Raw genomic sequence first — 56,712 nt, forward strand, 5'->3', positions numbered from 1 at the left:
GTCATTTGACTTATGTATTGGACATATTTGTGAAATGTGATTTGAAATGCATGTTGAATTGTTTGTGAAATGTGAGGGCTAGTAGCGGACCATGAACCCATTGTCATGGGGATTTATTGCTTTGATCTTATTTCAGTTCTCGCTTCGTTGAGTCGTTCTGAATAGAGTAACTTGATTCATGTCTTGTTTCTTTGAGCCGTTGTTATGTTTCTTGGACTTCCATTCGATTCTGTTGAGTGGTCCGATTCCCTACTCCGTCTGGATTCCATTGAGTGGTCCAGAATCTTTCCTGCTCTGTGATTCCGTTGAGTGGTCCGATATCTATTGTACTCTGCGATTCCGTTACATGCTCCGGAATCGTATCCTTGGATTCCGTTGAGAGGTCAAAAATCCATTCTACTCCGTGATTCTGTTGAGTGGTTCGAAATCATATCTTGGTTTGGATTCCGTTGAGTGGTCTGGAATTCCTCGTTGTATTTTGGTTTCATTTAGTGGTCCAGAAACTGATATTGTTGGATTTTGTTGAGTGGTCTGAAATTGCATTCTTTGATTCGTTGGATTCAGTCTAAATTGAAAAAGCTTTAGAGATGTAGACTTCGGCCGAATTGTGTCGCTCTAGCCTTGCATTTTGGTGTAGTGTTGGAATATGTATGTGTGAATGGCAAGATGACAACTCTTGTTTGGCTTATGGTTCATGTGTAGTATTTTCTGCTAGGAGATGTTTTATGAAAAGTTCAGAGTTAAACAAATGATGAACTACGAATGGCTTGATCTCGTCTGAGAGTACGTAGGCAGTCTAACGAGGAGGTTAGATGCATCCATGAAAAAAAAGAAAGTTACTACGTGGTTGAATCATTGATTATTTTTGGTCTTGTCTCAGAGACGAGACATGATAAATAAACAAGGATGTGCTGACGTCACGTGTCGATCTTGGACGTATTCGAGATCGAGGCGTGACATTAACAACATTGGAGCTGTAAAAACAGGCAATTTAGAAGCATCTTCAGTTTGGATAAGTAAACAAGATTGCTCCAGGTTGGTTGGTTTCTTTAGCTTTCTCGGCAAACTGAAGTGTTACTCTCAGAGTCCGGCACATTGAAAGCTAAACTTTTTATTGAACTTCACAGTAAAGGCAACCTTGTCTTCAGGTTTCTAAAACCCTAGGCTGAAATTGTGCTCCTTCGTCGACCATAGTCACTCAGGTGCAGAAGTCAGTGGCGCATTTGCCACCACTATCACATCTATTCTACTCAACTGACCGAGCTCGGTCGCGAGTTGACACGCTTGCATTCATAAGAAGGACATAGTTAGCTCATAATTACTCAACATGCAGGCCACATAAACTTTGTAATTTTTAGGGTCAATAGACACACATAAGACTTTCTCCTTATCCTTATTGGTTTCATCACCTCCAAGCTGGTTGTGGGAGCCTCCAAATTTGATCAATAGTTCTCCATCATTTTCATTCTTTTTTAAACAATGCACATATTGAATTTAGGTCAAGCTTCTATCAACATTATTTAGCATTACGCTTTTTCTACACTTTGGTGGCAAATCGCATAACAATGTGCCTAAACTTGATTAAGATCTCTAACACGTGCTTCATGATCTCTTTGCCTAGTTGATAACTTGATGCAATGCCAACGAAATCCTTGTGCCGCCTTCTTCTTTTTTTTTTTTTTGGATAATGTTGTCTAATTCTTGCCCACTAAATAAAGGGAGGAAGATCGATCAAGGAGGGGTCAACTAGTAAAACATCAGATTAGTGTGGACAGATATAGATAGTAAAAATTCTATGAGACCCCGTATGCAAAATTCCAACCGCACCAGAATACATGTTTTCTGCTATTACGGTAAAGCATCGTTTGTCACGTAAAATTATATAAGATTGTGGAAGAAAATGATTAAGCAATGAAAACGGGAAAGTAATTAGAATTGAGTGTCAAGTCAACACAAAAGTCACCCTCAAAATTCAAATTGTCTGTCACTCTGGCTGGTGGCTGGCTTCTACCATAAAAGCATTTATTTCTCCTTTTTTGTTTGTTGTTCTTTCTTTTTCTCAATTGCCTTTTTCTTTTCCTCTCCTGATATCTCCCGAAAAGATAATTTACAGCATTTTGTTTTCTTCTCTACTTTTAGAAGCTTGTAAAATGTGATTAATTATAGTATGTTCTTATTAAAATTGTTAAAGTAAATATGTTGCAAATATTTCAAGGGAATGTTATGCAAAATGAAAACAAAGAATATTATGCATTTTTATGATCAGAAAAATGTGTGTACTATAGTATAATTTGAGAAAGAAGACACTGAAAACATGATTGTATTCAGTAGTAATGTTTTTATAATATAAATTTTAAGTTGGTATCGGTGATTGTGATGAGAATGGTAGCTGAGGCGAAAGTTGCAATGGTGATAGTGGCATTAGTGATGACAATGGTAGTGGCGGCGGCGTCGGTGGGGTATGTGGTGACAATGTGTGTACATGTACGTTGTGTGGAGAGGAGAGGGGGGGGTGTTGGCGGAGGGGGTGGTGGTGATGATGGTGGTAGTGGTGATAACAATTTGGTGGAGGTGGGGGTAGTAGAGATGATGGCTGTTATGGTGACGATGGTAGAGGGTGTGGGGTACCGGTTGTGATGACCATGGTGTGGTGGTGGCAGCGTACTAGAATATTTTATTTCTCTTCAAAATTCTAACTCTATTTTATTTGTATTTTTGTTTTCTATTTTTTTTTAAATTTAATTTATTGAAAACAATAGACATTAACATACATGTTTTATAAAATTTAAACTAAATATTATTTTTCTGTGTTTTTTTATTTTACCAAATGCATTTTACACTCGTTTTTGCATATGTAAAACGAAAAACTTTGGACAAAATGTTACAAAACATGCCCATAGTTTACCCTAACTCCCTACCAAATAATTATAAAAGAAGGGGGAAAGTGGTGGTAATAACATAAATGTTTAGTAATAACAGAAATGCCACATGGTGCTATTTCAGTAGTGGAGTTTGTTAGTATAGTTAGAAGGGTATTATTGTAATTAGGATATATGGCTATATAAGGGATTGTATAGCCATCATTTTCTCAAGTTCATTTGTCTACATTTTCTCAAAACAATGAATACAATCTCTGTTGTTTATCTCTACCAATCCTACCTCTTCCTTTGTACCAATTTCATCTTTTGCAATGTAGTTAATATGGTATCAGAGCCACCAGGCTCACACCATGGATTCTAGTGGTTTCTCTTCGTGGTAGTTTACATTTTTTTTCCCCTAGTTTAGTTTCTCTTCATTTTTCATTAGATTTTAGGTGCTTCTGCGTTTTTTCTGGTTGAGTGTTCTTGTTGGGTTAATCCTTCTTGGGAAAGTCGTGTAGCGGCCTTGTTGACGACAACCTTGACGTCGAGCCACTCGGTCTTGGTGGTGCAGATCAAGAACTGTGATTTGTTGGTTTATACGTGGCGGAGTCCAATGGGTAATGGGCAGTCGGTGTTTGATTTTGTTGCGGAGTCCAATGGGTAATGGGCAGTCGATGTCGGTGTCTGATGTTGCTGCTCTTCGACACTACTGGTCAATTCGATTACTGGGTTTCTTGAAGATTTTGCGCTTGGAGTTTATGCAAACGTTCGATCTCTGGTGTAAATTAGGTGATTTTGTTCTTGGTACCCATATGCAAATCTATAATGTTGTTTGAGAAGTTTATTGCGATTTGAGAATTTGGAGCTCTCTGATATGAGAAATTTGTGCAATATCTACAATTTTTGTGAATTGGACTTTCTATGATTTCGTTTTGTGTGCAAAATGAAGAAGGTTGTTTGATTAGTATACTGATGAGCATTATATTTGCGATTTGTGTATTTTGAGAAATGCAACGGAGTGTCAATCTTTAGTGAAAAGTGAAAAGGAGTATCAATCTCCTGTGACAAGAAAGTGTCAGTCTTTCTTGGTAGAAATTAGTATAATTATTTGTCAAGTTTCATGTCAGCAAAGTGAAAAGGGGTATCAATCTCCTTGGTTGATTTGATTTCTTGGAGTGTCATTCTCCTTGGTTGATTTGGTTTCTTGGAGTGTCATTCTCCTTAGTTGATTTGGTGCTTGTCTCTGTAAAGTTTTAGTTAGTTCAAGATATTTTTTTTGCTCAAACTCCTATGTAGATGACAAAGACTTCAACAAATTAGGGTTAGAAACGGTATTGTGCAGAGCATTTTTCAACAGCAACATACATTCCAGCAAGCCTCATGGGTTGATCAATTGAGCTCTCAAGGATAAAAGCATGCATGTATGGCTTTCAAGAAGTGGTTTCCTCGCTTCTTACAACGTCTGCCAAAGCCCACGGTTGGAGAATATGCTATCTCCTCTCTGAAAAGTGATTTCAGGGTTTCTGTTGGCTTAGAACTGGATCATTCGCTCATTGGCTTTTCTAAGCTCAGTGACTTCATCAAATCTTTCTCCAACTTATGTACCATTAAGCATGTCCTTATTGGAAAACTCAGATCTCTCAGTCACATAGTCGTCCTACCAAATCCCAAGCTTCACCACAACCTTTGTCATGCATTCAAAACGTCTTGCAATTCTAGATCAGTTTTAGAGCTCTAGCTAATTCAAACTTGACTTGGCTACACCAAGTTCAGTTTGAGGGGGGAGTAATAACAGAAATGCCACATGGTACTATTTCAATAGTGGAGTTTGTTTGTATAGTTAGAAGGATATTATTGTAATTAGGATATATGGCTATATAAAGGATTGTATAGCTATCATTTTCTCAAGTTCATTTGTATACATTTTCTCAAAACAATCAATACAATCTCTATTATTTCTCTCTACCAATTTCATCTTTTGCAATGTAGTTAATAGGTGGAAGGTAAAAGGCAACAAACTTGCCTTCTCAGGTTTGTTTATTTAATCTCTCTCTTGTGCTCTTCCGTCTTTGGATTGATTTCATTTGATATGATATTGGAGGAATGCCAATGGACTTTCTCAAAAGTGAAACTCTTTATGAATTCTCTGTCGTTTCACAGTTTAGCATCAATTTTTTAGTCAACGTTATAAAATCTTATGCTAAAACATGAGGTGGCAAAGTCTGTGAAGAATTTGTCAAGATTTATACAATGTGTGTCTGTGTGTGTCAAAGCTGAAAATAGAAGAGATTGTCAAGATTTTAGAGAACGTCCATCCACTTGCTATTAATGAGTCATGTACCGATAAGGCTGGGTTCAGTTGGCAAACCGTGCCAAATTCCTTGTGCCACCTGCCAGCCACATATACATAATTACTGAAAATCAGTTACCACTAGCCAACCGTCTTCTTATGGTTGCCAAAAATTGGTTCAGCCAAAATTATTGGCTGGTTCGGTTGGTAAATGGCACAACCGGTTTTGCTTAAAAAGATAAAATACAGCTCAACTTTTCTACATGATCAATCGATTAGTGTTAGGGCTTATGATATATGCGTACATCTTCTAACTCAAAATAAGGGGATACAACAGAAAAAAATCATTTAAAAATAACACTGGAATGCAACAATACTATGAATACATAAGATATGCATAAAGCATCGCAATACAATAAATCCCCAAGAGAAGGGTTTCACAAATATTTACCTAAATTTGAAAGCTGATGAAGAAGAAGAAGATTTCTGGCAAAGATAGCAGTTGGGCGGATGACAGGTACTCAAGGAGGTGTGCTTTGAAGAGAAGAAGAAAACTGAGAGGAGGCTGCTAGAAGTCGAGCATATATTTTTTAAACCCTAAAACTAAGGAATCGTTTATTTTCTAAACCCTAAAATTGAGGAATCAGCATGTAAAAAATACCCAAAATATCTAAATAGAAAAAAAAAATAATATATATATATATTGGTAGGTATGGCATACCACCGGCATATAAAATCAATTACCAAAGCCATGTCATTAATTGTTGGTTCGGTAAAATGCCAACCGATTATGAAAAAATGCCAAAACTATACCATACCATTATGAGCCGACCAGTATGGTTTGGTCGGTAAATCGGTTTATGGCAAAATTTCCCACCCCTAGGTACCGAAATTATACCCAATTTAAACTAACCTAGCAGATAACATAGTTTTATCACCAAAAAAAAAAACGATGCATTTAAAATAAGAACCGCTTAATACAAGTTACATTTTATTTTGTCACGTTTTCGAGGTAAGATTTTTTACATTTTTCAACATAGATAGAAAATAAATAAAATACACCCTCCTGTACAATCTCACAAACTTTTCTTGTTCCTTTTAGCCCCTTTGGACAAAACTAAGAAATTACTATTATAAATAGGAAAATGTTAGAAAGATAACCTTTACTAGGGATAGGAGAGAAGCGGGTGCTAGATATCACACTGTTTAGTTTTGTAACTATAACACAAAAAATTGCCGGAAAAAAAGGAAGGGAGGGCTACTGATATTATTGCTTTACTTTTTTTCTTTCCTGTGTATTGTAGTCACACACAGAGCGCTCTTTATATAGAGCCACATCCGTGACAAACCAAAAAGTGAAATGTTGAAAACTTCACATAATAACAATCATACTACTGTGGCCTTTTTGAAAACTTCACATAATAACAAATGCACTACTGTGGGCATTCATTCTCATAATTTTACAACACTCTCCCTTGGATGCCCACATATCAACATTAATTGCCTCGTTAAAACCTTGTTTGGAAAAACCCAATGGGAAAAAACAATAGCGAAGGCAAAAAGAGTACAACTTTGCTTGGATTGTTGATATAGTGTTAAGTATGCTTATGTTGCCTTGTTAAAACCTTGATAGAAAAAACCCAATGGGAAAAATCATAGTCGAAGGAAAAAGAGTACAATAGGCATGTATCATGGATGCTCCTCCTGATATGTATCTCCTCCGCATTCTTCAAGTTTAACTGATTGGTAAGTCGACATAATCCGATACCATGCACTAGCTTCTGAAACATGCACTTTGGTAGAGATTTGGTGAATAAGGTTGCCAGATTTTCGTTGGAATGGATTTGTTTGACTTCAATAACTTTACCCTTCTAAAGCTCATGTGCACTGAAAAACTTTAGAGATATGTTTTTAGTCTTATTGCCCTTGATGAATCATTCCTTCATTTGGGCAACACATGTTGCATTATCTACATGAATGACAGTTGGAGTGTCTATCTTTGAAGGTAGACCACATGAATTCCGGATATGATGGATCATTGATCTTAACCAAGAATATTCACTACTTGCTTCATGTAAAACAAATATTTCCGAGTGATTGGAAGATATAGCAACTAATGTTTGCTTTGTTGAGCACCATGAGATTGTTGTATCTCCATTAGTGAACTGTTTGTGAGTGGGCTTTATGCGGATTGAAGAGAAAACCAACATCTGCATATTCTACAAGGATCTGGTCATTTGTGGATTTCTCTAAGTAGAAGAGACCCATGTTTATTGTCTCACGAAGGTATCGTAAAACATCTTTGACTCCCTTCCAGTGACGAATTGTTGGAGCAAATCTATATCTTACTAACAAGTTGACTGAAAAAACTATATCTGGTCTAGTACATTGTGCTAAACACAATAAAGCACCAATTGCACTTAGATATGGTACTTCTGGACCAAAGACCATTTCATCATCTTGTTTTGGACGGAATGGATCTTTCTTAATGTACAGAGAACGAACGACCATTGGCGTGCTGAGTAGATAAGCCTTGTCCATGCCAAATCGCTTCAGAATTTTTTCAATGTAAGTTGATTGATGGATCAAAATTGCATTAGCACAATGCTCGATCTACTAGCCGAGACAATATTTTGTTTTTCCAAGGTCTTTCATTTCAAATTCGCTTTTTAGATATTCAACAGTTTTATTGAGCTCTTCAGGGGTTCCAACTAAATTCATATCATCGACATATAATGCCACTATAACAAATCCATAATTTGGTTTCTTAATGAACACACAAGGGCAAATGACATTGTTGGTACATCATTCATTGATCAAATACTCACTGAAACGATTATACCACATTCGTCCAGATTGTTTCAACCCATATAATGATCGCCTTAATTTGATTGAGAGCAGACCTCATAGTTTGTTAGTCATTTTAGGCAACTTAAGTCCTTCTAGGACCTTCATATATATACATATATATATATATATGTCAATATCTAATTCTCCACATGGATACACGGTACTGACATCCATAAGTCGCATGTCAATTTTTTCTGAAACCACTAAACTTATTAAGTAACGGAACATAATTACATCCATTACATGAGAGTATGTCTCCTCATAATCAATTCCAGGTCTTTATGAAAAACCTTGTGCAACGAGTCGTGCCTTATATCTTGCAATCTCTTTTTTCTCATTGCGCTTTCTTGTAAATACCCATTTGTAACCCATGGGGTTTACACCAGGCGAGGTTTGGACTACCGGTCCAAAAACACTTCGCCATTCTAAGGAATTTAATTCAGCCTAGCTTGCATATTTCCACTTAGGCCAATCTTATCTCTATTTGCATTCATCAACAGAGCGAGGCTCGATATCATCGCTTAACATGATTTTAGTGGCTACTGTGAATGCAAACATGTCGTCGATGATTATTTCATTTCGATCCCACAATTCATTAGTATATGCATAATTTATGGAGATTTCTTTGCTTTCATATACTTCCATCTCTTCAGGGATATGTGTCTCATCAATGACATTTTCTTTTTCAAAATCATGAATTGTGGATTTGTCATTCATTGTAATTTTTCTGAATGATTTCATTTGGACTAATTTGTGGCCTCATCTTTCTCTTTCGAGGGGCTGAATCTTTTGAACCTGGGGGTCTACCACGCTTCAGGCGTGCATCGGAAGAATCATTCCTTGCCACTTTATTTTGTCTCATATGAACATCAATTCTTATAGGCGTATTTGCAGCTGGTATATGTGAGTTTGTCACTTTCGTGGCATTGTTAAATGTATCTGACATTTGATTAGCAATACTTTGAAGATGAACGATCATCATCACTTCATTTTCACATTGAGTGCTTCGTGGGTCAAAATGAGATAAGGTGGGTACAACCCATATCAACTCTTGCCGTTCTTCTGGAACAATCTTTTCTCCTCCTAATGACGGGAAGACTGTCTCATTAAAATGACAATCCGTTAAATGATCTGTAATCATATCACATGTCAAGGGTTCCAAATATCTAATGATAAATGGTGAATCAAAACCCACATAAATTCCCAGTCTGTGCTGATGTTCCATTTTAGTGTGTTATGGCGGTACAATAGGCAGAGTGCGAGTTATTAATTGAAGCCACTTGATAAATGCTTCTGCTAAACCATTTTAAGTATGGACATGAGGAACATGTGTTTAACATCAATGTCTTGGGTCATGTAGTAATCATCAAAGGTTTAAGACATAAATTCACCAGCATTATCAAGTCGAATTGACTTAATAAGGTAATCCGGGAACTTTGCTTGCAACTTAATTATCTGAGCAAGAAGTCTTGCAAAAGCAACATTTCGAGTAGACAAGAGGCAAACATATGACCATTGGGTAGATGCATCAACCAAAACTATAAATATCGAAATGCTCCATAAGGTGGTTGAATAGGCCCACAAATATCCCCTTGAATTCTTTGCAAAAATGATGGGGATTTAGCATCAATCTTTAGTTGTGATGTTCTAATTACCAACGTCCCTTGATAACAAGCCTTGCAAGGCTTGTTATCAAGGGAAGTTGGTAATTAGACTAGCACAACTGAGATTGATGCTGAATCTCCATCATTTTTGCAAAGAATTCAAGGGTATATTTATGGGCCTGTTCAACCACCTTGTGGACCATTTCGATATTTTATGATTTTGGTTGATGCATCTACCTGATGGTCACATGTTTGCCTCTTGTCTACTCGAAAAGTTGCTTTTGCAAGGCTTCTTGCTTAGATAATTAAGTTGTGAGCACAGTTCCCAGATTACCCTCTTAAGTCAATCCGACTTGATAATGCTGGTGAATTTATGTCTCAAACCTTTGATGATTACTACATGACACAAGGCATTGATGTTGAAAACATGTTCCTCATGTCCATACTCAAAATGGTTTAGCAGAAGCATTTATCAAGCGGCTTTAATTAATAGCTCGCATTTTGTTCATGAAAACAAAATTGCCAGTTTCTGCATAAGGACATGCCATCTTACATGTTGCATCATTAGATCGATTGAGACCTATAACCAACCACCAATACTCCCCAGTACAACTCGTGTTTAGGCATCAGCCAAACATTTCACATTTACGAGTTTTTGGTTGTGTTATTTATGTGCCTATTGTACTGCCACAACGCACTAAAATGGGACTTCATGGCAGATTGTAATTTATATGGGTTTTGATTCACCATCTATCATTAGATATTTGGAACCCTTCACAGGTGATATGTTTACAACTCAATTTGTGGATTGTCACTTTGATGAGACAGTCTTCCCGTCTTTAGGGGGAGAAAATACCGTTATAGAAGAACGGCAAGAGCTGACATAGATTGTACCCACCTTATCTCATTTTGACCCACGAAGCACTCAATGTGAAAATGATCGTTCATCTTCAAAGTATTGCTAATCAAATGCCAAATGCATTTAATAATGCTACGAAAGTAACAAAATCACATATACCAGCTGCAAATGCGCCTATAAGAATTGATGTCCTTGTGGGACAAAATAAAGTGGCAGGGAATGATTCTTCTAATGCATTCTTGAAGCGTGGTAGACCCCCAAGTTCAAAAGATTCAACCCCTCGAAAAAGAAAGATGAAGGCACAAATGAATCCAAATGAAATCATTCAGAAAAAGAAAATGAATGACAAATCCACAATTCATGATTCTGAAAAGGAAAATGTCCTTGATGAGACACATGTCCTTGAAAAGATAGAAGCACATGAATTATGCATGTACTAAGGAATTGTGGGATCGAAATACAATAATCATCGACGACATGTTCGCATTCGCAGTAGCCACTGAAATCATATTAAGCAATGATATTGAGCCCATCTCTATTGATGAATGCATATAGAGACAAGATTGGCCTAAGTGAAAAAATGCAATCCAAGCATAATTAAATTCCTTAGAAAGGCGAAGTGCTTTTGGACCAGTAGTCCAAACCCCGACTGGTGTAAACCCAGTGGGTTACAAATGGGTATTCACAAGAAAGCACAATGAGAAAAACGAGATTGCAAGATATAAAGCACGAATCGTTGCACAAGGTTTTTCACAAAGACTTGGAGTTAATTATGAGGAGACATACTCTCCTGTAATGGATGCAATTATGTTCTGTTACTTAATAAGTTTGGTGGTTTTAGAAAAATTTGACATGCGACTTATGGATGTCATCACCACGTATCTATATGGAGAATTAGAAACTGACATATATATAAAGGTCCCAGAATGACTTAAGTTGCCTTAAACGACTAACAAACCACGAGGTACGCTCTCAATAAAATTAAGACGATCATTATATGGGCTGAAACAATCTGGACGAATGTGGTATAATCGTCTTAGTGAGTATTTGATCAAAGAAGGATATACCAACAATGTCATTTGCCATTGTGTGTTCATTAAGAAATCAAATTCTGGATTTGCTATAGTGGCAGTATATGTCGATGATATGAACTTAGTTAGAACCCTTGAAGAGCTTAATAAAATTGTTGAATATCTGAAAAGCGAATTTGAAATGAAGAACCATGGAAAACAAAATATTGTCTCTGCCTACAGATCAAGCATTGTGCTAATGGAATTTTAGTCCTTCAATCATCTTACATTGGAAAAATCCTTAAGCGATTTGGCATGGACAAGGCTTATCCACTAAGCACGCCAATGGTCGTTCGTTCTCTGGACATGAAAAAATATCTATTACGTCCAAAAGAAGAAGGTGAAATGGCCTTTGGTCCAAAAGTACCATATATGAGTACAATAGGTGCTTTATTGTATTTAGCACAATGTACTAGACCAAATATAGCTTTTTTAGTCAACTTGTTAGCAAGGTATAATTCTACTCCAACAATTCGTCACTGGAAGGGAGTCAAAGATGTTTTACGATACCTTCGTGGGACAATAAACATGGGTCTCTTCTACTCAGAGAAATCCACAAATGACCAGATCCTTGTTGGATATACAAATGCTGGTTTTCTCTTTGATCCACATAAAGTCCGCTCACAAACTGGATATGTGTTCACTAATGAAGATACAACAATTTCATGGTGCTCAACAAAGCAAACATTAGTTTCTACATCTTCCAATCACTCGAAAATACTTGCTTTACATGAAGCACGTCGTGAATGTTCTTGGTTAAGATCAATGATCCATCATATCCAGAATTCATGTGGTATACCTTCAAAGATAGACACTCCAACTGTCATTCATGAAGATAATGCAATCTGCGTTGCCCAAATGAAGGAATGATTCATCTAGGGTGATAAGACTAAACACATATTTTCAAAGTTTTTTAGTGCACACAAGCTTCAGAAGGCTAAAGTTATTGAAGTCAGACAAATCTGTTCCAATGAAAATTTGGCAGACCTATTCACTAAATCTCTATCCAAGTGCATGTTTCAGAAGTTAGTGCATGGTATCGGATTACGTCGACTTACCAATCAGTTAAACTTGAAGAATGAGGAATCAGGGGGAGATACATATTAGGGGGAGCATCCATGATACATGCATGTTGTACTCGTTTTCCTTCGACTAGGATTTTTCCCACTGGGTTTTTCCTATCAAGGTTTTAACGAGGCAAAATAAGCATACTTAACACTATATGAACAATCCAAGCAAAGTTGTACTCTTTTTTCTTCGCTACGGTTTTTTCCCACTGGTTTTTCCGAGCAAAGTTTTAACTAGGCAACTGATGTTGATATATGGGCATCCAAGGGGGCGTGTAGTGAAATTATGAGAATGAATGCCCACAGTAGTGTATTTGTTATTATGTGAAGTTTTCAAAAAGGTCACATTAGTATGATTGTTATTATGTGAAGTTTTCAACATTTTATTTTTTGGTTTGTCATGGATGTGGCTCTATATAAAGAGTACTCCGTGTGTGATTACAATACACATAAAATAAAAGTAAATCAATAATATTAGTATCCCTCCCTTTTTCTTTTTCTTACAATCTTTTGTGTTATAGTTACGAAACTAAACAATGTGATATCTTAACACCGACTTCTCTTATGTCCCTAGTAAAGGTTCTCTCTAACTTTTTTTCTATTTATAACACCAACAAATGCTACAAATGAAACCTATCTTTTCATCAGACAGACCATGCATGCACTCATCTCATTACAAATTCAACTTCCAAATCTGCAAAAACACAAACCCAACAAATCTCCAGTGTTCCTGCCCATCCTCTAATTAATATTTATTAATTAATTAAATGGAAAATTGGAAGGAGGACTTCAATAGCCAAGCTGCATGCCAATGCCATCATGTAAATTACACAAAAATAAAAATAAAAATAAAAAACTGACCAAATATTATTCATGTCATTGAGAACTGTTTGGGCCTTCATCTCCACTATCTGTAGTTTGATGCTGGTGGTGTTGTTGTTGATGATGATCCAACGGATGATGATGACTCTGCTGGTGATCGGAATTCATATTTAAACCTCCTCTAGAGTAAGCATTAAGCGCTGCCAGCATGCCTAAATTCGACTCGGAAAGTCCGAGGCCAAGATGCTGAGACGGTTGTTGTTGCATTAGCATGGAGCCCAACTGGAGGGGACTCCCTCGGCTGCCGGCTGCTGCTTGCTGGAATTCAAGACTGCCCGGAAGATTGAACCTCGGCATGAAATGCAATGGCGCTTGCAAGGTGCTCACGTGACTCGCGGTTGCGGACGGAAATGTCCACATTTGGGCTGCTTCTGAAGGACCTGCCCCAGATGTTCCGGTGGCCATAGAAGGTACAGCGGAACCAGCGGTTACTGGCAACATCCAGAATGTGCTGCCAGCACCACTTGTTGGGGCTGGTGCCACTGCCCACATCGCAGTGGCGGGTAAGATGTTTGAAGGCCTCAAAACCCCGGAAGAATAAGATCCTAGCTCCGCTCCCTGCTGCTGCTGTTTCGGCAATTGTAACCCGCAACTACTCCCGCCCTTAAATGCCTTGTTCCTGGACGGCGATCCTCCTCCGCCACCACTGCCGCTTTCTCCTCGCTCTTGATTGTCATCCTTGAACAAATCTTCTCTAAAGCGTTTTCTCATATAATTCTCAGTCGATTCTCCACCTCCGCCTCCGCCACTGTCTCGGCCGCCGCTTGGAAGCGCTTCTGCAATTTGATCTGCTGTCATGAGAGGAGACTGATGCGGCTGATGATGATGCTGTTGCTGTTGAAGTTGTTGATGAAACCCCATCAGACCCGAATGGGCAAAACCCTCGTCGTAGTGAGGGTGGTGGGCGAGAGCCAAGGCGCCGTGAAAGGAGTGAGGGGCGGACTTGGAAGGCGGAGCGGAGAGACTTGACCCACTGCTGCGCAGGGAGATGTTCAAGGTTGAGAAATTGGCTGGGATGGTGCCGGTTCCGGTGGCGGCGATGATGGAAGGCTCAGCTTGCTGGAGGAGCCACTCAATGGTCTCGCCGTCAGACTTATGTCCCAGTTCTCTTGTCAACTGGAAGACTCTGGCCGCGCAGGTTGCCGGCATTCGTATGCGGCGGCCTCTGCCTTCAACTTTTGTGTGTCGGTCCTTGGTGGATCGTTTGGCCACTGGAGTGGTTGTTGCTGCTGCTGCTGGAGGCGGAGTGGTGGCGGGTGAAATAGTCAGTTGCTGTTGAATTTGGTTGTTTTTGGCGGAGTCGAGAAGGGAGCCGGGTCTGGTGGGTGGGTGGGGATCGGATCTGGTGGCCATGGCGAGGGAGGCGTCGACTAGTTGGGGAGGGGCGGTGGAGGTGGAAGTGGAGGAGGGGGAGGAGGTGGAGGAGGAAGAGGAGAAAGATGAGGAGGAAGGAGCAGAAGTTGTTGGTGGTGGTGGGGTAGAATGGGAAGTGGCGGTGAGGCCAGCTTGAATTGAGATGGAGCCCATGGAACGGGGTCCTCCTCCTCCTCCCCCTCCTCCTCCTGAAGAAGATCTGATGCCATCAAAGGGGCCCACAAAAGAAGAAGAATAAGAGGAAGAGGAGGAGGGGTGTTGTTGTTGGTGGTGGTGTTGGAATTTTTGTTGAAGATGAGGAAGAAGATGGTGGTGGTGGAGACTTGTGGTGGTGTTGTTAGAAGTGGAAGTGGAAGTGTTATTGTTTTGCTGCTGCTGCTTCTTGTTGTTGTTGGGTTGGAAATTTGATAAGTCCATTTGGTAGGGAAGGGTTTGGACTTGGAGGAAGAGAGAGAGAGATGATATCTTTATTTTTATGTGTTTTTTTGTTTCTTGGGTTTTAAGTTGCTGTTGGCTGATTGATCTTGATCAACTCCATCTCTCTCTCACTCATCAGTCATCCACAATAGTACTTTTCTTTTTCTTCTCTCTTGTCTTTCTCTCTCTTGAGCTGGGTTGGACTTTGGACTTTAGAGAGAGAGAGAGAGAGAGAGAGAGAGAGAGAGAGAGAGAGAGAGAGGGGCTGGGGTGGAGTGAGAATCTCTTTAAAAATATTGCAGGGATTGGATTGGAGTTGGACCAAGCTAAGACCGACTAAGAGTGAGTTTGTGGGGTTCTTACTTTCTTGGTCTATGATTAACTCTTGTCCTTCCCCTGCGCAGCACCAGAAGTAGCACTTACTCTTTAGAGAGAGAAATTAGGTCAAGCAGGTGAGGGACCTTTGTGGTGGAGCTACTAGCTATGAGGAAGGAAGTAAGACGAGAGAGAGAAAGAGAAAACCACTCCGCCCTCCGCCCTCCGCCCTCCGCCCTCCACTCGTGGGGTCTGGTAAAAGGAATGATAAGAATCCACCTCTCTTTTTTACACTCACATTTATGCCTGCCTGAACCCCTCCTCGTCCCCAGTAATTTTATTCATATTTTTTTGGTTTTACATCCAACAGTCTCTCTCTCTCTCTCTCTCTCTATAAGCATTCTCCTTAATTTTCCATCTTTTTTTTTCTGTGCTTTGAAAACCCAAAGTCACCCACCCACCCAACACTGTTCTAGGGGCAACTTGGTCTTCTCAACAGTCCTCCAGCGGCCCTTTTAACAATAATAGAGGTGCCCACATTCATAAACAAGATAAATATCAAAGTTTTCCACTCATATATTTCTTTTGCCATTCTGCAGAATTTCAGAGTCAGACCAGAATATGTTGTGAAATGGTAAATTACAGATATAGGAGGGAGGGAGGGAGTGGGAGGGTGAGTCAAGTTTCTCCCGGTCGAGGGCAGGGAAGCAAGCAGCAAGCAGCTAGACAACGCGCGTAAGCATGCAGATAAAAGCATCTAATGCACTAGCAGGACAGCTCATCCCAGCCCATTGATTTCTAATGTATAGAGATCGGTGGAGGGTTGGAAGACGACTGCTTACTTGTTGCTTTAAAAAGAGATGAACTGTTCCTCTTGTTTGTTAGCTAAAACGTAATTAGCAACTTGTATTTAATATGTAAGAGCTTTTGGTTAGTGCAAAGAGGAATGCTTGGCTCCTTCAAATAAACGAGGTGTTTCTCCTCAAGATACTTTGTGATCGATTCACAGATTTTTATGTTAATAATTCAAATTATTTATGTTATAAATTACTCTATGAAGATCACCTCCGCCCTTAATCCATCGATTGTACAAAATAGATAGACAATTCATAATGTTTTCATATCCAATCTTTTGTTTTTATACAATTCGATGACTAAATAATCTCATATTTTATTGAATTTTTGCAAAGATGATCTTTACATAGTGATTTATAATATGAACAGTTTTTAACACAAGTATGAAGTTATGTGAATAAGTTATAATTAAAACATCTTGAGGAGGAATTCCTCCTACTCATCCATTGAGGAGCCAAGTTAATTCCTACTGGAAAAGGAACAATGGTTGGCTACTCAAGAATGAGGGAGAATTCCTCCTCAAAATGTTTCGTGACCAATTCACATAACTTCATGCTTTTGATCGGATCCGTTAATATTGTAAATCAATATGTAAAGATCATTTCTGCAAAAAAATAAATTAAAACAATGGTTATTTAGTCAATCAACTGCAGCAAATAGATAATACTTTTCCAATCCGATCATATATTTTTATACAGTTTAATGATTAAACGATTTCATATCTATTGACTTAGTTAGAGAGTTGATTCCTCCAAATCAGTCTCGTTTGAGGAAGAAAGTTGATCAAACATTAGTTCACACGTGATGTGACAAGTAGTACGACTTAGTGGTATTCGTTTTTTAACTTATAATTGAGAGGTCTCTGCGATTGAATTTTCATGAATGACGAATTTAATAAGTATATAATTATAGTTGCTCTGCTGTGTTATTATTATTATTATTATTATTATTATTATTATTTTTCCAAATCTCTTCCCAATATCGTTGTATGAAAAAAAGACTCTATGATGACTACTAATATATGTATCGAACTAAAAGTTGGGTGAAGTTTCTCATTTCGATACGGATTAGTAATTAAGCGAGCATGCATATATCTAACTAAATATTGGATGAGGGTTCTCTTTTTAGCATTGCATGGATGGATATAATAACATTGAGTTTTGGTAACATTTATGCTAATTATCTTGATAATTTTTGGATTAGTGCCTACCATAAAATACCTAAGTAAATGTCCCGGAGTAAAAGTTTGAGAGAATTCTCTTTTCTTACTCATCTAACAGATCAATACAACTTGGCTTAATCACCATTATATTTGATTGGATGCCTAGATTTTTGGGTTGTTGTCTCATACATTTGTTTATTTAATTTCCCATTAATTAGTGAAGCGGTGTGCTTATCTTTAACTGTTGGGTAGCTTACCACTATGTTTATTATCATTGACTAGGTTAAATTTTGTGATTATCTCTAACTATTGAGTAATGATGCTTACCACCCTACTTATTATCATTTCATTAGGTTAAATTTTGAGATTTGTATCTATACATTATACAGATCTTGAAATTTAAACTTATTTAATGATAACAAATATAGTAGTGAGCATCACCATCATTTGAGGGTGGTGAAAAGACAAGTTGTAGAAGGGATTGCAACACAGCTAGAGGCGGAGGGAAAATCCAAGGTACCTTATTGATCTGGTACTTTATTGCTTAGTTTGGCTTTTACAGAAGCTTCAATAATTTATGGATTGGTTGTCGCATTAGCTCTTTCCCGTTTGACTAGGATTTTTAACAACGTGAAGTTAGCAGAATGATTATAAAGCATCATTACCAACAATGATGATGATAGGGATACAGGATTTTTATAGACAATTTCTTTCAATTCTCAATTTTTTTCCCTTTTTTTTCACTTATAAAAATCTACACATAATAGTAATTCAATCCCCATTGTTAACACTTTGTTTAAGATTTTTATGACTACGGTTCTAATCAATGGCAAGCCATTGCAAATGCGGTCGTAAATATTTTACAGAAGATAGATTACTCATATCAGTTATATGATGATGATGATACATCTTCTTCAAGGGAGATCTTAAGTTTTACTAATGTAGTAAAAAGTAAAATAAAATTATAAAGCCTAGATCTCTTTTTGGTGTTTTATTAAACACATGACATCTACGAGAGTAAAACTTAGACCTCTGTGAAGACTGAATTCTAAAACTTCTATACTTCAGATGCAAGAAAAAGATAAAATACAATTAAAATGTTCAAAAGGTAGATAATCTCCCCGGTTGAAGGGTGCAGATGTTACTTGAACCCCATTTTATTTTTTCCCCATTTTTTGCATCACTCTTTCTCGTTTGAACACCTCTTTCCCTTAATTTTGTGATCATAGTGACCACAAAAATAGGCTCGCGTAGCACAAAGCATTGCACATAACTGTTGTGATATGTCTTGAACTCTAATTTTCGTCCGGGTTTACTCGGCTCCAACCTTACTATAGTGTAAAGTGGTGAGCGTTTGAATTGTCAATTTCTTTTTTGCTCGTCATCAATGAAATTCGAATATAAAACTTCTTACTTACAAATAACGATAGAGTTGACCATCTAACCTACTCAACGAGCCCAAATGGCACTCCTCATCATTATTAGGGATGTACCAAAATTCTACACTTGGTTTGGGCGCGCATATCATTTTCAACTTTCTCATTTAATCATATTTGAAAGGAAACTGGCAACAATTAATTACAATAGACTAATTGCTTGCCACTAATCAGCCAGGCAATCCAACTTGGACCCATTCGCTTTTATAAATTATTTTAATTTGAACAGATAATCATCTAGCTTAATTAATTCTATGAATAACCACACAAATCCAACCCACATCTCTATCTTTACCAGCAGAACCATTTTTAATTCAACAACAAATATATAAACATTTTTGTATTAGACAATAGAAGAAATACAAAACTTAAACCCTAACAATGATTTTTTTTTATTTTATTTTAATGAGGATGATGAAGGATTAAGCAAGTCGAACTACTTATAAGGCTTCTTTGACCAAAAATAAAAAAATAAATAATAATAATACTAAAAAGAAGAAGAAGAAGAAGAAGATAAAACACCTACTCATAATGCTTGGTCATTAAACTACAAAAGTAACCTTAATCTCTAACACGCACAATGCGGTCAGAAAGAATCAATACCCAAGGTTTAAAGCAGACCTTGACCTCTCTCTTCTTTTCCTATGCACATATCAGTTGCGGTTCCAACTTTTTTCTAATTTCAATGAGAATGATGAAGGATTAGGCAAGTCGAACTACTCATAAGACTTGGCCATTGAACTACAAACGTAACCTTGCTCTCTAACACGCACAATGCGGTTAGAAAAACCAATGCCCGAGATTTAAAGTAGACCTTGACCTCTCTCTTCTTTTCCAATGCACGTATTAGTTGCGGTTCCATTTTTTTCATTTGGATTCCGCACTTGGGTTATATTTAGCATTTGAAAGAGATTTGCAAATACTTGACTCCACAAAATTATGAAGGAATTCCTTTTCAATACACTTTGTTGCTGATTCACAGAACCATTTATAAATCACCATGTAAAGATCATATTTGTTAAAAATTGATAAAATATGAGATCCTTTAGTCCTTGAACTATATAAAAACTCATGGTTAGAATCGGTGAAAATATTACGAACCGTCTATCTATTTGCCACAAAGCTTCTTGAAGACGAATTCTCCTCATTATTGAGTAGTCAAGCATTACTTTTTTTTTTTTTTCACTAAAAATTAACTTGGTTGATCCTTAATGGATGAGAAGAAGTTCCTCGTCATGATACCTTATAACGGATTTATAGTTATTTTATTCGACAACACATTCAAGGGGTCGAAACTCGCTTCATGTAAACCTCATCCGATTTAAAATGTGCTGTCGCATGAGGCATACCTAATCAAAATTTTATCGTAAAGTAGTGATTTAGTTATTTAAATCTCATCCGATTTAATTTCACTGCAGCGCTTGTGAGGTGGGGGGAAAAAACAGTGGTCACAGTGGGGAATTACTGTTGCTGCATTATACTCCTTTCCTTTGTTCTCCGTACTCGATGGAGACGCATCGCACCCTCTATTTATTTATTTTTTATTTTTATCACTTGAATCCCAATTCCAAGGCTTCCAACTAACGAATTTAATTAAATTTCCAAATTAATTACATCAAATTCCAAAAATTGTGTTGTCACAGCTCACAGGCAGAGGCCAGACCACCCACATGGGAGGATGACGACTTACCGATTAAAACCGTTGATTAGTGGTCTGTTTTTTCAGATTTTGGGCACCGCTGTCAGCCTAAATTTACCGTAATATCCCATCATTAAATTTTTTTCAGTGCTGATCTTCATTTCTTTCTGTTGCCTTTTACTTTCTCCTTTTAGCATTTACCCCTTTACTCATTTACTTTCTTGCCAGATAAAGTAAGAGGTTAAAAACTGTGATCCCTTATTACTATTGTCATCTCGTATTTAACGTTAATTTTTATGCTAATAATATAAAATATTATGCTTAAAATATAAGGTGGTATAGAGTTTATAAAGAATCTTACTTTTGAGAAAGTCTCATTAGCATTTCTCTTCACTCAAATTCAAGTCAAAGTTGATAACATTTTAGATTCAGAATAGTCCACCAACATTAGCAATATTGTCTTAACTTACAACATCTCCAATGAGAAACTCTATTTAGCGACTATTATCACTAACTTTGAGGATCATTTTCAGACTTTAAGGGAATATTCGGGTCCCTAAAGGAATATTGTCTGCAATGGGAGGTCCTTATATAATACATAAATGTAGGGACTAAAATATTAAAAAAATCATTGTTCATTTCGTTGGAGTATTGGGACCGTTGATGAAAACAAAAAAAAAAACCTATCTCTACCGTTGGAAGAATAAAAAAAAAAAAAACCAAACAGAGAAGTTGTGTAGCATTCCCAAAAAGAGAAAATATCCAAAAAGATGTCTTCCACGTGTGTAATAGTGGGTCCACTCTTTGAGTCCTTATATACAGTCCTCACATTTGAGGATTTCTTTGAGGTATCAGGCGAGTCACTATATATTGAGATACTTTGACGACTTCTATTCTGACCAATTGGAAGTCTTTTGTCCCTATATTTAGAGACTATACGTTTGTAGAGACTCCATTTAGAGTTTCCATTGGAGATGCTCTTAACCACCTATAATTAGTATCGGCTTTATTACAAAATGCTCAAGTGATATTAAGGGCAAAATTTGTCGTATGCTAATTGTATAATTTTTGTCATATATATGATGTAGGATCCTATTCTCCAACGCTACGAAGATAAGAAAATCAAAATACTTCTTGGTATATAATATGAAAATGGCGTTGTTTAGCTCTAATAAAATAGAACTACAAACTAAAATTTCTAGAACAATTTTCACCATCACAAACTAAGAGGATAGGTTCTTAGAAAATAACCTCCGCAAAAATGTGACTTCATGGTATAGAATCAAAATGCCATACTAAGAAGCGTATATCCTTAATAATAGTACGCAATTTTTACTAGATTGAGAATCAACCAAGGATCGCATCAATGACAAGTTTAGAATCTCCTTCCACTAGAACATGAGATATGCTTGATGCTTCATGGGCATGCAAATTTGAGAGCATCTCGAAGAATAATAGCCTCTAATGGGAATTGTGGTAAAGCCCAAGTGTTGAGGTCTAAAATTTTGTACAATTTTAAGTAATGCTAATGTCGTGCCAAGTAATGAAATATCTCTCAAACCACGTTTTTCATATTTCTTTAAACTCGACACTAAGCTTACAAGCATTAACTGCTTGTTTATTTTAGATGGATCCATAGCAATCCCGATATTTACAGGTACGTTTTCTACCATGCACCATAGATAGAATCTTTCATTTCTCCCCATCGACAGGAAGGTTTGGCACCTCGATGTCGGCTCTTCTCCATCTGGAGGAACAAGTAAAAGTTATGTCTTGATCCAAGTGGGCCGGGATAGCATTTATCGGCATTGATAGGGCTCCACATGCATAGCATCTAAATACCCGGTACATGGTACGCTGTGGGTATGCTCTACTCTCTTCTTCTCCAGTCTCTAGTGTAGTGCAGGACCTGCGTCTTTATATATGTAAATAATACACACACACGCAGTCCCGATGAAAACCTTGTTGTGCCAACTTCATAACTTTCTTTAACGAGCCGAACTGTTTAAATTTCAATCCACCATTGATAGAGGCTCATTGTAAAAAAAAAGAATTAGAGAAATTTAAAACCATTAAAACGTTCAATTTTAGTGAAGAAAATGGGCGACTATGCTTCTTTAGAGAAACATTAAAATAACTAACATTTAATCCAACAATCATATGGCTTCGATTTAAGTAAGCTTTTAAAAAAGGAATTGCTATTGACACTCTAAAAATCTCATTTTGCACTCCAAACTTTCTATAATTAAAAAGAAAAGTACACTAATAAGGAGTGTAAAATGAGATTTTTAAAATACTAATAACAATTCTCTAAGAAAAACCTAAAAAGCAGACGATCAAATTGATAAAATACATTGTAGAGTAAGTTGTGCAACATATCCATCACATAATTTGATTTCAGAAACATCAATTTCTGAGGCCCCTTTAATTTCGAAGAAGAGCATCTTCAATAGCATGCAGTTTGGCGTGTGTGCCAAAACCAAAATGTAATAATAATGTCTCCCTCAAATCATTGAAGGATGTCCTACTTCAAGTGTTAAAATCGATCAGTCTCACAAGTTGTGCCAAATATTTGACAACGAATTACTTCGTCAAAATCATGTCCTTGGATTTGTCGAACTTACAGTAGAGTATTGAGTTATAATTAAGATAAGTTTAGAGTTTAATTTTTTCCGGTGTAGCCGAAAAAATTATTCTTGAAAAGGAATGTCCTTCACTGAAACAAAAAATTGAACACAAGAACTCCCATATGAATGCATGGTCTAAACATGTCTAGTTAGAATGGTAATGCTGCTTAATGGGGGCATTTTCGCCCACCACCCTATTTATTACTGTTGAATGGGTTTAATTTGGAGATTTACGTCTATCTGCTACACATATCTCGAAATTTAAATTCATCTAATGATGATAAATAGGGTGATGAGCATCACCATTACTTGTGAATGGTGAGCAAAAATATTCCCGGAACCGGATCACCTCCTAAGCTTAGGAGGTTGATCCTCCTGAGCAAAGGATCTAGGCCGTTGAAATTTGATCCAACGACTGCAATTATTATAACTTTTAAAGGGGCCTCCTGTTTGTAGTTGTTGGATCAAATTTTAACGGCCCAGATCCTTTGCTTAGGAAGCTCAACCTCCTAAGCTTAGGAGGGGATCCGACTTTTCAAGAAAATGCGTATGACAACCAAAAACATGAATCGATGAGTTAAGGGTGTTCGAAAGGAAGGGGTCCAATGGCAAGTATAATGAGTCATCATGGCAAATCCCAATAAAAGCCCAAATAAACGAATTTAGTAACGTGAGCTTGTAACTAAGCAGGACATGACCAAGCACGGCGTAATCTCCGCATCGCATAAAGAGACTAAGGCAAACTGTAAGGGTTGAACGAGCACTGAAAAGGCCCAAATGGCTAATTCATAAGTGGACGGACACTCAAAAGCAAGATCAAAACAAAACACCATTGAGGATCAAGAGGCAACTAGGCCGACGGGCCTAAGTGAACTTCCACAATTTTGCTTTGACAAAAAATCCAACCCAAAACTTTACTTCCTTTGGTTTCAGGATTCTTGAAACCCTCGGTCCTCTGCATTCTGCATCTTCCATTTTTCTCAGGTACCAACACACAACCTCAACAGGAAAAATGAAAGAAGCCTCGTTGAGTCGGTCTCTGATATCGGTCCCTGATGCCATACGAGCTCCGTCGTGGTTGTGGCAACGACAGGGGTGCTTTTGCTTCGGGGACCAAGCACCGTCAGCGGCACTTTTGCTTATGCAACATGATCGTTCTCGCATCTGAAACAGATGATGTTTTGGTCCGATCAAATGGTCATCATCTCTTTCCCTCGCATAAATCCCCTCAATTGTACAATTTTTGCAAGCCTAACGGACTCACGAGCAACGGCCATTTTTATGACATGGACAAGGCTGGGAAGTGAAGGCCGAACGACAGAACCAGAACCCAATCATACCACAAATCCACCATTGTTGCCTGAAGTCGAATGGTAAATTGGAACCAAGCTTACGCAAAGTCCATAAAATAAACAAGGTTATAACACTAGGATTCAACATTCCATCTTTCCGGTGTTTACTACGACAAGTTAAGGAGAAGACTGAGATATACGTAAGCAATCTAGTTCCAGGTTGGAAACCCTGTGTGCACAGACGGTGTAAACAGAGAGCATTACCGAAAAAACAGATGAAAAGAAAACCCAGAATGGGACTTCTCTAACATAATAAAATTTAACTTTAGACGATTCTCATAACACCGTGAAGATCACTTCTAAGATAAGATAACCTCATATATCGGAAGTATCCTCCTACTAATGGAAAAAGAATACATCCTCATAGAAAATCAGAGTATTTCAATGAAAGCAAGCCTACAAACCCAATTGCACTTTCAAAAATGGGGGCGATATCCAGCGTTCCTCAATGATCACCAGGTAGAGTCTTTATGATATCCGAATCACCTGAAAATTATTATAACATGTGACAAGTCAGCTAAATTGGTTATCATATCAGTAGTTTGTGCAACAAATCGTGCAAAATGGTAATACAACTTTTGAGTACCTGCATCGATGATGCTAAGGCACGAAACGCGGAAATACTTGCCGCAGGCTGTACCAAGCTCAACATTGTCTGAAAACAGAACAAATATGACCAACCAAATGAAAAGGTAATAGTTTTGCAAACTCAGTTATATACTAGTTGACAAACTTTACCAAAAGAAAATGAATAGAGTAAGTATAATCAACTTTATTATTTCAACTTCATTCCATCATCAAAGAGATACGACACAGCAGAAAGAAAATATAACAAAACAACACGGAAAATGTCTCACATTACTCCTACTTGTGAACAAAATGGAGATATATGCGTGTAACACGAGGCGTGAATACAACATTAGTTCTCCATGTTGAAGCAAGAAATGGATTAAATATAGTGAATTATCCAACACAGGCCACCAAACGAGGTGAGATAAACTCTCAAGTTTAACTAAACTTGTCATAGATAGCGCTAAGAAAACGACCCAACAAGAAAAGTAATGATAAATTCCACAACATCCAAGTCCATAACATTCATAAACAATAACATTAGTTCTGTTTTATCGATGTATCGGGCGAAAAGCAAAGTATACAACAAAGACACCAACCAAACATCCATGCCAATTCTACAAACTTGTAATATCATAAGTTCACGAAAAAAATCTACCTAAAGCAAGCAAACCCAGATTGATTATACAGAGATCCACTTACTTCCGTTGTAATGGTGAACCCCAATCTTCGCAAGCATCGCATAGTATTCGATTTCCGACTTCCGAAGAGGCGGGCAATTGTTGGAGATAATGATCAACTTGCCTGCAAAAACAATTTCCACAGCAACACAATCAAATCGCAATTACAAAAACTTGAAACGAACCCAGTACTTAGAATTCAAAAACCATAGAATTAAAGCGATGAAGAAATCGGGTGCCTTTGGAGCTGCGGAGGGAATCGATGACGGTTTTGTAACCGAGAGTGTATTTGCCGCTCTTCATGACGAGAGCGAGCCTGGTGTTGATGCTCTCATGGGTCTTCTTCGTCTTCTTCGGCGCCACCATTTTCGATTCCAACCCCTCTCTCTCTAGCTGCGCGGAGGCCGACACCCAGAAGAACCGCGAGAGGTTTCAGAAGGAGGCGGATGGTCCATAAGGGTTTAAGCATTAAATATCAGGGACGATGAAGGTATCGCACGTGCAGATCACGTGACTTTATTAGGGTTTTTTTTAACTTGCTTTCCGGTTTGGGCCGGCCCATATTCTAATGATGATACTAAAGCCCACAAACGGCAAGCTAAGTTTTGTCGTTTAAAAGTTTGCAACCTCTGCAACTCTCTGCGTGCTTCTTCCTTCAGTTCAGCCGAACAGAGCTTTACAGGTATGCTTATTTAGGGCTAATTTCAAATTTATGAAGGAGTTTAATTTGCTTTGAAATTTGGAAAGTGGATTTTGCAGAAGTTGTTGGCTTACCTGGTTTAGGTAAATTTGAAATTTCTAGGGTTTTTATTTTTTTTAATTATTCCATGTCCTTTTTTTTCTTGAAATTTCACGAGGGTTAGTATTCTTCTGTGTTTTATTAGGATTAATCCTGTTCCTGTTTGTTTTAGGGTTTCAATTTTCCATTAGGGTTAAGTGTTTATGTATACCATTGTAATTCAATAGTTAAGATAGTTGATAAATTAAACTTTCCGAGTTTATAATCTTGCAATCGTAGTAGCTTTGGGTGAAACCAAGAACGAGCGTGAGGCTGCTGGAGCGATTCCAGTTTATCTTATTCATTGGTTAGTTTTTCAGTAGTGTTAATCTGCGATGGACAGGCCTTCGGCTTTGTGATGCAAATGTCGATAAGTTTCTTCTGTTGTTTCTTTTTCTCCTCAACAGGATCATAGCAATGAGCAAACGGAAACAGCCAGACTCTAGTTCCCCGGCGGACTCTTTGAGCCAGAACGAGCGAATTCTATACAATGTGATCCATAGCAAACAAGATATGGGGATTTGGACACGAGACATGAAGAAAGAGACAAACCTACCTGACAAGGTGTTTAACGCAGCCTTAAAAACACTTCAAGCAAAGAAACTGATACAAGAGGTTGTAAATGTCCAAAGCAAGGGGAGAAAGCATTACATTGCTACAGAATTTGAGCCCTCCAAGGAGTTAACCGGTGGGGCTTGGTACTCGGAGGGGAAACTCGACAAAGATTATATAAACCTTGTAAAAGATCAGTTTGCGAAGATGATATATCAGCAGAAGGTTGCTACGTTGGAGGGAATTGCGGATGCAATCAGAAAAACTAAAATATTCAAGACCGAGTTTACAAAACAGCAAACGGAGGAGATTGTGAGGGATTTGGTTTTGGACAATCGAGTCATGGAGGTGAAGAGCACCGGGATGGGGGAGTTTGCTTCTATTCAAATTGGAAAAGTTTGCTATAAATGCAAAGGCAAGGGAGGTACTAGAGGAGAAACCAAAGTTGGCGCAATGGCTTCTATTCCATGTGGAGTTTGTCCGCGGATAAGTCAATGTACACCGGATGGGATTATTTCCCCATCAACCTGTGTCTACTTCGCAAAATGGTTGGACTTCTGAATCGAAGTAACATCTTTTTTGCTCAACTTATACCGTCCTGCTGTATTTTTCCAGGTTATTTTCCTCCCTGCCTAAATATAACTTGTTGCAAATCTTTTGGTTGTTTGATTACTTGTGGAAGTAATGGTACATTGGGTTGTCAAATTTCTGAAAGCAATTCATGTTGTACTACCACTACTTTCGTTTCAGCAGTTGAGCTATATTACCAAAGTCGATCGATATGAATAATACAGTTTTCTCAAAATCTTCTGCAGGAATAAGAGTTCTCAAAATCTATCAATGTCTTAATCATGTCTAGGGTTCTCAAAATCTTCTGCAGGAATGAGAGTCGTCTCAAAATCGATCAATGTCTTAATCATGTCTAGGGGTGAACGAGGTCCGGGAATGTTAAGTTTTGCTGTAAAACCGTAACCAAACCAAGTTACTACAAAACCAAACCGTTTGATTCGGTTCGATTCAAATCGTTCTCATATATTGCAGTCGTATAGCTTAAGGTAAACATCAGAGGAAAAAATGCTTTCCACAATGCGACGAAGCATTTAATACCCCAAAAAAAAGAACGGTCACAACAAAACTTGGAGATCTAAACGTAACAAAAAAAAAAAAAAAGATCGAAACAACCGGCTTTGTAAAAAGGGCAAAAAAAAAAAAAAAAAAAAAAAAAAAAACAGAAAGGAAAGAGAGTTTTGTTCTTTGTTCGAAACGGCGGTATTTGAGCATCGTTGAACACCTTGTAGGCAAGAAGATTCACACCCAGACGACCACAGGGTCATTGAAAGCGCTCTTCAGCCAGATTTCCGGCTCCACAGGGTCAATTGGCCCAGTTAGACCCATTGTGGATCTGCCCGCGCGACTACTTTTCAAGGTTATTCAGGCGTTTTAGCTCCCCACTCCACTTGAAGATTGTTTCGGACATTTCAACTCTTTTTTTATCGATATGATTGACCACATTGAATTCTCAAAAATTGAAATTAGCTAAACTCCATGTTAGTACTCCACCATAAGCTTTTAAGACGAACACAACATGTTTTTTTAGTAGCCCAAATTCTCAAGTTCGTACCATAGGGAACTTGTGAAACAAAGGTCAAAAGTCTGAAACCAATTTATTCTCTCGTTCCTTAAATAGATGTTTGTATAAATAATAAAATATAGGGAGGTTTAACAAAACACTCCCGGTACTGTTCACTTTTAATGAAAAATCACATTTATACATTTCCCTAATATTATTCACTATTCCTTTTAAAAGGGTTTTTCATTAAAAGGAAAATTTTTTTGGACTTTTCGTTAGTTTTCCTTAAAAAATAAACATATAAAAAAGAGGTAAAAAGTCCAAAATAACCTTGAACACAACTTATTTGGATGGAAAACATAACGAAGTTAGGGTGAGTTGATAATGATTTTGAAATCTTGGGCTAATCTTAAGTCTACTTACAACGTGATAGATCATACGGGTAGATATCCTGGGTATTCATGAAAAATGATTTTGAAATCTTCGGCTAATTTTAAGTCTACTTACAACATGATAGATCATACGGGTAGATATCCTGGGTATTCATGAAAAATGACCTCTGTATTGTGAGACAGGGTGTCGGAAAATATAAAGAAAATTATTTTAGAGATTTGATTTAGGTTTTCTATGGACAAAGATTTGATTTGATTTTTTTTCTAGTATTGCTCTATCTTATAAATACTTCATTATGAAAAAGTATTTGAGTTTGTGACATCATTAAAGTTGTATTTGAGAATTGTGAATTTGGAGGAATTCTTATATATCCTTAACTCAATATTTTCAACTGAATATATATATATATAGAGGACCCACAGTACCACAACAACTCGCTTATTTCGTCAGTGTTAAAAAACTCAGCGTATTCGTCCGAGAAGCTCGTCGTCTTCACCACGAACGAAGAAACACTCAGGTATGGAACGAAATATTTACTCCTAATCTCTATTCAATTTTCGTATCAGTAGCCTAAGTACTTCTTCAAATTTTCTGCACATCTAGGTTTCTATTGATTCGAGGGTTTAGGATTTCTATCTATTTGACTACATATCCAAAGTACGTAGTACAGGGTTTGGCGTTTAGGGTTGGGCGGTGTGTTATCCACACATCCTTTTAACTTTTGGCCTTTGATCAAATTAATTAAAGAAGATTAAAGTACATAAAGGTGCTTGAGAAATAAAGAGGTGTGTAGGGTTTCTTGAATTGCAAACCAACGAATGAGGGGAATCAACCAAGTACCATGAAACATCTGCTATATTTTAATCACTTGATAAATATAACTTAGGGTTTTTTCAGTTATCTACATCTCTATCAATTTCTCAATCGGTTTTCTTCATGTATAATAATGTGTATAAACATATGTATATGTGTGTGTGCATGTGTGTTGTATGTATGATGTATAAAAGTGTAGTTTTTAAAGGATACATGGCAATACGGCCATGAGTGTGTTTTAGGGTTTGATCAATTTATATCTAAATCTCTCCAATTACCTGCAGCTGGTGTCTCCTCCTCCCGTAAGTTAACGATCGATATGGATCCCAAAGAGTATTCCACCAGCAACCTAACCGATGTCGCACTCAAAATCACCAAGCATCTTCTCATGACTGAAGGCAAAGGGAAGAACATTGTGTACTCGCCGCTGTCCATCCAGGTCGTGTTGTTCTTGATAACAGCCGGTTCAAAGGGTCTCACTAAGGACCAGTTGCTCTCTTTCCTCAAGTCCGAGTCCTCCGACCAACTCAACTCCCTTGCCGCCCCTCTTGTAACTTTGGTCTTAGCAGACGGATCCACTAGAGGCGGTCCTTGCCTCAACTTTGCCAATGCCCTCTGGGTTGAGGAGTCTCTCTCTATCAAACCATCTTTCAAGGAGGTTGTGGACACTGTTTACAAGGCAGCGATTAAACAAGTCAGTATCAAGACTGACCCTGACAAAGCGAGAGTTGAAGTGAATTCATGGGTTGAAAAGGAGACGAACGGCCTCATCACTGAGGTTCTTCTTCCTGGGACAGTTAAAAGCGACTCCAAGCTTATAATTGTAAATGCCTTGTACTTCAAAGGAGTTTGGAACGACCAGTTTGATGCATCAATGACATTCAAGCAGAACTTTTACCTTCTCGATGGTACTAATGTCCTGGCGCCGTTCATGTGCAGAAGCTACGAGGACCAGTATGTAAGAGCCTTTGACAGCTTCAAGGTCGCAAAGCTTGAGTATGAACCAGGAAAAGACAAGGAGCGGCAGTTTTCAATGTGCTTTTTACTTCCTAATGAAAGAGATGGGCTCCCAGCTTTGGTCGACAGAGTTTGCTCCGAGCCTGGTTTCTTAGATCGCCATCTCCCCAAAACAAGAGTCGAAGTTGGTGCCTTCAAAATCCCAAGGTTTAAGTTTTCCTCTGGCTTTAAAGCTTCCAAAATCCTCGAGGATTTAGGACTGGTTCTGCCTTTCAATGGGAATGGTGATTTGAGTGAGATGGTGGAGTCACCTCTTCGCGAGGCCAATATAATTCATAAATCCTTCATTGAGGTTGATGAAGAAGGCACAAAAGCTGCGGCTGTTTCTGTTTTTGCCGAGGAGTGTGGTTGTGCTCAGCCATTTGAACCGATTAAACGGATACACTTTGTGGCTGATCACCCATTCCTGTTTTTGATCAGAGAGGAAATGACTGGAATGGTTCAGTTCATTGGTCACGTGCTCAATCCGCTCGAAGAATGATTTTATCATAGATCGAGGGTCAGAAACGGTCTCTTCGTAGTTCACTTGGTAGTCCATGCAACTCTTTATTTTTATGTGATGACTTTTATTTCTTTTTAATCTTTTAAGATATTGGTTTTGATAGCCAATTGGATGCGCGTGATGATGGATTGTTCTCAGAATAGTACTATCTTTACCTTTTATTTGTTGTTAACTTTTGAAAATATTGTTTCTCATGTCTATTAAGAAAGTATGAACCCAAAGTCTTACATTAATGTCAGAATCTTGCATACTTGTGTTGCCAAAACTTTGGTGGAGAGATAGTTGAATTATTTCCCCGTCGATCTGTGTCCACTTTACGAAATGGTTGGATTTCTGAACCGAGTGTATGGGGGAGACCCAAGCCAATAAGGTTACTCGTTTTGTGAGGGTCGGAAAACGTCCATTGTATACAGCTTTATTCTTACTTTAAAAAGTGTTGTTTCTACGACTCTAACCTGTAATCTTTTGGTTACAAACAAAACAACCTTAGATAAATTATTTACACATAGTGGAATATGTGCACTTTCGTCGTTAGGGATGCAAGTATTATTCCCTAAAAAAATAGATTCAAATTCAAATTAGATATATCAAAGGAGTATGATTATCTCCCCTCTAAATTTCACTCGCCTTTTCTCATTCTCTTCCTTCTAAATTTCACTCGCCTTTTCTCTTCTCCTATTTGAACGGTTACGGTTGAGTCACGTTACATCTTGTAATGACTTCTTTATAAGGAGAGAGACAAAAAAAGAAAATGAGAGAGGAGGGCAGGGAAGGGAATTAGAGGAGGGAGAATTTTACTCCAATATCAAAACGGTGTTAAGGGGGGACCACAAAAACGACCGGGCAAGCCAACCAGCATCTAAAATTCTAAAAATTTCAAATGGAGCATCGATATCTCATATCCCTCGTCAGAATCCCTTTTCTTTTTCTCAGTAGCACTACTTACTACCTTTTCCTTTTCTCAATTACTCTTTCTTTTCTATTTACTAGTTCTTCTTTTGACGTCTCCCCACAGCCGCTTTATTTGCTGGCATCTCCAAAAGCACTTCCAGTTTTTCCTCCGGCCAACTCTCACCTACATACACCTTCAATCCCCCATCAACTTCATCATCATCAAACAATAAAACCCTACATTTTGCAGGGTACCAGATTTCTTGGTTAAATGGTGAACTTTGATTATGATGAGCTTGTGAACGCAACAGGAAGCTTCTCTCCGACTCGGCTGGTCGGCAAAGGCAGCCATGGAATGGTCTACAAAGCCATGCTACTCAACAAAATTGTTGCCCTAAAGAAGCCATTGCAACATCGTGACAACTGCCCCAAGCTCGAAAACGAAATATGTGTGTTATCGTCCTTACCCGAGAACCGGCATGTTATAAGCCTTCTTGGAACAAGCCAAGTTCATTTGAACAGCAACAACAAGCTCATTGTCATGGAGTTCATGCCCAATGGCTCTCTCCATGACCTACTTCATGTTGCACCTACACCGCCTTCGTGGCCTAAACGTGTAGAAATCGCCATCCAAGTTGCCCGGGCGGTCCAATTTCTTCACGAAGGGAAGCCTACGGTGATCCACAGGGACATCAAGTCTGAAAATATTTTGTTCGATTCAGATTGGAATGCCAAGTTGGCGGATTTTGGACTTGCCGTGCTGTTTGATTTGCCGAGTCAAGTGAGTCAACCCGCTGCAGGAACTATTGGATATTTGGACCCTTGTTACACCACGCCTAGCAAATTAAGCACCAAAAGTGATATGTTTAGTTTTGGTGTTGTGTTGCTTGAGATCATTAGCTGCAGAAAAGTCATCGATGTTTATAAGTCACCCGCTTCGATAGTGGACTGGGCAGTGGCATTAATCGAAGAAGAGCGAATCGACGAGATTTGTGATGCAAGGATAGGGTTTCCCGTATACATGTCAAGCACAATAAGGCACATTTTATATGTTGCAGCAAGTTGTGTATCGTCCAATGTAGAAAATCGTCCGACGATCGGAGAGATTGTTAGGGAGATGGAAAATTCTGTTATCGAACGAGTTAGGTTACCGATTTGGATCAATATGTTGAGGAACTTTGTACTCATGAGGAGGAAGAAAAAGTTGGCAAAAAAATGGCAGCAGGAAAAATGTGCAACAGTACTAGAACAAAGTGATGCTGGTGTTCGTGTCCCAAGTGGAAAGCTATTGCTGTGGCAGGTATTGGCTGATGCTGAGATGGAATAGGAGGAAAGGTTGACATGGTTTAACGGGTGAGTTGACTCGCTCCCACTCGTTGAGTAAGCAACTCGGGCGGGTGAGTCTTTCCATGTGTGTATGTATTGAAGGTTTAGAAAACCTGCCGGGCATGCACTCCAATGTAAAGTGCAAATAGGAGATTCCCAAACATTCGGTGGGCAGAGACTATCACGATGTTCTTTTCTCGGTGCCTGTCATTCCATGCTGATGGCAAATTGGCAATGCTCTTCTTTTTATTTTTCTCCTTTCTTTTAAAATAATATATTGCCAATTATATATTAATTTTGGGTAATAATAGGGAGATTAAATTTGTAAACATGTGTCACTTATAGGAATGAACATATTTATCAACGTTTAAGTAATAATTCAATCATCAATTTCCATGTAATTTAGTTTACAAAATTTTGTCTACGAATTTCATCTTCCTAGCATTACCCATCAGTTTTGTTTGGTGCAGATCGGCATTTGTGCTGAGTGAATTCTGATGTTGTGTTGCAGTGTCTGATTTTGTATTTTACATTTGGATTTAGACATTGTGTTGTAGTGTTTGCTTATGGTTTATCTTCTATATTTGGATTTAGACTGTGTTTCAGTCTCCATCTCAGTTCTGCTTTTGTATTTGGATTCAGACTATCTTATCTTTGTAGTTCTATTTTCCTATTAATTGTCTTCTAAGTTTCCAAGAGATGCAAGCATTGTCTTCCACCATTCCAAACACAAATTCAATTACAAAATTAAATAACAAAAAAGGGCCTAAAATTCGAAGCATGAATTTCGCATATTTGATCAACCGCTCAAGTTCTTCCTCGAGCTCTTTACATGGCTTCTTCTAAACCTCATCGATACTTGGGTTCAACTTCTGCAACTTTAACCTCGACAAGCTTTCTTCTATAAACTCTCTCCAACAACTAATGTGGACCACTCTTGTCGAACCCTATTGTTAGATCTGGCATTTTGGACCCGACTTATTAATATTTGGATGGATGCTTAACATGTCGGGTCACTAACGGGTCACTTTGGATCAACCCGTTAGCACCTGTTAGTTGATGATATTTTAGTAATTTCAGTTAAGTATTAACAAAAAAAAAAAAATAAACTCTATGCAAAAAAAAAAAAATAATAATAATAATTGTTAACAGGTGAAACAAGTGACCCGTTAGCTTAACGGGTCGGGTTTGGATGACCCGTTAACTTAACGATTCGGATGATCTAGTAAATCTGACCCGTTTACAGATCTATCTGTCGTCACCACCGCTCCACGATCTCATAGAGGTCGTTGATAATTCTAGAAGCAATTTTATATGGACCTGTTAAGACAAAAAAAGAAAGAAAAAAAAGGAGATAGAGGAAGGTCTTAGCAGCAAATCACCATTCTCCCCAGAAAAGTGCGTTGGAAGATGAGCATAATTAGAATTGTATATATGTGACAATTCAAATTCAAAGTCTAAGCAAGCTGGATGCTGCTTTTGGATCCCAATATGGCAGCAATGATACTGGGGAACAATGATGCTTAATTAGATTCTAGTTTTAGGTGTAATTAGGTTTTAATTTTGAGGGTATTTTTGGGTTTATATAAGTGGATTTTGAGCTATATTTGAATTGTTTTATAAAAAATAAATATTTTTGATTTGTTTGTTAAATTTTGGCTATAAATGATAAAAACTCAGCAATGATATGCTTAATCCGATTTTGGTTTTAGGTGTAATTAGGTTTAATTTTGAGGCTAGTTCGGTCTATTTAAATGAATTTTTAGCTATGTTTGTATTGTTTGTAAAAACTAATATTTGTGAATTTTTGTGCTAAATTTTGACTATAAATGATAAAAACTCAACGATGAAATGATTAATTAGATTTCACTTTTAAGTGCAATTAGGTTTTAATTTTGAGGCTAGTTCGGTTTATTTGAGCGAATTTTTTCCTACATTTAAATTGCTTTATAAAAAAATAATAATAATATTTATGAATTTGTTAAAGAATTTGAGTGAATTTTCAGCTATAAATTAAAAAATTCCTAAATTTTGGCAACTCCCGCCAAACAGACGTCAAGTGATGAACCGACAGAACCGGAGCTGCTAAAACCTGAACCTTAATTTCCGTAACGATCTCTCCCTATTACCAAACCCTAATTCTTGCCCTAACCCTAACCCCCCAATTCCTAAGCGTGGAATCCTAATAAAGACGACGAATAGAAGAAGAAGAAGAATGAGATGGAGTCCCAATTCCATCACAATTCCTCCGAGAGGCGCCCAACCTTCCGATCCAAGACTCTCCCTGTCAAATGGTTCAAAGAATGGTATCTATTTTCCCTTTTCTTTCATTTCTAATTTGATGATTTAACTTTCATCTCCGATTAATTTAGACGAAGAATTGCAAGCACAATCTTTTCGACTTCCTGGGTTTTGAATGTTAGTGCAATTTCAGTTTTCATAGTCTCTGAAGTGTCCCTTCGATTCTTGCGTTTATGGTTTCGATTTACAGTCGAAGTAAAGTTAGGTACTTTTATGGAACTCAGTTGCAGGCGTTGATTCTTGGTAAGAAGTGAGAAGGGTGCATTGGTTTCTTTGATAATTTGAAAGTCAAGTTTTTGTTTAGCAAAACGAAAGAGAACATAATATGTCAGTTTGAAGATTTGGTTACTGTACAGCTGAGTTAAATGGCCTAATTTTATGTTCATTTAATGTTTAGGAACACGAAAGTGAAGAAAAAAAAAACGACCAATTTTATCGTATCCGAAGATTTTCTCTTTTATGTGGTGATTAAGATTCAAGAACTATTCGCCTAAAAAAAAAGATTGAAGAACTATTTGTCTAGAAATAAGCTTCCAGCTACAGTGTCAGGGTCTTGTAGGACCTTATGTACGAAGCATTACTCTCATAACAAAAGAAAGAAGATAGCTGCACTTTGATAATTTGAAAGTATTTGACCTACCTTTGGCTAATGGCTTGATACAAACTCGTGGTCAGGGTTCCACAAGATGTCATAGCAACAGGTGGAGAGTGCTCTCTAATGAAGTGGGTGAAAGGTACTTCTTCCCTACCATGTTCTGTACGGTGATTCCTGAAAATACTTCTAAACCACTTTACGTTGTAGTGTGAGTTATATGAATGAGAAGGATTCTGGATTGGTAAGTGTTTATGAATTTAAAGAAACAGAAAAAAGAAAAAAGAGATAAAAATATGGAATTAGTATTGCCTTCGGTTTGATGTGTGAGTTCTGCATGCTATTCAAGCTATGCCTTATGTAATTCATCATAGAAGTCTTATCTACTCAATTTTCTTGTATTTTCTTTGATTTGTAATTTTGTATGTAATATTAGTATTACATGATTAGTAGGCCATTTATTTGCATCATGGTATACACTAGTGCTCTTGTTCGGTCAGAGCCAATGCTTACGTTAAGCACTGTCACTCGCTTTACTCTCCCAAGTTGATATTTCTTCAAATTCAGTGGGGATTAGTGTCTTAATTGAGATCCTTCTGCTTTTGTAAGTTTATGGTTTGACTTCTGAAGTGTTTTCTAGGTCGTACTTAAATGCGGAACCAAAGTGGAAGATGCTAATCAAAGGGTTTTTTGTCTCTTATTCTCTGGGGTTTTAGTATTTTGTTTTCCTATTTTATAAGGTTTAATTCTTTCCAATTGTATTTCGGATTAGATTTGGTTTTCTATTGTATTTTTGGATTAGGATTTCTTTCCACTGCGTTTACTTTCCTGCATTCTTTAGGTATAAGCCATTAAAAATACCCCCGTTGTAATTCAGATTGAATGAATGAAGAGTTGATGAATAGAAAAGTTTGGTTTTCCAGAGATTGGAATTCTTATCCTGCGATGGGATTGTTTTGGTGAGATGCCAAACTTCTTGGTGAGAGGCCAAGAATGGGTGTGATACCCCTGGAGAGGCCAAGAATTGTTTAAGTTTATGTTTTCAGTGTTTTCGCTTCTGCGAAGCTATTAAATTCCGCTGCCCAACATCTGATTTAATAGTTATTAAATTCTTGATGTGTCATTTAAGCAATGCATTAGATTTATAAACACATTAGTTTTACAATTGGCCTAAGACTTAATGAATCACTAATGAGTTTAGGCTTAAGAGAGCCATGTTGGATTAACATGATGGGCGAGCATGTTCTGTTGTATGTCTTTGTTCCTATGACATGAGTTTGGACTGATTTTTCTCATTTTCTGTTTTTGTTAGCGGATACATCAGAGGCTTTGGATGAGAAATCAAAGAAAACAATGGCTCCAGAGCCAGAGCCAGAACCAACAACCAAAGTACTTTTTCTTTGCAGCTATGACAGCTGTGGGAAGATCTTTATTGATGCTGGTGCTTTGAGGAAGCATGCTGACATCCATGCGGAGATACAACATGTTTGTCTGTACGAGGGTTGTGGAAAGGTATTGTTTCCAGATAGAGTAAGCTATGGGATTGAGACAGCAAGTTACTATCATGTCAAAAGAAATGGAGAAGAGTTGTCAGTTTCTTAATTTGGTAAAACCAAAAGCAAAAAACGAGAAGAAAGATTTTGTTTATGTCTAATAATTTGTTCCTGGCATTTGTAAGTCTTGTTCAGTCCCAAATGTGCAATTCCTATAGTTTCGTGCTGCACTACTGTGGGTACTTTTAAAGCAAGGATATATCTGATATTCCGGCAGAGTTTCTTATTCTTAGTTGACTTTGAAAAATAATATTTTGAATGTTACAGAAATTTTTGGATAGTTCAAAGATGGAAAGACACTTTCTTATTCATTCCGAAGAAAAGGATTATGTATGTCCTCGTGAAGGCTGTGGCAAGGTATCATCTTATCCATCACTAAAATGTTTTCTTTCAAGTTCTCTTGCCATCTAATGTTGAAGTTTTAACGGTTTAGCTGTATTTCAAACCCTCCCACCCAAAACAACACACACAACGAACTATACAATTACAATATCTGTTTGAAGGACGCAATTTATCTTCTTCCCTACTATGTTAAGTTAGTTTCCTGTGCACACTGGCAAAGTAATTTGAATGTCAAACATATCCTCAACGTACCAATGATATCTGGTGAAACTTCTGTTTATTTTTTATTAGTTCAATATGTGTAGCTCACATTCCGTTTTGGAATGAATCAGAGTTGTATGTCTAATATAGGCTAGACTAGACCCTACAAGTGGGTAGGTTTTGAATTGCCACTCTTCACATTTGATACTGGATTTTAGAACCCGACTTAAAGGAAAATAGAATCTGGTAATGAATTGCAGTTTTGGCCATCCTTAACGAATGCTGCTTAAGATAATGATTATTGTGATACCAGTATTTAAATTTTACACATCCAATCAAGCCGAAAAACTGTCACTATATCAGTAGTATCATCCTAGCTGTTTACTTGAACCATTCTGTGCTTTTCATAAATTTGATGTCTTTTTCGGGCTTCATAAATTTCCTTTATTTGTGGTTGTTTAACATGCATAACAGATTTTGCTGTGTTATAATCAATTTCGAATATGACTTGTGCAGGCCTTCTCCCATGAATACTTCCTTATGTACCACATGAAAACACATTCAGCAGAGAACTATTATAACTGTCCATACCCAGACTGCCTAAGGAGATATCCATATGAGTACAAGCTTAAAAACCACATTGTAGATTACCATGAAACGGTTTGTTATTCCTGCCTCACTTTTATTGTTTATGAAATATTTGAAGTTGTCTTCATTTGTTTTTGGTACAGAATAGCGTGTGAATGTTTTATACCTTTATTATGATAAAGAATAGCGTGTCATACATCTATTTTTCTGGACTTTCTTAACATAGGAAGTATGACTTGATTCTCAATATTGATGCTGATTTTACAGATCGACGAGCCAGTTTGTGTGCCAAAATATGCCACCCTACCTGCAGGGAAGCAAATCAGAACTCCCAAGCCTCCTTATGGCAAAGCATCATCGGATCTTTCTTATGCTTGCATTTATGACGGGTGTAATAAGACGTACATCCATGAAGACAAGCTTAAGCGGCATTATAGGGCAGTGCATCCTGGCCATGTGTTTGATGTTGCTCGCAATGAGATCGATGAAGCCAGTGATCAAGATGCCTATGCCGGAAAACGTGTGAATATCAAGAGCCAGCAAAACATGCTCAGACCTAACTGGAAGTGAAGAAACAGAAGAGGACAGTGAAGAAATGTTAAGAAAGTGAAGAAACAGAGGAGGACCGTGACAATGTTGAAGCTGGTTGGAGGTGTGGTGACAACAATGGCGACGATGATGAGGAAACAGAGGACGAAGCTAGATAGTAGATATGCGCGGAGGCTCTTTTTTCTTTGTTTCCTTGTTCGTCAATTTTCATCTTCTAAAAATGGAGTTGGAGGCACTTTGTATGTAACCCACCTCCTGGCTACTGCCATTTCTTTTTGTTTCGTTTTGTGTTATCTTCCCTTTGGAAGGGGCACTGTGATTACTGATTAGGCATTTGTCCATACATTACTATTCAGTTTGGAAATCAAGTCCATAGATTACTATTTTTGATAAAATAAGCCCTTGAATTCATTATAAACTATAATTTTTCTCCGTAGTATAAGAGTCGAAGTTATTTTATTAAATGTTTTGTAAATTTAAGTCAAGCGATTTGTGCAAGACATTTTGGAGGGTAGATTGACATTTTTTTAATGAATTTAAGGACTTGCTATTTTGGAAAAAACACTCTAAGGAGTTAACTTTAGGGGGGAAATTGATAGAATTTAAAGTCTAATCAATGTTAAGCGCTCATAGGTGAGTAAATGACAGTAGAACATTTTAAAGTGTGTTACGTTCAAGTCACGTAATTTCAGTTGATGAAAGTTTGAATGTAATACTTACAAAATGGAGAAAATTGACAGTTATTAATAATTTAAAGATGCTTTTTTTTTTTTTTTTCCTTCAAAAACAATTTAGAGATGTAATTTCACTCAAATAAAAAGGGTTAACTACATTTTACACCCTTCAAGTTTGAGGCAATTTTAAAAATGGGCTATGAGATTTCAATTTTCTCATGTTACATCATGGGATTTTAAAAGTATATCAAATTTTTTTTCTTTTGTCTCTTTGAACCTCTAATCATCCAATTCAATTTTCTCATGTTACATCATGGGATTTTAAAAGTACATCAATTTTTTTTCTTGTCTCTTTGAACCTCTAATCATCCAATAAATTGATGAGTTTTTTTGTCAATGTGTGCAAATGCAACTCATACTTTAGCTTATATAAGAGTTTCAAACTCATCGCGTCATCAATTTAATATTTGCCATACAAATAATCAAATTAAAGACACATATTAATACAATTTTAATATTTTAAGGTGCAATATGAGTAATTTGAGACATGTGCCCCATTTTGAGAATCATTCCAAACTTGAAAGGTGTAAAATGCACTAACCCAATTTAATGACAAATCAACAATTTACATTAATTTCATATCGCTCGTTTTGAAGGGTTTTTAAAAGGTAATACTAAAAAGACTAAATTTGTAAACTAATTATAAATTAAATGATATGGAAGCTAACGATTGGATTATTACTTAAACGTTAATAAATGTGCTCATCTCTATTGGTGACACATCATTTAGTTTGCAAATTTTATCAACAAATTCAATCTTTCTAGCATTACCTGCTTTTAAAATGACTGAAAATATTTTTATGAGAATGATTTTAGAACTAATAAAAATACAAACGAATTATGAAAAAAAATATTTATATACTTTATTCCAAAGCACCAATTTGGAAGGTAAATTTAATATTTCAGTGACACTAAATTCGTTTCATCCATAAATATCGTGAGTTGGGTTGGGCTCAAAATTTGATTGAAAGTCAAGAGAATGAAAATGGAAAATGAAAAAAAATCAGAATATATATAAAAAGAAGAAAAGTAGCTTCTGCTGCTGCCTCTCTCTCTAGACTTAAAACCTCAGGAGAGAGAAAGCAATTTGTTGGTGCAATGGCAGGAGTAGCAGGTGCAGGCGCAGCCTCAACCTCAACGCCATCGTCGCCAGAAGAGGAGATAATGCTGACGGTGAAGTGGAGCGGAAAGGAGTACACCGTTCGAGTGTGCGGCGACGACACGGTGGGCGAGCTGAAACGCCGCATCTGCCAACTCACCACCGTCTTGCCCAAACGTCAAAAGCTTCTCTACCCAAAACTCCTCCCGTCCAAGCTCGCCGACGACACCGTTTTGCTCTCCTCTCTTCCCTTCAAGCCCTCCCAAAAGATGACCATGATCGGGTAAGTCTCCGTCTATCATTTGCCCATGTTTAAATGCCTATATATTTATGCACACCAAGTGTCTGATAAAATGTTTCTGGAATGGAATTGAATCAGTACCATGGAGGATGATATTATAGTGGATCCGGTGGAGTCTCCAGAGATTGTTGACGATTTTGAGATTGCCCAAGATGAAGCTGTTGAGATTAAAGATAAGTTTGCCAATAAGTTGAGGAGGCGTGTCGATCAATATAAGGTTAGCAGTTTCCGTCCTTCACTTTTGATTGCAGATGAGTGTGATTACTGCTTTGTTTTTATGTATTTTTTTATTGTGTGAATTGGATTGTAGATTGAACTTCGAAATCCTTGCCGGGAAGGAAAGAAACTGCTTGTGCTGGATATTGATTATACTCTGTTTGATCACCGGTCCACAGCAGAGAACCCGCTTCAACTTATGCGGCCTTGTCAGTTGTTCTTTCTTCATATGAAATTTCTACTTTTCAAGAGTCTTCATGTGTGTCTTTCATTTGACTTTACACACATTGTGTTTTGTAGTTCTTCACGAGTTTCTTACAGCTGCTTATTCGGAATATGACATCATGATATGGTCTGCAACTAGGTAAGTTGTCAATTACAAAATGCAATGCTAAGAGAATTTTATAACAAAGATATATTCCCCCTTTTGTTTCAGTGTTATTAAGTATCATGCTCATTTTCTAAACGTGCTTAGGCGACTGTTGTATAGCATTGGAAGTGCATTGTTTGGATGTTTCTGTATCCTGTAATAAACTCTCATTTATAGTTACTCGCACGTAGATTTCCATGGCTTCAATTGAAGCAATTAAACACCTCGATTTCAGCATGGATACTAATGTAGCCATTTACCCAAATTCAATCATTATAAAATTGAATTCAATTTTGAAATGGGATCGTTTCTTTTCAATCTTGTTGAATTGATATCGCCTTTTTCTTTCTATTCTTTTCTGTTCTTTGACAGAAAATTTCTTTGAAATTGGTATATTACCTTCCTTTTTTCTATTATCTCTTGTCGGATGAATTGTTTGAATCACGAGTAAAAGAAACTGCATATGTAGAATCAAAGGAAAACTAATGAAAAGAGTTTCAAAACTTTGAGTTTTAATGATAAGGACAAAACAAAGGGTAAAATGAATAGTACCAGGTTTAACTTTTTAGTGTAAAAATGCGGTTTTTCGTTAAAGTGAACAGTACCGTGAGCTTTTCGTTAGAACTCCCTAGAATCAATAATGCGTTAGCATCAAAGTAGATGAGATCTAATCTGTTATAGTAAGATCTACTATGTTATGTTGCTAGACGTTAGGTTTGGACTACAGATTTTGAAGAGGTTATGCTAAATATGTGTGTGTTAGAGAAGATGTTTATGTTGAAAAGAGTAATGAATTTGAGAGATCTTCTGTATATTTCTTTTCATTACCCAAGTATCAACTCTTTCCGAAAGTAAATGACTCTTACAAATTTAGGGTTTTTTCCCCTGTTCAAGTTGAAGTGAATTTGCATCAATCCTTTTGTCTTCTTCCCATCTTTGTTTTGTGTGATGGGCCTGATGGCATATGTGAAAGATTAAGTAGACTAGCAAGTCTAGAGCTTCAAATTTCTTTTTCTGATTGTAGATTACAGGGAATTGTGATGACAATAATAACTATGGACTTTATATTAAGTTCAGTAAACAAATTGGGTTATGTGCACCTGTGTAATAATTCATATATGTTTCATTTCTACAGCATGAAATGGGTTGAATTGAAGATGAGTCAGCTTGGAGTGCTCAGCAATCCCAACTACAAAATCACAGCTCTTCTAGACCATATGGCAATGATCACAGTTCAATGCGAGTCTCGTGGAACCTTTGATTGCAAGCCATTAGGCTTGATTTGGGCTAAGTTCCCTGAGGTATGGAACAATGTATTTGTTAACCATCGTTTTTTGCTCATTTTCCCTTTTATTTCTTTATAAATTCTGAATGATGTTGAGAGTTTGCTATCTCCTTTGCATATCATATGAAGATAAATACTGTCATTTATAAATTTCCCCATTACGACTTACAGGGGGATTTTTTTTAAACTGTTTTCAATTTTTCTAGATGGAATACCATCATTTTAAGAGTCTCAGACATGGTAATGATTTTGTCTTTTTAGTAATAGTAGTTAGTTTGGGACGGGTTAAATTTCAATGTCTGGTATGCAAGTAATCCAATTTTCATTTGCTGTCTAACTTTCAGTTGACTGATGACTAGCAATTTCTTGTTATACTCAGTTCTACAGTTCAAAAAACACCATAATGTTTGATGATCTGCGAAGAAACTTTGTGATGAACCCCCAAAATGGTTTGATCATCAAGCCATTCAAGAAGGCCCATTCTAGCCGAGACAGTGATCAGGAGCTCTTGAAGCTCACAACATACTTGCTTGCCATTGCAGAACTTGATGACTTGAGCAACCTTGATCACAATAACTGGCAGTCATTTTCTGAGGACAATGTCAAAAGACGTCGGCATCAGTGACCTTTAAAGGTATCATTTCTTTTATCGTTCTTGCAATTTTATCGTTTTGTTTTTTCGTTGATTATCATATTCTCCATGTTTGCAAGCAATATAATATAATGTAATGTCCCATCTAAGACCTTCTGTCAAAACCAGGATTGCCGATATTCACTCCATCTCAGGGATGAACTGAGTTAACCTGAAGCCCGTGACAGGAATTCATCAAAAACTGAGACTCACTATTTCCATATCTGTATAAATTTCTTCTTAAATTTTTGCACATATTGTTTGTGCTTCCAGGGCACTGTGGGGTTCACTAGATATACCTATATATCTGCGTATAAGCATCGATAACGACGTTAGCGTGTTCTCTTGACATGAGCAACCTTGTCTCTAAAATGGTTGCAAACATGGAATGAACACAGGGATGGTACTTGGATATTTGTTTCTATGCTGATTTTCTCATGAATTTTGTTTTTCTAGTCTCTGAAATCTGGTGAAGCTTATAACCCTTTATGTTATATTTTCGTTAAATTTGAATCTGGAAATTGCTTTTATTTTCAGGCTTATTTTTCATGTGGTTGCCCCCTAAAAAATAATAGAAACAATTTTCATATATTTTTACGAATGTGTTAGTGCGTTGTGTTTTTTGTCCTTGCATCAAACTATGACCTACGTCAATTTTGAGAAAGCAATTTACATGAAATAGGTTTACCATCGTATGGCGTCCTAATACATTACTATGTGGAAAAAAAACTTACGCATGGGAATGTGTTATTGGACAAGAGACATTACATGCCGCTGAGGCATTTCCATGTAAGTCCTCCAATTCTAGACACGAAAAGAAATCTATGTCAACTGACAATTGACATCTGTGGTATGTGCACTGAAGGTCTGTCTGCATCGAGTTTTTTGTTTCATGGTCCAATGGACATACTTAAATGTGAAAGTTCTAATTTGGTTTATTTAGTCTGAATTGGCTACAATACTTATAAGTATGTTGTACAATCAATATTTGACGGTCAAATTTGGTTATTAGATGTTACTACATCATATCTGACCATCAGATGATGATTATACTGAGTACCAAATTCTTGAGCACGTGAACCGAAGATGATTGTAATCATAATATAGATCATAGTTTTCTTGTCAGAATGACATATTTTCTTTCTAGTTGGTGTGGGCAATAACTTTTAAACTCAAAATTTTTATTTATTTGGACATTTTTTTAGCGAACGATATCATCTACATTAAAGGATGATGGAGTGGACTAAACCATAGCTGGCCAATAATAATGTGTTTCAAATTTGCTTTTGAGAAGAATCGAATCTAAGACTTTTTACTTACAAGTAAAGAAGAGTATCACTCGACCATAATACTAAGTAACTCAGATGTAACTTTGAATACACCTACATATATTCAGGTTCCAATTCCATCATTATTATCTGATAAATTTCCTTTCTTATCTAAATAATTTTTACCCTAAACCCTAATAAGGTCCCCTAGCTAGATAGCCCAATAATGCACTGACTGGTGGAGCATATTTTATATTTGGGTAAAAAATACAAACAAATATGTATAATGCTGTGTAGCAAGCTTGCTTATTTAGTTCAAGTTTCAGCAATTAATTAAAAACATGGTGTGTATAAATAGAGGAATCTTACTTAATTTTTAATTTTTAATTAATGGGGTCAAAGAGTTAGCTAGCTATATATCGCATGAGAAATTTTTTATTGTGCTCAGAACACAGGTGGTAGACCACGTATCATTATATAAGTGGAGGGAAGTTTTATTTTTTAAGTTGTTAATTTTTTAACATAAATATCTCATTACTTGTATAGTGACACATGATGTACCATCCCGTGTTCCGAACACACTGAAAAATCTCTCTATATCGCAATAAAAGATTTTTCAATATGCCGAAAACTAAGAATGGTACTTCATATTGCAATATACAGCAGTGATCCAGCACTAGTGACTGACTGAGTTACTAATTTAGAAATTGATCATCGTCATCTGCGTTATCTCACACTAATAACAAATTACATACGAAAAAAAGATTAATTAGCTTTTTGAGAAGGGAATTGTTATTAGCACTTCAAAAATCTCATTCCACACTCTAAACTTTCTATATTAGGAAAGAAAAATACACTTGTGAGGACTGTAGAATGAAATTTTTGGAATGCCAACAACAGTTTCCTTTGAGAATATAATCTCTCTCATGTGTCTGGATATATACCAGTGCAGTTCAATTTGGAGATTTTGAATTTGGAGAAAAGATGAACCTGCTCTTGGTTTTCATCTTCTCTCTCATCAACTCCTTCGGATTATCATGTAACTAGCTACCTCTCTCTCTCTCTCTCTCTCTCTCTCTCTCTCTCTCTCTCTCTCTCTAAGATTTTTGTTTAATTCATTTGTTGAAATTTTGGTGATAATATATGATGCAGATGGGTATGATCCATTAGATCCATATGCCAACATAACAGTCAGATGGGATTTTCTGCAGCAAAGTGGAAGCTCATCCGACGTACGTACGTGAGTTTTTGTTATTTCATTTCATTGCACTGCATTGCCAGAAGAGAAAACTTGCAGTCCGTCACTTGAGATATTTGTCTAGATCCTGCATTTTGTGACCTGAATTTCCAAAATAGCCCCACAGGACCAGGGAGTTTTTAACATACATATACACTTAATCTCTCGTGAAGTATTCTTGATTAAAAAAAAAACAGAATCCTTTCTACTGGGTTTGGTTAAGGAGATTTAAACTGAGCATCCGTATGAAGAATATTTACAACATTTTTCTTTTGAAAATTATTATTTCAGATTAAAGTATCGATATACAACTTCCAGCAGTTTCGCCACGTGGACCGGCCCGGTTGGAAGTTGGGTTGGACATGGAAAGGTGATGAAGTGATATGGGACATGTGGGGAGCTGAGGCCATTGAGCAAGGAAGCTGCTCCAAGTTCAAAGGTTCACCAGACCTTCCTCATTGCTGTAAAAAGAAGCCGGTGATTATCGATTTGTTGCCCGGAGCCCCTTTCAACAAGCAGTACTTCAATTGCTGCAAGGGAGGAGAGCTCTCTTCCATGATCCAAGACTCTTCCAAGTTCGGATCTTCTTTTGCGATGAGCGTTGGATCCTTTGCCGGGAAAGACATAGTTATGCCCACCAATTTCACCCTTGGACTCCCTGGTTACACCTGCGGCATGCCATTCCAAGTCCAACCGACAAAGTTTAGTCATGATGGCCGTCGATGGAAGCAAGTACTCGGTGAGCATTCAAAACTTTCACTTGGTATATAGCTCTCATATAACTTAGAGCGTTTATTACAAAAGGTTTGCAAGAAGTAGATAAAAGCGTCTATTAAAATTTTTAGGCCTACAAAATAACGTCTTTGGTGTATTAGATAACAAGAATTACTTTCTTACAAAGTTTGGACGCAAAAGTGCTTCTTACAGTAACAGAAGCACTAATTAAAGCATTTCTGGGGTATTGGCTGGATAACTAAAATAAGGTTTCGCAAAGTTTAGGCAAATGTTTTTAGGGTGACGAAAGCACTTTGAAACGCTTCTTGGAGAAGCAATTTTTTTTTTTTCAAAAAGCATTTTCAGGTCCATAATAAACTAGAAGCACTTGGCTATTTGTGAAATGTTTTAGGGTTTAGTGAGAGTTAATTTTATTTGTGTAACATGTTTGATGTGGTTTTATTGTAGAGACATGGAATGTGACCTGTATCTACTCCCTGATCAGAGCATCACCTTCTCCAAAGTGCTGTGTTTCCTTGTCCGCATTCTACAGTAGCACCATTGTTCCGTGCCCCAAGTGCAGCTGTGGATGCCAAGGACTTCCCGGAGTGAAATGTGTGAAGTAAGAAAGATCTAGGTTATCGATTCTCTAACAAAGAAATATGAAACTAAAACATGTTTGGATGATTTAAAGCAAACTTTTCTGAAACATTTACATAGAAATTAAACAACTTTGGGACATGTTATTTCGAGTCTTTGAAGTTTTTATTTGTCTTTGTTGGAAATAGTTGCTTTTAAGAGCCTTGTGTTTTATACTTCGTGCTTCAATATTTCTTTGGTATTCTCTACAATGAATCAATTTTTGTGTATACTACAAATCAGCAGGCCAGGTGAAGAATCTCCACCTCTTCTGCAACTTCCGCACACGCATGAGACTGAAGAACCATCACCTTTGGTGACTTGTTCGCGGCACATGTGCCCAATAAGAGTACATTGGCATGTCAAGCAGAGTTACAAGGAGTACTGGAGGGTCAAGATTACAATCACCAATTACAATTTTGTTAAAAACTATTCTTACTGGACCCTAGTCGTTCAGCACCCGAATCTGCAAAGCTTGACTCAGCTTTTCAGCTTCAACTACCACCCTCTCAATCAGTATGGAACCATAAGTAAGTTAAACAAACCGAAAGCCCCATAATTTATTCTGTTTAGAATACACACTTTGCAAATAACATTGAGCTGCATTTTCTTTCTACAGATGATACAGGAATGTTTTGGGGAATCAAATACTACAACGACCTGTTACTCACTACGGGGAAGAATGGGGTCGTGCAGACGGAGATGCTACTGCACAAAGATACAGGGACTTTCAGTTTTAGAGAGGGATGGACTTTTCCTAGGAAAATTTCATTCAATGGGGATGAATGTGTGATGCCCCCTCCAGACGAGTACCCTAGACTTCCCAATGTGGCTCCTAGTGCGACAGCATCAAAGCTTTCCATTGTAGCTTTCGTCTCGTTATTGATCCTTGAAGCCGTGTTCTGACATATTGTCTGAAGAGTTAATGCTGGTGATCTTAGATTCATTACTTGTAGGGAATTCGTTTTTGGTTTTCTAGCACCGTTGAAATTCGAAAAACCATGTCTGCAGTTGTTAAACTTGCGATTAATTAAAGTAGTAATGTTGTAATATTCAATGGTATATATATTTTACCAGACAAGTTTCACTGTATATATAATTTGACAATGCAATGGCAGACCAATCTTAAACCAGAATTTATAGGTTGGTGATTGCAGCCATTAAGGGTCACCTTAGCCAAATTCCCTTCCCCCAATATCTGTTGAAACCTAAGTTAATTCCATCCTTTCAACTTCATCTTTCTTATTGGTCAAATCAACGGCTAGTTCTAATCTGACTACATTCGATATTATCTACACTAAAGGGTGAGAAATAGGTTAAACCTCATAATGGGCTAGCCATAAAAGGGAATTCTATTTTAGTTTTGTAGCAACTTCAGAAATATGAAAACCATGTACCACGTTTGTGTACTTACATTTATTTAATCTCAAAATTAATCTGTTTCCATACATTTTCATTATATATATATATATATGTCGAACCAAATTTATCAGCATTATGCAAATCTAGCCATTTTTTTACAACTGAACACACCTGGCCTCCTATTTTTTTATTCAAAGTAGTGGAGTTTTAGGATTCATACGGTCGATTCCACTTGCTGAAATAAAGCTTTGATGTTTTTGATGTACTAAAAGTACAACTAAACAAAATTATTTGGACAAAAGCATTCGCGATAAATTTTTTAGGATGTCATCACGAATCAAAGCTAAAGCAGAATGACCAACTTCCAACAATGAATTAATGGAGCTAAAAGTATGAAACAATATATCGCTAATTGATCTCTAAACAAAAACTTAAGGTCAAATTCATTTATTACCAAATGGTAAATCAAAAGATGAACCAATCAAAATATTACTATTGTCCAAAAAGAAAAATCAAACTAAACATTAGTAGAAGTTCGATAACCAAGGATTAGATCCACTCATCCACCAGATGATGACGTCCTTAATGGAGTCTTCTGTGATTCTGAGATTGAAATCCATGCACTTGGAAGCATTGGACATTTCACAGACGCCGGAGGCTTTGATTGAGTGGCTGAAGTACTAGTGGTAGTCGTCGTCGTAGTATTTATTGGGTTTTGAGAGGGGTGCTTATGCACATCATGAGGCTTCTGCACATCAAAATTCGCAGGCTTCAAATGATGCGGTGTTTTGCTTGAGCTTGACTCAGGCCGGGATAAATTTCGATTTTGTTTTTCAGCATATAGCGTATATCTGTCCATGGATTCAATCCTCAGTGTCGAGGCTTGTATCTTGGCTTCGAGTGAAGCGATGAGTATAGTCAATTCATCTTGTGAAAACTGGTCTATTCGAGGATCCCATGTTGGGTACTTGTCTTCAGAAATCTGTTTATTGCCCGGTTTATGAAGTTCGGGATCAACATGAGCATCATCATCGTCATCACTATTATCACCATCATCATTATCATCGTTGTCACCATTATTGTCATCTTTCTCATCTTTCTTCATCCTGGCCTCATAAAAATCAGACAAATCGAAGTTTCTCTTGGAAAAACCAGGGGCAGCAGTATCCCTGGAAGCCTTGTACCTGTCGAGAATGCGATTGAATTCAACTGGATCTTGTGGCCACGTCTCCGGTTGAATTGGCCTGAAGTCATTGTTTTGATCAGCTTCGTAGACAATCAAGGCTACATCAATGTCGCAAAGTTTGGAAAGCTCGTCGGCCTTCTTGTATACATTTTTCTTTCGCTTCCGGAAGGCCATCTTTCGAGCACTGTCATTGGGTATGAGTTCCAAGCTTCTTCTTGTAGGAGCCACCATCTTCTTCTGGTCGATCTTCTCCGCGATCTCTCTGAAATTCCAAATTCCGAATTCTAAATTGTAAGTAATACACAATGAGCAAGAAAATAGGGTGGTGATTGAGTTGTATATAGAGGGAGGGAAGTACGGGAAGAGGTGCATGTTGTACAAGGAAACCAAATTCGAATAGGAAACAAAAATTAAACTGAGAAAACTAGTTTCCAAATATATCAGGAGATCATGATTCTATTACTTGATTTACACGTCATCGACATTCTGATCTTTAATTTCCTTTTTTCCCCATGTACAAAACCCTTATTTTAAAGAAAAAAAATAATCTTTTCCTTTTTTTCCCCAAGGAAGATAATAATGGCATCCGGTATTTTTTTTTTTGGTAAATTGTAGTAACGGTCCTTTAACTTTAATTCAATTAGAGCAATGGTCTCTCAACTAAAACTCCATTACCATTGATCCCTCAGCTCATCAAAACGTGCAACTATAGTCCCTCAACTAAAAATCTATTACCATTGGTCCCTCAACTATAATCCAACTGGAAAAATGGTCCCTCAACTTTAATCCAATTGGAGCAATGGTCTCTCAATTTTAACCCAATTGTAGTAATGGTTCTTCAAACATAACTCATTTTGACAAAATCCTAACGAAGTTGACGAAAATGACCATAGCTACACGTTTTGATGAGTTGAGGGACCTCAATTGTAGCAATGGTCCTTCCAACGTAACTTATTTTGACAAAAGTCTAACGAAGTTGACGAAAATGACCATAACTATGCATTTTGATAAGGGATCAATGATAATGAACTTTTAGTTAAGGGACCATTGTTACAATTTACTCTTTTTTTTTATACAACGATATTCAATTTAAGGAGAGGAGGATTGGGTTAAGCCACACAATAGGTCAGCCACTAACTAGATATAGAATTCAACACAAGTATAAGGCATTTTTATTCAAAATTGTCCCTGAGATTGACATCTCTTCACTTTGGTTCTTGATATTTGAAATTGATGTAAGTGATCTTGAGTTTGTCCACCGTCAAGCATTTTAGTCATTCCGTGAAAATCTATGTTAAATAAGAACCAAAATGACAAAAATACCCTCAACTCAATAAACAATGGGCCAAATGATTTAATAAAAATTAAGGGTACTTTTATTATTTTGGTCCTTATTTAACATAGAATTTTCACAAAATAGACAAAATGATTGACAATGGACAAACTTATTGACTACTTCTATCGATTGTAAATTTCATGGATCAAAGTGATGAGTTATGCCAATCTAAAAGATCATTTGACTAAAAAGCCTAATATAATATTTCATCGCTATCCATGTGTGACGAACTTGATACCCCGCAATTACAAATGAAGAGGAACAGGTAAATTCTCATATTTTTGTTAGACGAAGTCAAGCTCAAGCTGTTCTTGTTAACCCAAGTATTGGAAGAAGGACAGCAGGCCAAGCTGTACAGACAGCACAGCAAGCATTTGCTGACTCATGAACAGCAGGGAAAGGAATGTGCATGTGCATGTGTGCTGTCCGAAGTCTTCCCATGCGTGCTTGGTTACTGTTAAAGCATTTTCCCGTGTGTGCTGTCAGAAGACAGCAGATGGTGCTGCTGCATGTGTGTGTGCTGTTACCTAGTAGTTTAATGTGTAAAGGTGTATAGATGGTGCTGCGGCATGTGTGTGTGCATGCTGTCACTTACAGTTTAATCTGTAAAGTTGTTGTTGTGGTGTATATATCAAAGCCTTCCCGTAAGGCCTGTGATAAGATTGTTTGAAGTATTAAAATTGATATCAGAAAGTTTCACATGGTATTGAGCCTCTCATTGTCTAACGACTAGATCCTGTTTGTTTTTTTTTTTTTTTTCCCCACGCTTCAATGGCTGAAAACAATGCCAGTTCTTCCACCAACCCACCTACCACCAATCAGTTTCATCCGTTTTCCACTATTGTTAATATCAAGCTTGACAGAACCAACTACCCACTGTGGTTGGCTCAAATTCTCCCAATTCTCAAAAGTAGAGATCTGATGGGGTATGTTGATGGTACTTTGGTGTGCCCTCCAAAAAACTTGCCTGGTGCTACCACTGTCAATCCTGCATACAGTGCGTGGATTCAACAAGATCAAATGATCTTGAGTTGGATAAATGGCTCCTTGACAGCGTCTGTTTTAGCTACTGTGGCAAGCAAGAGAACTGCGCGTGCCACTTGGGAAGCTTTAGAGCAAAGGTATGCCTCTACTTCTCAGAACAGAATTTTGTTCCTGCGGAATGAGTTGCTGCAGACAAAGAAAGGTAATCTTTCTGTTGTGGATTACCTGGATCGCATGAATGCGATTGCTAATAATCTTGCTCTCGCGGGTCAACCGGTCAGTGATGATGAACTCGTGCAGATTGTGTTGAACAATCTAGGACCTGCATTTGAGATGACAGTAAGTGCTGCTCAAGCTAGGGATACCCCGATCACCTATCCCACCCTTGAGGCACTTCTGTTGACAACTGAACGACGAATGGTGGATCAGAATAATTCCTTGGCTGAACCTGCACCTGTCAACGCCTTCGTTGCCACTAGAGGACGTGGCGGTGGACGATAGCGTGGGAATGGAAGAGGAATGTCTTCCTTCACCCGTGCTTCTCTGTCAAATCAGCGTGGCATCAATCCTCGCAATCCTACCAATCAGCGCAACCAGCAGTTTAATGGTGAGAAATCCTCTTTTTCTGGTGAGCGTATTATTTGCCAAATATGTGGCAAACCAGGTCATCCTGCGCTTGATTGCTTCCAAAGAATGAATTCTGCTTATGAAGGTCGGATTCCTGCTCACAAACTCACAGCCATGTCCTCCTCGCCTATTACTCTCAACAAGCAATCCAATGGTACCTGGCTGTTAGACAGTGGTGCGAATGCACATGTCACTCCTGACCTTCAAAATTTGGTTAATCCCAAAGAGTACACTGGTAATGAAACTATTGGGGGTGTAGGTAATGATTCTGGCATCACTATTTCTCATTTTGGTTTCCAACAACTAAATACTAAAGCTTGTTCTTTTGATTTGAATGACGTTCTTCACTGCCCAACTGCTTCTCAAAACATCATATCTGCTCATAGGTTTACTTTAGACAACAATTGCTACCTGCTAATCTTCCCATATTTTTTTCTTGTTAAGGACCTCAAGACTCGGAAGACGCTTTTCCGAGGGAGATGTGAGAATGGGTTATACCCATTTCCAAATGGCAGTGGACGGTTCCAGTCTTCAATGTCAGCCTTGGTAGGGGTACGGTGTTCAGTGCAAAAATGGCATGCTAGACTTGGTCATCCTGCCAACTCAATAATTAAGTTTTTAATTTCCAAAAAACTAGTACCACTTCATGGTACTCCTCATGTAAGCTTTTGTGAGTCATGTCCCTTAGGAAAGAGTAAAAAGTTACCTTTCAATTTGTCCGAGTCTGTTTCTACGTCTCCATTGGAACTTTTGCACTCTGATGTCTGGTCTTCTCCCGTTATTTCTAATGAAAATTTTCGTTACTGTGTGTTGTTTGTGGATGACTACTCTAGGTATTCTTGGATTTTTCCCATGAAAAATAAAAGTGAAGTTTTTGAGATATTTGTAAAATTTAAAGCCACTGTCGAAAACATGTTTAATCTTGCCATTAAAACCTTTCAATGTGATGAAGGGGGGGAATATAAAAGTCGTGCTTTTCAACAGTTTCTTTCTGACTGTGGGATTTCACAACGTTTTTCCTGCCCAAAACATCCTGAACAAAATGGACTTGCAGAAAGGAAACATCGCCATATTGTTGAAACCAGTATAGTTATGCTTTCTCAATCTCACGTTCCTAATCAGTTTTGGTTTGATGCTTGTTCTACCGCTACGTACCTGATAAATCGCATGCCAACAAAACTTTTATCCAATATGTCACCTTATGAGAAGTTGTTTAAAAGAGTTCCAAAGTATGACATGTTGAAAGTGTTTGGTTGTCAATGTTTTCCATGGTTAGTCCCATACACACAACATAAACTGCAACCAAAATCAAAAGCTTGTGTTTTCTTAGGTTATTCACTGAATCACCAAGGCTACAAATGTTTGGAATTGTCCACAAGACGAATTTACTTGTCTCGCCATGTCCTATTCGATGAGGACTCTTTCCCTTTTAAGGGACTCACATCTACCTCAGAAAATGTCGTCGATTCAGGTACATTTAACTCTCCCGTGGTATTATTTAATTTTGATGATATTAGCACGTCTCCTTTATCTCACTCACCTAATGTACCTGCTATTCCTCTCCGTCAAAATTGTCCTTCTAATGAAATTCTTTCCTTACCCTCCACTGCACCGTCTGAACCTGTCCCTAATCCTTCAATTGACTCATCCAGTCCACCCTCTACTACACCCGTGTCATCCTTTCCTCCAAACACCACACAGTTTCAACCTGCCCCACCCACCGCACCGACTACACCCGTGTCGGCCTTACCTCTGTCATCACCCATACCTTCACATGAACAAGCTGTGGTATCCATGGAATCAGTACAAGTGCTGTCAGAAAATAATGGCCATCGAATGACTACACGATCAAAGTCTGGCATCCAAAAACCTAACCTTAAATATGCTATGCATGTAACTGTTGACCAGTTTCCAATTGAACCGACTTGTTTCAGTCAAGCTGTCAAGTCTCAGGAATGGAGAAATGCCATGGTACAGGAATTTAATGCGCTACAACGATGTGGCACGTGGAGTTTGGTCCCGTTTCATCCAAAGATGAATTTGCTCCCAAATAAATGGGTGTTCAAATTGAAAAGACGTGCAGATGGAACAATTGAGCGCTATAAGGCTCGCCTTGTCGCAAATGGTTTTCATCAGAAGGCTGGTGTGGATTATAATGAGACTTTTAGTCCTGTGGTTAAACACAACACCATTAGGCTTGTTTTAAGTCTTGCAGTTTCCAAAGGTTGGCAAGTTAGGCAGCTTGACGTCCAAAATGCGTTTCTGCATGGTTTCTTGAACGAAGAAGTTTACATGCGTCAACCGTCGGGTTTTGTTGATCAACAGTTACCCAATCATGTTTGTAAACTTCAACGGAGCATTTACGGTCTTAAACAGGCTCCGAGGGCATGGTTTCAGAGGTTTTCAGATTTCCTGCTTCAACTTGGTTTTCAGGAATCAACTTGTGATTATAGTTTGTTTGTGTTCAACCAAAAAGGGGTGTATCTTATCCTGCTAATCTACGTGGATGATATTCTGATTACTGGCAACAGTTCTTCTCACATCATTCAGTTAATTCAAAAGCTGGGTACTTTGTTTTCCATGAAGGATTTGGGACTACTTAATTATTTTTTGGGTGTAGAGGTTAAGTACGATGGAAATCGAATGCATTTGTGCCAATCCAAGTATGCTCTTGATTTATTGTCACGCACACATTTCACTGATGCCAAACCGATTTCTACACCCATGTCTTCTGGTCAAAAACTCAGTGCATATGTTGGAGATCCGTTTGATAAACCAGAAATGTATCGTAGTGTTGTCGGTGCTCTACAATACTTAACGATAACTCGTCCCGATTTATCTTATG

At 37.5% G+C, this 56,712-nt stretch overlaps 7 protein-coding genes and 2 pseudogenes across 17 annotated transcripts; 6 read left to right on the forward strand and 3 right to left on the reverse strand.

Annotated features, from left to right (window-relative positions):
* Positions 1–11,657: 11,657 nt before the first annotated feature.
* On the reverse strand, positions 11,658–15,970 carry LOC137748195 (transcription factor TCP8). 2 transcript variants are annotated; one of them, XM_068488307.2, is made up of 2 exons: positions 13,463–15,970; positions 11,658–12,333 (listed from the first exon to the last, which is right to left on the reverse strand). In XM_068488307.2, the coding sequence occupies exon 1, from the start codon at positions 15,272–15,274 to the stop codon at positions 13,478–13,480; it is 1,797 nt and encodes a 598-aa protein (XP_068344408.2). In that variant the 5' UTR covers positions 15,275–15,970; the 3' UTR covers positions 11,658–12,333; positions 13,463–13,477. The 2 variants fall into 2 exon arrangements, with proteins under 2 accessions (XP_068344408.2, XP_088542746.1); XM_088686620.1 differs by having other exon boundaries at positions 11,658–12,354.
* An 8,906-nt stretch (positions 15,971–24,876) lies between these two features.
* LOC137741296 (large ribosomal subunit protein eL30) lies at positions 24,877–26,365 on the reverse strand. Its single transcript, XM_068481022.2, has 4 exons — positions 26,150–26,365; positions 25,933–26,034; positions 25,247–25,315; positions 24,877–25,146 (listed from the first exon to the last, which is right to left on the reverse strand). The coding sequence occupies exons 1-4, from the start codon at positions 26,274–26,276 to the stop codon at positions 25,106–25,108; spliced, it is 339 nt and encodes a 112-aa protein (XP_068337123.1). The 5' UTR covers positions 26,277–26,365; the 3' UTR covers positions 24,877–25,105.
* Positions 26,366–26,531: 166 nt separating this feature from the next.
* LOC137713464 (uncharacterized) lies at positions 26,532–28,262 on the forward strand. 6 transcript variants are annotated; one of them, XM_068452766.2, is made up of 3 exons: positions 26,545–26,592; positions 26,929–26,995; positions 27,096–28,045. In XM_068452766.2, exon 3 carries the CDS (start codon positions 27,106–27,108, stop codon positions 27,799–27,801), a length of 696 nt encoding a protein of 231 aa, XP_068308867.2. In that variant the 5' UTR covers positions 26,545–26,592; positions 26,929–26,995; positions 27,096–27,105; the 3' UTR covers positions 27,802–28,045. The 6 variants fall into 6 exon arrangements, 4 of the variants coding, with proteins under 4 accessions (XP_068308870.2, XP_068308867.2, XP_088541338.1 ...); XM_088685211.1 differs by lacking the exon at positions 26,545–26,592 and adding an exon at positions 26,679–26,693 and having other exon boundaries at positions 26,822–26,995; XR_015956320.1 differs by lacking the exon at positions 26,545–26,592 and adding an exon at positions 28,056–28,262 and having other exon boundaries at positions 26,743–26,995; positions 27,096–27,855.
* A 1,343-nt stretch (positions 28,263–29,605) lies between these two features.
* Positions 29,606–31,675, forward strand: LOC137729669 (serpin-ZX pseudogene; annotated as a pseudogene). Its single transcript, XR_015957061.1, has 2 exons — positions 29,606–29,720; positions 30,301–31,675. The product of XR_015957061.1 is annotated as a serpin-ZX pseudogene (transcript).
* Positions 31,676–32,507: 832 nt separating this feature from the next.
* On the forward strand, positions 32,508–34,452 carry LOC137729213 (serine/threonine-protein kinase-like protein At5g23170 pseudogene; annotated as a pseudogene). Its single transcript, XR_015956557.1, has one exon. The product of XR_015956557.1 is annotated as a serine/threonine-protein kinase-like protein At5g23170 pseudogene (transcript).
* Positions 34,453–35,789: 1,337 nt separating this feature from the next.
* LOC137719853 (zinc finger transcription factor YY1) lies at positions 35,790–40,276 on the forward strand. The gene is made up of 6 exons (XM_068458856.2): positions 35,790–36,058; positions 36,729–36,787; positions 37,958–38,157; positions 38,466–38,555; positions 39,258–39,401; positions 39,597–40,276. Exons 1-6 carry the CDS (start codon positions 35,973–35,975, stop codon positions 39,897–39,899), a joined length of 882 nt encoding a protein of 293 aa, XP_068314957.2. The 5' UTR covers positions 35,790–35,972; the 3' UTR covers positions 39,900–40,276.
* A 1,219-nt stretch (positions 40,277–41,495) lies between these two features.
* Positions 41,496–44,969, forward strand: LOC137744844 (ubiquitin family protein). The gene is made up of 7 exons (XM_068484655.2): positions 41,496–41,994; positions 42,091–42,229; positions 42,323–42,437; positions 42,529–42,592; positions 43,734–43,899; positions 44,263–44,517; positions 44,644–44,969. Exons 1-6 carry the CDS (start codon positions 41,711–41,713, stop codon positions 44,506–44,508), a joined length of 1,014 nt encoding a protein of 337 aa, XP_068340756.2. The 5' UTR covers positions 41,496–41,710; the 3' UTR covers positions 44,509–44,517; positions 44,644–44,969.
* Positions 44,970–46,706: 1,737 nt separating this feature from the next.
* Positions 46,707–49,508, forward strand: LOC137730240 (COBRA-like protein 6). 3 transcript variants are annotated; one of them, XM_068469588.2, is made up of 6 exons: positions 46,707–46,821; positions 46,935–47,014; positions 47,311–47,758; positions 48,202–48,355; positions 48,616–48,902; positions 48,992–49,508. In XM_068469588.2, exons 1-6 carry the CDS (start codon positions 46,767–46,769, stop codon positions 49,276–49,278), a joined length of 1,311 nt encoding a protein of 436 aa, XP_068325689.2. In that variant the 5' UTR covers positions 46,707–46,766; the 3' UTR covers positions 49,279–49,508. The 3 variants fall into 3 exon arrangements, with proteins under 3 accessions (XP_068325689.2, XP_088541339.1, XP_088541340.1); XM_088685213.1 differs by having other exon boundaries at positions 48,619–48,902; XM_088685214.1 differs by lacking the exon at positions 46,707–46,821 and having other exon boundaries at positions 46,936–47,018.
* Positions 49,509–50,293: 785 nt separating this feature from the next.
* Positions 50,294–51,172, reverse strand: LOC137728174 (agamous-like MADS-box protein AGL82). Its single transcript, XM_068467042.2, has one exon. It carries the CDS (start codon positions 51,149–51,151, stop codon positions 50,294–50,296), a length of 858 nt encoding a protein of 285 aa, XP_068323143.2. The 5' UTR covers positions 51,152–51,172.
* Positions 51,173–56,712: the final 5,540 nt, after the last annotated feature.

Source organism: Pyrus communis, chromosome 15 (assembly GCF_041283825.1).
Source record: "Pyrus communis isolate YQ-2024b chromosome 15, ASM4128382v1, whole genome shotgun sequence".
In the NCBI taxonomy this organism is placed as follows: domain Eukaryota; kingdom Viridiplantae; phylum Streptophyta; class Magnoliopsida; order Rosales; family Rosaceae; genus Pyrus; species Pyrus communis.

Bases quoted from the DNA above. Each gene is read 5' to 3' on its own strand.
- LOC137748195 (XM_068488307.2), bottom strand. From the start codon at position 15,274: ATGGACTTATCAAATTTCCAACCCAACAACAACAAGAAGCAGCAGCAG.
- LOC137728174 (XM_068467042.2), bottom strand. From the start codon at position 51,151: ATGGTGGCTCCTACAAGAAGAAGCTTGGAACTCATACCCAATGACAGT.
- LOC137730240 (XM_068469588.2), top strand. From the start codon at position 46,767: ATGAACCTGCTCTTGGTTTTCATCTTCTCTCTCATCAACTCCTTCGGA. The intron at 48,356-48,615 runs GTAAGAAAGATC...ACTACAAATCAG, and splicing joins CCCGGAGTGAAATGTGTGAA to CAGGCCAGGTGAAGAATCTC. The intron at 48,903-48,991 runs GTAAGTTAAACA...TTCTTTCTACAG, and splicing joins CAATCAGTATGGAACCATAA to ATGATACAGGAATGTTTTGG.
- LOC137713464 (XM_068452769.2), top strand. From the start codon at position 27,106: ATGAGCAAACGGAAACAGCCAGACTCTAGTTCCCCGGCGGACTCTTTG.
- LOC137744844 (XM_068484655.2), top strand. From the start codon at position 41,711: ATGGCAGGAGTAGCAGGTGCAGGCGCAGCCTCAACCTCAACGCCATCG. The intron at 42,230-42,322 runs GTTAGCAGTTTC...ATTGGATTGTAG, and splicing joins GGCGTGTCGATCAATATAAG to ATTGAACTTCGAAATCCTTG. The intron at 42,593-43,733 runs GTAAGTTGTCAA...TCATTTCTACAG, and splicing joins ATGATATGGTCTGCAACTAG to CATGAAATGGGTTGAATTGA.
- LOC137741296 (XM_068481022.2), bottom strand. From the start codon at position 26,276: ATGGTGGCGCCGAAGAAGACGAAGAAGACCCATGAGAGCATCAACACC. The intron at 26,035-26,149 runs GCACCCGATTTC...TTGTTTTTGCAG, and splicing joins TTCCCTCCGCAGCTCCAAAG to GCAAGTTGATCATTATCTCC. The intron at 25,147-25,246 runs GTACTCAAAAGT...AATAATTTTCAG, and splicing joins CCTTAGCATCATCGATGCAG to GTGATTCGGATATCATAAAG.
- LOC137719853 (XM_068458856.2), top strand. From the start codon at position 35,973: ATGGAGTCCCAATTCCATCACAATTCCTCCGAGAGGCGCCCAACCTTC. The intron at 38,556-39,257 runs GTATCATCTTAT...TGACTTGTGCAG, and splicing joins CTCGTGAAGGCTGTGGCAAG to GCCTTCTCCCATGAATACTT. The intron at 39,402-39,596 runs GTTTGTTATTCC...CTGATTTTACAG, and splicing joins TTGTAGATTACCATGAAACG to ATCGACGAGCCAGTTTGTGT.